The following is a 72,089-nucleotide window of genomic DNA, read 5'->3' as shown; positions in this document are numbered from 1 at the left end:
GAATAAAAATTAAAGTAGGCTTCGTGTGAAATACGGGAAAAACCGGGACACTTTTGCCAAAAAGTCGGGACGGCCAAAAAAAGAGAAAATACCGGGACTGTCCCGGGAAATACGGGACGTATGGTCACCCTAAGTATGTATATATATATATATATCTTCGACTGGAGTACTGTAGTGCGTTCTTATCACCATAGATGGTGCACTCTCCTAACGCTCCTGGTGATTGTGAAAAAAAGAACGTCAGTTGATATAGTGTACCACCGATTTGTGCCTTCCTTCTCGTTATAATTCTTTCATATACAGTCGAATCCCGCTATAAGGAACTCCAAGGGACCGGAGCATTCACTTCGTTATAACGAAATTTCGTTATAAAGAAATTTCAGGTTGTTTGCATTGTTCCTATGCAAACGTATTTGAGGGATAAGAAAAGTGTTCGTTAAAACGAGATTTTCGCTGTAAGGGGCCGTTCAAGTATTACGTCATCATCGATGGGGGGGGGGGTTCCAATTTGCTGACTTTTGATGACAAGGGGGGTGGGGGGGGTTTGGATAATGCTTACGTCATCAACCACCCTTTATGAAAATATGAGTTAGGATTCAGAGGGGCAGAGCTGATGACGAAATTTTGGTGACAAGGGGGGGGGGAGGGGGGGTCAAAAATGGCTAAAAATTTGCTTACGTAATACTTGAACGGCCCCTAACGGTATTCGTTAAAACGGGATTCTACTGTATATATATTAAATCTTCAAGTTTTGATTGTGTTTTATCTTGTCACTACAAGCATTGGATCACTCTAATTACTGTGCAACTAAAAGACACCGTAAAACTTCATGTTGAGTTTTTTTACTTGATTTAAAATTGAAAAATAAAGAAATAAAATTGGTCTCCGATATATATATATACAACATCGACAAGGCGTAAACTGTACTTTCAATTTTCGGATAGGAGATGGACACGGATAGGTTAAATTCCGGTTGAATTGCGTTGCGTACTTCCTGAGGTATGAGCGTTAAAAGAATTTCGTCACGCAACTTTTTACGAATGCTCTCGGTATCGTCAGATGATTTAAAAGACGCACTCACGTCGAAAAATTGAATAGTCGTCATATGAGTACTGTGGTTTGGCCAAAAACTCATGCTATCAACCTGGGTTTTTCTTCTCCCAACGTAAAAAAAGATACTTAGATGTGGGGGGGGGGGCATAATGAGAGAGAGAGATGGACAACTGATTGTGTTACGGGCGATGTCCGAAGGCTATTCAATTGACGAAAGGAATGACAATTGACAACAAGATGGACAACTCAAACAATGATCAACAATGAGCATGCGGATAATAGTGACTCGTTGCGTATTGTTGTATTTTACAAGAATGGGTCGGTATTTCTTATAAATTACAGTGCATGACAGTCCTCAGCACATATCGCCCTAAATCCATTCATTCATTCGTCTTTATGAGTGACTCGCTGCAGTCGGTTAGAGTGAGTCGAACCTCCTTCTGACAGTGGGAGGCTTCCAGAGAAGTTTCTTCTACGAGATGTTCACTTTAGGAATAATCTATGCTTTGGTCACGATTAAATGGAGGAAGCCGGGGAATTATAGCTGTGAACTAAGCCAGGAAATGGTGTCAGGCTGGAAATGACTACATGCCAACTTGTAATAAGGACTATCATTTTCTGGTACAGCCTCCAGGACATCACATACTCTCATCGAATGGACGCCACATCGTTAAAATAAATATTTTCTTTTGTAAGAGGTTTGTGGAAATCCATAACAGTGAAGATTCACTAATGGGACCTTTTGGTTGATTATGGTTCGAATGCTACCTTTAACGAGTTCAAGAGAATGGGGCTGATATCGATGTGGCTGTAACATAAAAAAGAAAATAAAAACCTAAATGATGTAATCAGCAGTGCCGTCTTTAGGCATGGGCCCACCCGGGCACGGACCAGGGCCTCAAGAGAAGAGAGGGCCTTGAAAAAAAGACATCTGGCGGAAATTTTCAAGAATTTGTCTTGTAGGGCCTCAAAAATCACTTGGCCCGGGGGTCCACGATGCTCTTAAGACGGCCCTGGTAATCAGTAGGACCCATCAATTATGTCATACAATCCTTAATCAATCAAATTCCTGACTGCGCCTTTTGCGATAAGATTTTATACAACTTTCTATGATTATTTATTATCCGTGCCCGTTGCACTTTGATTTTAACTTGATTAATTTGATTCTTCGATTTACATAATTTTTGATTTCCTTGCACTATATGTAATCTTTGACGTATCAATAAATAATGGTTTTACCGGAGATGCCCTGGTTTTGTCGGGGGCCGAAGTGCTTCTTGCGACAGAGCCTGGGTGTCTCGCGGTTTCTCTAGTTATTATTTTTTCTTTTTCTCCTATGATAATCCTGTGATTGTATTGTGCTCAATGTTTTCTGATGGATTGTTTCCATGGAATGTATATAATGGTGCATAGCCAATTTGTGTAAATTTGCCTGTTTTTCTTTGGTACTTAATTATATTTCATTTTTCTTTTATGTTAATTTTGATTGAACTGTGCTCAAAGTTTTCTGATGGATTGTTTCCACAGAATATATATAATAGTGCATAGCTAATTAGTGCAAATTAGCGTGTGTTTAATCTGTTTTCGCTAGTTTTGTATTTCATTTTTCTCTTAGTTAATCTTGATTGTATGCATCCTCAATGTCTTCTGATGAATTGTTTCCATAGAATGTATATTATAATTTTTCATTTGTTGAATAAATAGAAGATGCTCTCCGACACGAGCCAGCCTCCTAAGAGGTGAAGAGAGGAAGTTGTCTTGCACAACAGCTCTGGGCTTGAGCGGCCATCAATCAATCAATCTCTAGTTCTCCAGTAGGACCCATCCAAATGTTGGGTTGGGAGGTGGTTGTAACTCCAGTGGGCGCTTTTCTTCTGATGTTGAGTATAAACAGTGCTCGCGAGACAAGAAAGATTGAAGACCTCTGTCCTTGGTAGCCGCACGGAATCACGGGACATGTGCTATTCGTCGGCCAACAGTATCGTCCAACAGTCAATTCTGTGGTGTTTGGTCAGAACATGATAACTCCAAAATCACATTTTTGAGTTATAAGCATTTTCATTGTCGTTTAAAAATCAAAAATAAAGCATGCACACGAATACAAATGAAAACATCATACATTGTTTAGCCGTACGCACATATTTGCGGATTTATCTCACTTCTAATTACTTATAATTGGTATGACTTTCTTTCAGATCAAAAAGCCATTTTTTGGAGATATCATGTTCTGACCTAACACCACAGAATTGGCTGTTTTTCATCTGCGTCTGCGGAATGTTAGTGAGTTAAGGCTGAAACAATGTGCTGACGTACTGCCACACGTTAATGCGTGTGATATAAAATTCCACCAATAATACGTTCACACTGTGCTGATGTGACGTGGTAAAGTCTGTGATGATGTAATCTGGCGTAACACGCAAAAATCAGTGCACACTGTGCTGACGTGACGTGGGAATGTGTCGGATTATGAAGTCTGACAACATACTTTATTACGTGTCACAAAAAAAATCAAACCTTTCAGATTTTCGTCAGTCATGTGACGGCATATGAAGAAGCCATATTTGCTTTTCTCGTTCATTTTGCTTCGTTCGTATTTGGATCAATTTTGTTTTTTTGTTCATGTTCTGATTCATTTGGGCTTTTTTTGTGTTTTGATCTACTTTGTTTTTTGCTCGCGTTTCGACGATGAAAGAGGAACTAATCGTCTCTAGCAGAAAGCCTTTTTTTTTTTTCAAACCGAGCACAACTCAGGTCTATCGCCATAGGCAATTTTCTACCTAGTGAGTTGTGCCGGAAGTGTAATTGTGTGTACCTAACAGTCTGAGTGCGTATCTAGTGTTGTGTATGATTTTTCAGTGCTGCCATCTATATCTCAGAAGTGAAGTGAGTGATGTGTCGTGACTGAATATTTGTACTGTTTGTAGGTCTGTTACTCTCTGTGGCGAGACTTTTTAACGGGGAGATCGGCTCGCATTTACGCCTCGAAGTTGGGAACCACAGAAAACCAACTTCAGCCGACCACCACTGTGGCGACGGTGGGGCTCGAACCCGGGTCCCCGCGATGCGAGTCCGTCACTATGACCACTCGACCACCACAGCGGCTAGCAGAAAGCCTGCGCGCGAAGCTCGTGACATCACTGAAGTCGTCCATCTCAACTATAGTCATTGAATAGGCTGCAAAGAAAGGTAAATATTCAATGGCTAAAAATGAAATAGACGACTTCAGTGACGTCAAAGCGTCGCGCGGAGGCTTTCTGCTATGGAAGGTGTTGGATCTCCAGACAGCTGCCGATCTGTATTTATGGGAATCAGAGCCGCCCTTAACAAGATTGTTTCATGTGCATTTTCATTTAAACATCAGAGCCGTGTGTTTGTGAGAGGCGTATGTGACTTGCGAGTCGCAGTCTGCCACCCCTTGTTCTAGACATCTTATATGTTGGAATATATTATTCGGATTCTTTCGATTTTCTTTTTTATTGTGTTTGTGTAGGGTTACCATGTCCGAAAACTGAGAAAGGGGGACGCCTGCGCGCGCACCCTTGATGACGTCATTTCCCCCAATTTACACAAGAGATGGTGCCACTTTTTTCTGCCAAACAAAAAAGAAAAAAAAAACCTACCACTACAATAATTTTTCCCAACCTAAAACAGAACCGCTATATATGTTCCCGGGAATTCATTAAATCCGGTTATTATGCATAATCACCGGCTATTATGCATAGTTACCAACCATTTTTTATAAGTTTATTACTTTTTTCCCATTTATCGGTGATAAATTGCAATCCCTAGCTCGTATTGGTAAATATGATAAATCCTCAATATAAACTATTCAAATTTACCGGACATTTTGCTCAAACCTCAGTCTAGGATGATGGATTCGATCAGTGAAGTTGCTCATGTTTAAAAATGTGAAGGAAGATAACATTACAATTAACTATTCTATCGAAACATCATGCGTTATTACTGGGCAACAAGTCGTGCACTGGGCTTCCCACCGCACTCTGCGTGGCCGAAAACATACATGGATATCTTTCACGGAATTTATCTGTTAATATACATTTCCTTTTCGGAATGATGGGAATTCATCTTAAACATGATGAAAAAAACATGTTTTTTTTTTCCCTTAAAATATTTTTGCCGATAGAACTGTAATATTTATATGTTTACTCATTTCAATAGTTATGAATAGAGCCCGGATTGTATGCCCAAAAAAGTGTTGAAATATCCACCGAAATTATGTAAATACGCCCTAAAAATGCCAAAATACGTACAAAAAAAACTAAAAAAAAGTTGTTCCAAAATATGCATTTGAAAGTTAAATACCCTCAAAGAAGCAAGCATGCTTTTAAAATGTATATTTTTCAATTTCTCAGTGCATACTCATTGGAAAAAAAAAAAATTTCTCATACAAATAATTACCCTAGTAGTGATGCCAGGGCCGCAACTAGATATTTTTCAGCCGGGTGAGGAAGCCGCTGTGGTGGTCGAGTGGTCATAGTGACGGACTCGCATCGCGGGGACCCGGGTTCGAACCCCACCGGCGCCACAGTGGTGGCCGGCTGAAGTTGGTTTTCTGTGGTTCCCAACTTCAAGGCGTGAACGTCGAGAATAAGTGTGGTGGATTTAATTAATATCACAACGCCAAGTTTTGGAGGATTTAGTAAATAAGTTCAACGTTTTCAGACAGTGACGAGGACATGGCCCGGGAGCTTGCATGTGAGAAGACTATAATAATTATTAGTTCTGGCACTCACAGAGCTTTGAAAGTGCACAGATTGATGGGCTTACGCTTTCCCGAAGGTAGGGTATAGAACGTCAATTTGACGTTCTGGAGCTCGTAAAAAGTCTCGCCACAGAGAGCAACAGGCCTACAACGTTACAAATATTAAATCATTACACTTCACTCACAATTTGACGTGTAGATGGCAGCACTGAAATAACAGACACAACACTAGCTACACACTCGGACTGTTAGGTGCAGTCACTTTGTTGCAGACTCTGTCACGAAGCTGGGCTGGGAGAGATCTCGGCAACGGGATAAGTCCGGTGGCAGAGACCCTGGCGTTCATTCATTCATTCAGCCGGGTGAAGAACACATTTTGGTGCCCAATGTAATGTAAAAGAAGAAGTTAAAGGGTGCATACGGCGCCCGCTTCCATCAAGCGCCCGGGGCACAAGACCTGCTTGCTCCCCCCCACCCCCCCGATTGCGGTCCTGAGGGATGCTCACTATAATTTAATTTTTCTTTACAGATCGAGCAATTGGTTCATCTTAAATTTTTTGAAAAAAGAACACGTGGAAAGTTTTAATACTCGCTCTATCTTAACCAGGATGAAATTCGTAATTTTTTCAATTCCGCCTTAAGCAATCGATACCATCAAGAGTAACAAACATCTTTAGTAATTCACTAAAAAAATGCTCTCTCTAAATGCTGTTTATCTTTTATGTAAGACACGAACACTTGCCAATTGCTTATTATTGATGTGCATTTTTAAAAGCAATACTCATTCGAAAAATGATCAAAATGTAATTGAACTTTCGCTAAACTTCAAAATTATGCACTTACTAGCTATAATACCCTGCGCTGCCCGGGTTTTCTTCAATGAGGCTGTTTGGATCACGTGATATCTCCCTCTTTCTTTGAGGGATATGCAAACCGTGTCTAAGTTAACCTATATGGCGACTTCCTGCGCCACTTCATGAAGTAAACAAATCTATATTTAAAGAAACGTAGAAACGAATATTTTTTCCCCCTTTTTTAAAGGGTGCTAGGTATTTTGATCCCCCCCCCCTTTTGAACTTCAAGTTATGCATTTGCCTGTTTCTACTTCAAAAACTGCTTAGTTAAAGATGTGGAATTTCTTCGATGTACTTTACAGACACATGATTAATTTTAAAACGTCCTAAACTATATGATTTTATGCAGTTGAATATTAAAAGACAACACGGAGAGACATTAATTTTCATACTTGAGAAGATATAAATGAAATCAATGATATTGCTCGAATATCCAACTCAAAAGTATAGGTCCGGCTAATTACTTCATATTTAATCTCCTGGGCTTCGTATATCTCTAAGCGAACTCAATATTTCAAAAATCGAGAATTCTATACAATTTTTTAAATTATTGATGTGCCGGAAAACCGCACTAAATTTCCGCATTTCTACAGTAAAATCGGCAATTTTAACACTGATTTCTATGAGGATCATCCTTTGCCTGACCCTCAAAGCTATGCTGATAATGATTATGGCACCTATTCAAAAAGTTCTCATTACTGGGAGGATTGAAAAAAGTGGCAAATCTATAAATAAAGGCATAAACTATACATATACGTGCAGCATTGAAGAAATGACAAACCATTGTAAAGGCATATACACATCTGAAACGCATTGCTAGGAAACCACGGTAACCAAAGTAAACGTTCCGAAAGTGTTGTTGAGGCCTAAAAACCATTGTTGCCCGACAGTTTTTTGCCCATCTGGGGCATTTGCCCTGCTCTGACGAAATTTTAAAGTAGCCTATCGTTCAAGTCGGATCCCATTTGGTATATATGCAAAATTTGGCGACTATCGATCTAAAATTGTAGATTTGTATAGAGAACCACACACACACACACACACACACACACACACAGCCAGCGGACACGATTGGAACATTACCGTAACGAGCCAACAGTCCGCTGGTCAATATCCCAAGTGCATCCAGAAATCCAAATGGCTTCAGTCGTAGTGGTGTCCGGAAACTCCGCCTCGACGAAAGCCCTCCAAACGGAGAAGGATTTCAAAAAGCCAGTCAGCAGAAAAGTGACCACAAAGATCATGGCGGATACAATCTACCCGTGTCCACCACCAGGAGCGACACGTCCGCTCACAAGAACCATTGGTTCCTTCACATCGATAGCAACGGAAGTGTTGGGCACATCCGTAGCAACCGATCTGCTCACCTCCAGCGAGACTGACGTGCCAGAAAGATGGACGTTCGTGGGATCATCGGCCGAAACAGTCTTATTACCAATGCAAGATATGATTATCAACTCGAATCCGTTAATGCGAATCCACCGGTAACGTGATGGAAAATTACAGTAAAAGGGTCAACTCCCGGCAGCAAAAACGAGTAAACGGGAAAACAGCGAGGAGCCGGGAACCGTGTTTCATAACCTGCAAAAAGTAATACGTCGCTTCTACAGTTGCCAAGTTTATTTAATTTTACCGTCCACTGTCAATTTTTTTTTTTCATTCAGAATTTCCGAGCAGGAGGAGAGGGGGGGGGGGAAATAGGATGAGAGATGAAGACGGCCAAAAAGTCTTGGACTTGAATCGTCTCGACATCTTCACGCACGTCTAGCACAGACATTAGGAGTTGGAGCAAAAAAAAAAAAAATAATAATAACGGTCCACCCCTACCCTTCGCTTTTAATGAATTCTTACCAAGAGATGTGTTTCAGATTGAAAAAAAAAATGGTTCTGGAACTCCAAAAAGGAAGACGCATCGAATGACTCCAAAACGGAAGACGGTTGGTAACCCTTGTTTGCGTGGAAACGAACATGACGCATCATGTTCTAGTGCTGCCATCTGCCTTCCACTTTGGAAGCGAGAAACAAGCAATGAATGAAGGTGGAAGTCAGAAACTAGAAGAAATTATAACTAAAAATTCTCTTCCCTCACACTGAGATCTTTGCGATCGTCACTACGAGTCAACGAAGCCAGCAAAAATGATTTTTGTTTAATTTTGATAATTAACTAGAGAATGCGATGAAAAGCTGGTGGAAGGACCACGTTAATTGATAGCGCCAAACGGTTATATCCATCGAACATTAAATACGCAACTAGTAAGTCTCCTTCTTTCAATATATGCGAATCTTATGTTGCACACTGTTGTTACCACAGTGGAACCACTCATAATGGACACTCATTTGCGGACAGGTCCCGCACACCTTTTTTAGTTACCTAAGGAGTCCTCAATGTATTTTATTACACATTAATGAACATCCCCCACCCTCGAGCGGTCAAAATTCTCGGTCTCAAGAATGTCCATTATCGAGAGGTTCTATAGAAATGAAATTATATCAATTAATCAGGAATTATATACTATGTGAATATACATATAATATGTCAATAATATGTGTGAAAAGAGGATGGTGATGTTTCTCGCTAATAACTAACACCACCTATAAAAGGCCTCCACGTGTAGCTCGTGACGTCACTGAAAAAGGCCATTGGATATAGCAGGCCCGTCATTTCAACTTTTTCCAGGTAGGGGTGGGGGGGGGGAAGGGGAGAAAAGAGGATGTGTATACATAGGCGTACGCAGAATTTTCTCGGGGGTTCAGATTTTTTTCCCCTTCTGAGGGGGGGGGGGGTACGTTTATTCCTGTAAAATAACACTATAATATTGGTCCGGGAGGTTAGAATCCCAAAACCCCGTTTGCGTACGCCAATGTGTGTACATATTTATGTATATATATCCTGGCCCCCAAATGACGGGGCCGTCGTTTTTCTAGTGTTACTGTTACTGCCCGAAAGCCCGAAAGTGGCCATTTCACGAAGTGACCCGGCCAATGCCCAAAATTTAGGTTTTCACCGGTCCCTATGTATTGATTTCTATACATCCCTATATTCATCCTGGTGATTCGGGGTTATCGTCACGTTGGCGTATTTTTTTGTGATAATGATGGGCATTTATAGTTAGCCATAGCTAACCATAATTATTATGGTTTCCCATAGCAATCCTTACGATCAAAACAATCTGAATACCGATATCTCAGTGATGTGTATATAGGGATGTATAGAGATCGACTTATAGGGGCAGGCGAAAGCGCCAATTTCGGATATTGGCCAGGTCAACTGGGCTGGTCACTTCGCGAAGTGGCCAACTTCGGACTTTGGCAGTAATATATCTAATGGCTATAGATGGCGTTCTTGAGTGACGTCACAAGCTTCGTGTGGACAGCGGTGTTATAATAACTCATATATATACAGGGTGTTCTGTTAAAGGCCCGGCAAGCTCGTTTAGAGGGTTATCAGTAGACATCAAGAGGAACAAACATTGCAAGGTGTCGCAAACCCCGTTGAGAGGGTGAAAAACGCGTGCTCACAGGTTTCGACGTCACGCTGGAACGACAAAAAGTGCAATTACAAAAAGATTTATTTCATTAATTATTACAAGAATTGTTCGAAGTGGCGGTGGCTGACGTCATTGCACAGTCTACAACGATTGAAACGATTCCCGGAAGCGCTTGAAACAGACAGCTAACTGCTGGTTGTCCGCAGCGCGTGATCCTATCCCAGCGCATGTGTTTTACGACGCTGCTTACGTCAGATAAGGTGAGCGAACTCACGAACGCATTCAGTGATCAACTGACATCCACCTTTACTCTCCTCTGGTCTCAGAGCCTGCATGCCATGCGTATTTCGCGGTTTTCACTCTCTCAACGTGGTTTGCGACACCATGTTCCATTGGAATTTTTGTTCCTCTTGGTGCCTACTAAAAACCCTCTGAGTTTGTCGGGCCTTTAACAGAATACCCTGTATACAATCCCCTGCACACGGCTCTCTCGCCCTGAATCCCGAATATATAGCATGTCTAGCAACTCCATGCACACCCCCCCCCCCTTTTTTTAAACATTTCCTATACAGGGTAATTCTAAATTCGTGGGACAAACTTTAAGAGGTGATATAAGACACCTAAAATAATCATTTTTGATCAGATTAATGCGTGGTTGAATCACAATAGCAAAGGCATTAGAGGATGTTTTTAGAGCAGCGGTTCTCAACCTTTTTTGACTCTCGGAGCCCTTTTCAGTATATAATTTCTATGGGGGAGCCCTGTTTGACTCGAGGAGCCCTTTTTCGTACATAATTTTTATGGCAGAACCTTGTAGGCCTCTCTTATTTACTTATCTATCAAATTTACTGATTCATTTTATTTTCCTCGAGTCGCCGCGGAGTCTCTGGGAGGTGCACACGGAGCTCTTGGGGCTCCACGGAGCACTGGTTGAGAACCGCTGTTTTAGAGAATACTCGACAGCACTTCACCAAAGAAAAATCATATTTTTCCTACTTTTTAGGGCAATGGGGGGGGGTGTGAAAATTCCTCTCAAAAGCTGAATAATACGGAAATAAATTAGTGTCCCGTATTTTACAGTACAATCAAATGAACCTACACAATAAATCGCCTCCCATCACATTTCTCTGGATCCGCGCTTGGCTTGTTATTGTTCGCACAGCATGAGCATGATGGTCCGTGCACGAATAAAAACCAAACTTTGGTTTAGGAAAAGTTTAATTTTTATCGGTGTATATGTAACTTCTCTTAGATTAGAGTTTGGTTTTTATTTGTGTGAGGACAATCAAGGTTATGCTTCGCCAAACAATGACAAGCGGCATAATTCTTGTGGGAAATTTTGCATTATTCAAGTTACACCATGAGCAGGCCTACAACATTACAATCACCCTGCAAAACTGTCAGAAAAATATGATATTTGCTTTTGGTGAGGTGCTGTTGTGCACTGTCTAAAAACATCCTCTACCACCTTGGTTATGGCGATTCAACCATACATTTATGCCCAAAAATGCTTGTTTAAATGCCTTATATAACCTCTCAAAGTTTGCCTCATGAATTTAGAGTCTCCCTGTGTAGCGGCACATCTAGCAGGTACACTACCACTACTCAACCGTACATGCACCTCCTACACATTCCCTTACGGAATTTCTGACGAATTGGTACATGCCGGAATGTGCGTATACGTGTTGTGAACCTAACGTGAAGTTTGTTCCTATGTAATGCTTATGTGTAGTGTTGCCATCGGCAATCAATTTTTATAATTATGAGTGAAGTATAGAAGTGTGATGATTGAATAATTGTACCGTTGTGTAGGCCTAACGTTCTCTGTTAGACAGATGTTCGGTATAGAACATCAATTTGACGTTCTGGAGCTCGTAATTCTGTTGAGGTAGTAGCCTACATGTAGCCTATTCATTTTGGTGCTCATTTCATAACGTAGAACTTTGAAGGCAGAATGTAGATGGAAAAAAAACCAACTTTTAAAACAAAAACAAACAATTAGCATTGCAATTTTTGAACCTTACCAACTCATTCTAAAGGCGAGTTGTCCATACCCAAGGCTACATAGTAAGGGCTGTCTCATCTCTTTTCAGTTGCTCTTGCAGCCTTGGCTCAGTGGGCGTGGTCTCGAGTGTGAAGTGCGTGACTTCACTGCTTTAATACTTGCTAATTAAAGTGTGACCTCTCTCGAAATACCAGGGTAGCAAATGGCCATAAACCGGTTCTGTCAGGGCGATGACGTCAGCTGGTACGACTCTGGCGCGTCACGAAAGAGCCTTTTTACATAGCCCTGGCCAACACCATCTATAGCAGAAAGCCTCCGCACGAAGCTCATGACGTCACTGAAGAAGGTCATGATGTCACTCTCCACATGTTAATCCAAGATATACAGAAAACTGGATGTTGTGCAGATATTTATTAATAAATATCTTCACAACATCCAGTTTTCTGTATATATATCTTGCATTTCACCTTTAATCAGTGGATATACTAGAAAAAGAGTAAAAATTGCTCATGCGCCGGTTTGCTATACACAGTGGCTATAGATGAGATGACTTTCTTCAGTGACGTCACGAGCTTGGCGTGGAGACATTCTGCTATAGTTGTTGTTACACTTTCGTGCTCCGCGCCGACCAAAAAACGGTTTTGAGGTGTGGGTAGCAAGCATAGAGCTGGCGATTTCAATGTACGGTTTTGCGTAGCCACACACCAAAACTGGGTGTCGCGTAGTTCGGAATCACTTAGCGTAGCCAGTTTAAAGCTGTGGTGGTTTCACGGGGAAGGGGTAAGGGGCTAATTAACCCCCTCCCCCTCCAGCCGAAGAAAACCCCCCACTTTAAAAGAAAAATCATAGCCCCTTGGGATTAAAAACTCCTGTCAAACCCCCCGGACATATAGACGTCAATTTACATCTTATTACAGCTTGATTGCTGAGATTGGTATATTCTAGATTGGATAAGCTCACTTTCAGATTCTATCACATACAAGACAAAAATTATCTTTGATTATTTATATAAGGACTATTACGATTACGGACTGATTATCTGTGGATGGAAACTATATGATCACAATTTGTACGATTATTTATTTCAGTTTATTTATTGTATATCATTGTTATTTTCACATAAATTAATAAATTTCCGGATACACCCATCCCCCGTGAAAGCTCCGATATCTCTCTGAGATGGGAAGCGGGGTGTGTCCGGTCCTTCAATGCTCAATGTCAAATCCCCCTCCCCTAAAACATAGTCCCTGGAACAGTCCTTAGCTTAAGGGTTGTCGCACGAATTCGATTGGACTTAATGCGGTATTGAGAAAGGTAATAAAATGTGCCTTCGGCAATTTTCCGAGCTTCGGCAGTTAGTAGTATCAAGGAAGCAGGTGGCCTGTACGTCCAATTTTATTCGCGTGACAGCAACTATATCAGAATTGCAGAAGAAAAAAATTTTAGCCGAAATTTATAGCCAAAATGTTTTTTGGACGTGAATACGTCTTTTGAATCATCTGACGATACTGGGAGCATTCGCAAAAATTTTCTTGACGAAATTCTTTATATGCTCATATCTCAGGAAGAAGGCTGGGCAACGCAAGTCAAAAGCAATGGTATCGTCAGATGCACATTTCAAAACGGCTACTGTAGTATTTTATCCCGTGAAAGGTTGCGGAAAACAACAATTTTGACAAATGATATCTCGACAAATTTTCGATCATATTTTACAGGGGGGGGGGCTGAATAGATTATTAAATTTTCATACCTTCCCCCCCCCCTTCCTCCAACACAACAAGTCCTCGGAATAACGTCCACCGCTTTTAACGTCACCCCGCCTATTTCAAAGTCAAACCATAACAGTCATGATTAAGTGAATTATTTATTTGCTAATAGATATTTTTGCTCAATTTCTTTCTCTCTCTATTTATAATCTCAGTGGAAAAGAAGCGTCCCCTTGAGGAGAATGAGCGCGATAGCTCGAAGAAGGTGAGTACGTTATGTATGGCTTGATACAAAATTGAATAAATAACATCAGTATTAGTGAAAATCGGGTGATTTAATGTTAACAAGCATCGTATAGCATTAGGTTTCGGTTTGTTGCGCGTTATCTCATAAAAAAGCGCAAGTGGCCATTTTGACGTTAGGCATTTTGCGGCTCTTTCAAAAACAATTTTGTGGTCCCCACGGGTGCATAAACTCTGGTCCAGGGGCCAAATTAAGAGGCTAAATAGTGAAAAGTGCATGTATGTGTAATGAAAAAAAGGGAGAATTCAAGTTTGGTCGTGAGACTACTCTAAATTAAGCCAGAGAACAAAGTTGTTATGACGGAATTACATTAACCATAACGATAATCGATCAAATGATCATGGTTGAATATGATAAATTCATGTAATAAATTTGTGACCAAAAATTAATAAGTCAGGGTTTGGGAAAAAAATTAGAGTTTGCCTGATTTTACCGTCCGTTAATCGAGCGCATCAACTAACGGGCAATGAAATGCGTTAAAGCCCTATTCCGCGGGACCGAAAATCACAAAATGTGTCCGTTAGGGGAGGTTCCAATGTATAGGGTTGTTCGCAAATGGAATAGCTTGCCTCCGGGGGTTCATGAATTCTAACACAATTGCCACGTTTAAAAAGAGGTACGATAGGCATATTGGAATAAATCGAGAGGCTGTTCATAATTAGATAAGACAACCATAATCATTTTTATAGGCAGTGCATTATACAGTATTAGTTATTAGTTTCTTTTCTTTCGTGATATATGCTGTTATTTTGGGTTTTTTTTTAAACCGTGCACAACTCAGGTCTATCGCCACGGGCAATTTACTACCTAGTGAGTTGTGCCGAAAGTGTAAGTGTGTGTGTGTGTGTTTAACAGTCTAATTACGTATCTAATATTGTGTATGATTTTATATGGGGTTCTTTTCTTTCTTTCTTTCTTTCGAACCGAGCACAACGCAGGTCTATCACCATCTATGGGCGATTTACTTTCTAGTGAGCTGTGCCAGATGTGTTACTGTGTGTGTGTACCTAATAGTCTGAGTGCGTATGTAGTATTGTGTTTGTTTTTTCAGTGCTGCCATCTATATTTCAGAAGTGAAGTGAGTGATGTGTTATGATTGAATGACATTTGTACTGTTTGTAGGTGCTAGGGTTCTCTGTGGCAAAACATTTTAAAGGGGAGATCGACTCGCATTCGCTCGTTGAAGTTGGGAACCACAGGATGGATATTGACATCCCTTTCTTGAAAAAAAACCAATAAATGAATTAAATCAAACGAAAGCAACTGAATATGATGGCCTAACTCCAAAAAATTTTTTAAATTATTGCATCCTACAATATTGATGTAATTAAACATCTTATTGGTTCATCTATCAGTGGAAATTATTTCTAAAATGAATTAAAATTTTCTCTTTTCTACCCAATTTATAAGAAAGGAGACCCAAATGCAATGATAAACTACAGACCAATATTGGTTCTTCCAGTTTTCTGTAAAATAATCAAAAAATTTATAAATCAACAACTAATGGGTTTTTTGAACCATGACAATTATTTGGCCCCGAATCAATTCAAAAAAATAAAAACACTGAAATGGCTATAATAAAAATTTGTGACTATTTAAATACCTTCTACAATAACAATAAATACTCTATTGTTGTTTATTTAGACCTGAAACAAGCATTTGATAATGTGGATTCGACCGTATTCACAGAAAAATTACATAGAGCTGGTATACGAGGACGAATATTGGAATGGTTCAAAACTTATTACTGTGACAGACAACAAGCGGTAGTTATATATCGGGAAATGAGTAGTTATCTCCAGGTTCAATGAGGGGTTCCCCAGGGATCTGCTTTGGTTCCCAAATTATTTCTCATTTACATAAACGACTTCTGTAAACTGAAACTAAACGGTCAATTAATTTCATTTGCCGATGATGATGCAGCTCTATACATAGAGGATGACGACATAACAACTTTAATAACAAATACAGAGGATGATGTGAGACGTATTAATCAGTGGATGGTTGCAAACAAACTTGAATTGAACGTGCAAAAGACCAAATATCAGGTTACTAAAACGGGAAGCTTAAATTCCGGCACAGAAATTCCCATTAAAATTCATATCTGTCATCCTCAAGCGCAACAAAACTGCACCTGCCAAAGAATCCAAAGAGTGCATGAATACGAATACTTAGGGGTAACAATACAGGATGACTTGAAATGGAATATCCATTGCGATAAAATAACAAATAAATTCGATTTTACACAGCTCTTTTATGCAAGCCCAAGTATTTGATAGGGGAGGATTTTTTGAAAGATGCCTTTTACGCGTGGGTTTTCTCAATTGTAACTTTACGGTTTATGTGCGTGGGGTGGAGGATACCATTGTAATATCATGAAACTAAGTAACCGATGTAACAAGGTAAGAAATATACTAACACAATCCTATACTGAAAACGATAGGAAAACGAACTGTCACACACTAGAAGACATCAGACAATTATAGAGTTACCGAACGATAAACTTTGCAAAGAAAAATAAAAATTGGCTTCAGAGAAAAACAAATAGAACAGCAGCGAGATTCAAACATGATTTTGAAGTGCCGAAAACAAAAAAATCATCTTTTTCAAAAGTGTTTCTCATTTACTGCTCCGGAACTTATGAATTCATTTCAGTCATAAAAACCAACTACTAATAATAATACTAACCATAAATATGAAATTTACAAATATGCAAAAAGCATTCAAAATTATAATGACATGTTCTGAAACTGTTCATAAAAAAGCTAGATAAATATAAAATTAACAATTTTTTTTACATATCACTGCTTAAAACTATATATTTTTTATGTGTATTAATGTTGTACCCAGAACATACTCGCATCATCTTGTTTAAATTTCACTAAATATGGATTGTCATTTTACATTGAACTCTTATACGCCATGTCTTAAATTTCTAATATGTTTTTTTCTATAATTATACTGCGTAGTTGGCGGCTCACAATGGCGGCGAAAAAATGTAATACAATTTCTTTTTGGCTTCCTGGAAGGACTTGGTGTCCCTTGGGGCCACATAGTGTATATTCGTTATTATGTGTATGTGTTTTTTCTTTTTCTCTTGCATTCCTTTTCGTGTGTTATTGTCCAGTATTTGTGTAATGTGTGTGTATTTGTTTATAATAAAGAAAAAAAACTTCAACCGGCCACCACTATGGTGACGGTAGTTTTCGAAAGACAGTGATTTTGAACACATGCGGACATTGGTCCACGAACTTTAAAGGTCGTGCACTACCTGCTCTACAACTTTTATACAACATTTATAGTGTTGTGCGTGCTGATACTTTTCTACCGGAACATCTTTCGCTGGCCGGATAGAACCCCTATGGGGGCCGAATTTGGTCCGCTGGCCGGAGATTGCAATCCTGATCCAGGGTATATCTCAACAGAAAATATGAAAAAAATATCCGTTTTTCCCTCTAAGTGTTTACCTCTCTTGGCCATATTCCCAGCAGGTGAATATAGCTCAACGTACATATCTCGGCAGATTAACAGGCATTTTCACACGACAACTTATTGAGTTAAAAAAGTGTTAATATACGTCGTTCAGAAAATAAATTTCGTGAGCTTTAACTAAATTAAAATGAATCAAGAATTAATTTTTTTTAAGGAAATTAAGAGAGACATTTTGGATTTTGGACAGATAAATCTTTTTTCTTCCTTCTTATGACAACTACCCTTTGACAATACGCATTCATATACGAGATTCAAGTAAAACATGCAATAGTATAAATATATACACAAAATCTCGAGAATATGCTAAACAAATAACTAAAAACAAAATAATAAATCCGGGTCCCTGGCGGGGGACCTAAAGGACCCCGAGTCATGTACATCCAGATATAATTTCAAAAATCATGTACGAGGTCAGGCATAATGAAAACAATCAGGTTATTCAAGGAATTCGGGGGACTCCTTTGACAATAAGCATTCAAATAATAAGAGATTCAAAGTAACACATGTACAAGTATAAATATATGAGAATAAGTATGAGACTGTAAAAAAATAAATAAATAAAAGTGAGTCGAGAGTGCCCTGGCGTGTGACCAAAAGGACCCCGATTCATGTACAATTTCAAAAACCATGTGCAAAGTTTGATATATGCAGAAATAATCGGGTTTTATGAGGATTTCAGCCCTTCCCTCCCTACGTTCGGGTGCTTAGAGAAGCATTGACTGGTAGTCCAGTGGTTAGGGAGCTAGCTTCCGACTGTGCAGGCCTGGGTTCGAATCCCGTTTCGGGCATGGATGTCTACTAACACGAACAAATTCCCTGGATAGATCGTGAAGATCTCTTGGGAATACATGCTGATTACACATACTTTAAAAAAATAATAATAATTAAATACTTTAAAAAAATAATAATAATTAAATACTTTAAAAAATACGCTGCGCAGCGCAAGAACATAAAATTCTGAACTCCGTTCAAAATAAAAAAATTGGTTATACCCCTTATTAACAATACGGCCAAAAAATCACCAGACACCTAATATACTTTTTAAAGTCACAATTAACCTTTTGCGGTCCCATATCCAGGTAGACCTTACAGGGGAAATAAATTATATTTCCCCTCCAAAAAAGGCCGTTGCTAAAGGCGCGCGCAGGTGTCTATCTTTCTCCGTTTTTGAATCTGGTAACTCTACTTATAACACCTATTTTCCCTTTATTGTGAACTGCCGTTATAACGGACTTCCATTTTGACCTTCTTTGATATTGTTATGAAGGCTTTCTATCGCAGTGTTAAGAAAATGAACCAGGGCCAGTTTTTTTAGTAAGTGCTGGGCCTACTACTTCGCCTGAGTGGCGCAGTGGTAAGATGCTCGTCTGCCACTATGAAGGTTGCTATCAAGGTCCATTGGTTCGAATCCAGCCAAAAGAATATCAAAAAAGTTCTTTTTAACCTATCGAGCCTGGGGCGACCACCGATAGATGGCGCCTTCATTTCCCACCAAATTCCACTGGTTGTAAATTGCCATATGGCGATATATGACCTGGTGTGAGGTAAAGTAGTCTATTATTTTACCATACATGAACTTAGGTCATATCGCTAAGCAGCAATTTACAACCGATGGAGTTTGGTTGGAAATCAAGGTCAACTCATGTTCATTAGAGGGAAAAAAAACTTGTCATCTTTCTCTATCCAGGCTTCCTCACCCTCATCCAGGGAGAGTGATTCAATCTACTGATTGAATTGAATTTAGTCAAAATTAAATTTATAATGAACAAACAGGATCGATGTCTGGAATCCTGGGCCAGGAATGGATCCACAGAAGATGGATGATATGATCCTTCCTACTAGCCTAATTGTATGGGAGAAATATGTCTATGTGCAAACGGGTGTGTGTGTCTATGTCTATGTGTATAGGTCTACGGGCTGACATAAAATTTGTGCTTGCTGCTCTGTCTAGTGCTTTTACCGACCATACAACTCACGACTAAAAATGATTGTATTGGATTTGAGTTTGAGCCATATATTTGAAGCACCTTGTATTATATAGCTTCCTCATATATATATGTGTGTGTGTATATATATATGTGTGTTTGTATATATATATGTGTGTGTGTGTATATATATCGTAACCATAATACCCGGCAATGCCCGGGTTTTCTTCAATTACTGGGAGGATTGAAAAAAAGACAAACCATTGTAAAGGTATAAACTGGTATGCATAATATTGGCAGCATCAAGGAAGTGACAAACCATTGTAAAGGCATGTGCATGTTTGAAACGCATTGTTAGGGAACCACGGTAACCAAAGTAAACACTGCGGAAGTTATTTTGAGGCCCAACAAGCATTGTTGCCCGACAGTTTTTTTTCCCGTTTCGGGCATTTGCCGATGAACTGTGATGAACTTTTAAAGTAGCCTATCAATCCCTGTCCTATTTGGTATATATGCCAAATTTGACGACGATCGCTCTAAAATTGTAGATTTGTATAAAGAACAGACATACTTTCACATTAATATATAATGTTACGAACTATGGGCGATAGATGACGCAATCCTTTATCGCAATCTTCCGTTGGCAACGGGAGCTGACACCGGTTTCGGTAAAGCGCACGAATGCGTGATTGGTGGAGAACTGCCAGGGTGTGTAGAGAAAAATCAAGAAAGTCCCGCCCCACCAGACATTGGTTTCCTCCGTACGGTGGCGCTGCCGACTAGGAAACTGTGAAATACAGTAGAATTTTGTGGAATGCTCTTTTTCTCGAAGTTTCTCCGGGGTTATAAATACCGTGGCGCTCACAAGATGGCAGGCTAAAAGACACTCGAATAGAGAGATTCGATGAACAGTCAGTTGTGTTTAAACTTTGCTAGAAAGTTAGTTGTTAGCTCTCCGATTAGCTTGTACATACGTGTAAATTGCTGTTCTGTAAATAAATCTGTGTTTGTCCGTCGAACCACTTCTTATTTTACAATCTCGAAGTCTTGTGAAAAATTATCCGGAACAATAAGATTAATAATAACGTGATCCTCACGCATTCTCAAGGGATCAGCATGATCCATCCAGGGAATTTATTAGTGTTAGTAGGCATCCATGCTTGATCGGGGATTCGAACCCAGACCTGCACAATGAGAGGCTAGCTCTCTAACCAATCGACTACCAGGTGGCCTATTAACAATGCAAGCATCCATGCATAAAACTCGTGCGTAATAGTAATACTTATTATTAGCACTAATATATATTTTGCATGTAATAATATTGATATTACATGTAATATTGATATATATCATATTTACAATTTGCATACCTATTGATGGATATATCGTTTCCAGTTGAAGACTGACAACAAGACGAGTGATACTGATCCAAAGCCTGGCACGTATGTGAATAATTAGTTTGAATTCCTTCTTTTTATCACTATAAATTGATGCGTATTTACAGGGGTGTGTGTAAATACTATAGCGAGCTATAGCCCAGGGGGTCTATTACGCTCACGTCGTTATACAACGAGGTCGTTAGTGACATCACGCCCTTAACGCAAATTCTCAACGAGCCTCATAACGCAAATCTCAACGACTCCCGTTAAAAACTTGATTTTACTCATCAGCCGGTGGTATATCGTTATCGATTTTACGAAAAATTCACTGGTCCGAGAGTTGCGTTAGCTCCGAAAGGGATGGACCAATCAGACAATTTTCTCCGCTGCTGATAATCAACATCACTATCAACGAGTGCTGAAACACACGCGTTATTATTATTGTATTTTTTATTTATTTGTGCGTGTTGGTTGGCCCTAATTTTCTCGTAAGCTACATTTTTTTTTTAAATTCATCCGGACTCTTTCTATTTTCGTCAAATATTTGAGAAAGGGGTAGGCTATGCACGCACATCAAATTGGCACGGAGAAATTTCCCAAATTATTACGTTCAAAAAATTATGTTCTATTGAAGTTTAATGATGTTATGAATTTTCAAAACGACTAGCAAAAATACCACCATCATATATTCCCATGTTTTTATCTACTGTCTTGATATTAAGACAAAATCAAGAACAAGTGACCTTTTATTTACATCATTAATTAGAAAATTAGTTTCCTTATTTCACACATGAAAATGAAGTGCCACCAAATTTACACTGTTTTTTTTTTGTTTTTTTTTGGCATCTGTTTTATACTCCTATCAGAAAATTTACTCAAGGATTAAAAAGAAATTGTTGATTAATAAAATTTACTTCGATTTTTTATAGTGTGTGTGTGTGTGTAAAAGGGTGTTTACTGCATTACACTTCTATGAAAGCAGCACAGAAAAGAGCAATACAACAGGGGCGTAGCCAGAAATTTCGTTCGGGGGGGGGGGAACCACTTTCATTTCGGGGGGGGGGCCAAAGTGACAGAACAATGGATTTGGCCATCTTTTTCCCTTTTTTTCGGTCATTTTCTCACATTTCGGGACCAGACCCCCAAGTTCCCCCCCCCCCGAAATGTGAGAAAATGACCGAAAAAAGGGAAAAAGATGGCCAAATCCATTGTTCTGTCACTTTGGTCCCCCCCCCGAAATGAAAGTGGTCCCCCCCCCCCGAACGAAATTTCTGGCTACGCCCTTGCAATACAATTACACTCATGTCCATAAATTGAGGATAATGCCAGCTCCGGCAAATAAAGGTTCAGAAACAAAACAAACGTTACTTATTCATAAAGCCCATTTATTAAACAAAAGATAAAGAACAAAAACGATGGTGTATGTATGATACCATTCATAAAAACTACGATTTTTGCTCCCTGGAGCAATTGTAAAAAATATCTCCTTTACAAAAACTTACTATTACATGGTTGGTATGATGGTTAATACATTGTATGTCTCCCATGCGATGAAATACAGTCCGTACAACGCCTAGGCATGCTGAGTGTCAAATTATCGATCTGATCTTGGGGAAGATCACTCCACTCAGCAAGCAATGCTCTCCGAAGTTCCGGTACACATGTAGGAGGTGGTTGACGGGCTGCAACTCGTCGGCCAAGCATATCCCATACATGCTCTATCGGATTCAAGTCAGGTGAGAATGCTGGCCATTCCATACGGGTTATATCCTCAGATTCAAGGCATTCGTTTACGATGTTTGCTCGGTGAGGACGGGCGTTGTCATCCATAAACACAAATTCTGCGCCCATGGCACCCCCTAAACAAACGTACATGTTGTTCCAGAATGATGTCCCGATAAATTTGGGCTTTCATGATTCCGGTTTGAACATGCAGATCTGTTCTGGAACGCAGTATAATTCCACCCCAAACGCGCAATGCTGCACCACCGTAACGGTATCGTTCAATGATGTTGTCTTGGTGGTAACGGGTACCTAGCGTTCTCCATATGAAAGTCCGACGTGAATCAGACTGCAAGCTAAACCTGGACTCGTCGGAAAACATCACACAAGCCCACAGCGACGATGTCCACATTGCATGTTCTCTACTCCAGGCTAATCGTTGTGCCCGAGTGTCATGGTGGTAAGATGCTCGTCTACCATCGTGAAGGTTGGTGTCAGGGTCCCGAGTTCGAACCCAAAGGAGGATATCTATAAGATATTTTCCCTAACGAACTCGAGGCGACCACCGATAGACAGCGCCTTCACTTCCAACCCATCTCACTAATGGCAGTAAATTGCATTATAGCGATATGGCCAGAGTTGGTGTTTGGTGAAGTAGTAGGCTAATCGCTGCCGACAGTGAGTTGCCGTGAGCGGAACACATCTGACAGGCCTGCGAGCATATAGACCAATATCTCCCAAACGTCTGTACACGGTTTGCCTTGAAACTGTGGTACCCGTGGCTGCAGATAGCTGACGAGACAGGTCGGATGCTGTGCTCCGTCTGCTTCTTTTGGCAGTTACTGCCAAATACCGGTCTTCATTCGGAGTTGTAACTCGGGGGCGACCTGTACTGTAACGTCTACTGACATTTCCGTTATCTTGGAATCGTTGTCAAAGCCTAGAGATGACACTTTGGGCAATTCCAAGTTCCTCGGATACTTCCATCTGAGTACGCCCACATTCCAGGTGGCCGATAATTCTACCACGTAAAAAATCATCCACGTGCGTCCTCTGTGTCATAACTATTCGCTTATGGCACTGAGCGCCTTACAGAACTCTTGTGAACAATTTTACTTCTTTGCCACCATTCCTTACATACCCACCTCTTACACTCTCGTCATTGTGACGTACTATCGGCATCATCTGGTGGCTTCCTGAAATTTGCATATCATTCTTGCAGGTGTGTGTGATAATTCTACAGGTGAAATTTTTACTTTAGATTTCGATTTCCGTGTGATTCTGAATTATCCTTAATTTATGGACATGAGTGTATTTTAACACTATCAGTGATATTACAAAATATCGATGTTATTAAACGGTTTAAGGGAAAAATCTGGGGACGTTTAAAAATATATTGACGTCGATTTTGAACGAGAGGTAAAAAAATATGTAGCGAATTTCAAAATACCTTGAAAACATATCGTGATAGAGAGAGAGAAAGATATTTACCAGTTAAATAATATTCTTACATTGAGATGAGTTTAAGATTAGAATAAAGGCATTTCTATGGAAGATTTGAAAAAAAAAACCCGTTTTGTAGAGTGATTTATCTTTGTACCGAGTATAGTAATTTATAACGATTTATCACTATGAATAATTTTTTCCAATCAGTATGTGTACTGATAACATTTTAAACGATAATGCTGTCTTTGAATCATGTTACCAAATTAAGTAACGTAATTCAGAGAATTATTTTATTCATTACAATGAAAAACTTGATAAATTAATAATGAATGAATAATTTCCAATTCCAACTAATTTGTCTCCGTTGCTCTCACCTTCATCGAAAAATGTACGCGCTACCGGCCATGTTTATTTCCGTAACGCGAGCTTAACGAGTGGTCTCCGGTTCTCGTTAGCTAACGTTTCACGTAGCGATGACAATAACAAAAATCGCTAGTAACGATGTGAGAAAAATCAACCTTTAGCGATGATGACGTAAATCTATCCCACAATGCACCTCGAACCCCAAACACGTTTGAAACGCTGGCATAACGACATCAGCGTAATAGATTCCCAGGAAGGTAAGTTGAGAGAGGCGACAAATTTGGGGAATGAGGGGTCAAGAAAGTTTGTAATAAATATGGGAGAAAGACGACAACACATTTGTATGGCCAACCATAAATCCACCTCTGCTTAGAGAGCAAAGGACTACGTGAGTGAGTGACCAGACGAGTGACCCAAGGAGCATGTGAATGAATGTGAACATGCGAGTCACCTACTAGTTTAGCGAGAGATCAAAAGAGTGACCAAAAGAGCGTGCTAGCATGTAAATGATAAAAAAGAGTTATCTAAAGAGCGAGGGACGAGGTTAGTGAGCGATCAAAAGAATGATCACAACAGTTTGCAAGTAGGTTAGCTACCAAAAGTGTGACCTAGAGCATGTGCAAGCATGCGAGTGACTAAAACAGTATGCAAGCATGTGCGTAACGAAAACAGTGTGCAAGAGTGTGAGTGACGAAAACAATGTGCAAGAGTGTGAGTGACGAAAACAATGTGCAAGCACGTGAAGGAACTAAACCAGTGTGCAAGCATGTGAATGACCAAAAGAGTGACCTACAGTGCAAGATACCAGGTGAGTGAGTCATCAAAAGAGTGATCAAAACTGTTTCAAAGCATGTGAATGACCAACAGAGTGGCCTAGACTGCAAGGTATCAATCAGAAATTTGAAGAGTGACTAAAACAGTGTGTACATGTGAGTGAGACCTAAATTATGATCTTAAGCATGTGAATCAGGACCATCCTTACCAGACGCGGGGCCCGATGTGGAAATAATAGCAGGGACCCTTAGTCCCGATTGCTTTCTGGTGTGAGAAAGAGGAATCCAAAATTCAGAAAATTAAAATCACGAAAATTCGGAATAAATGTGTGACTGCACCTGTCGTACACCCCAAAGGGCGGTTGTGATGTGAATGACCGAAACAGTGTGCAAGCGCGCTAATGACCAGAAGCGTGACTTACCTAGACAGTGTTGGCCCAAGCGCCATGTGTTTAAGAAATGCTATAAATTGATCGATAAAAGTGAATAGTGTGAAATTAATTTGAATATCCACTTGGTGCAAGACTTATTGGTGAAGAAAGAAATAGAACAGTAAAAAATCTTGAACAAAAGTAAGGAAACCTACCCCCCCCCCCTCCCTCGTGGTTTAGGTCAGGTGGCCGTTCTGGCCAGCTAACGGGGGAGCTGGTGCTGAGCCGAGACAGGTCCTGTCCGAGGAAATTGAAGGTTAAAGAAAATAAAATGGCAGAAAAACGAGAGTCTTTGACAAGTACGCCTAAGGCGTTAGAAAAATTTGTCAACTTGTAAAAGGAAGTGATCCGAATAGGACATATAAGTTATACCACGAAGGAAAATCTCATGGTGAAACTCAAAAAGGTTTTGAAAGAGTACAAAGCCGTAGCAAGGTCCCACGATGATCAAAGTAAAGAGATTTTAGAATTGAGGAAAGTTCGCGCGCATCTAGCAATGCAACTTAAGGGATCAAAGGAGAGGAGTGTTTGCCTTACCTCGGTAAGAGCAGAAGGTGAGGATGAAGTCCGTAGAAAAGAGGAAGAATTACAGAAGGAGATTGAACAGTTGAAAAAGAGCTTCAAGGAATGTGTTCGATCTCACTAAAGAGAATGTTGATTTGAAAAAATTACATTGAACAGTTGGAAAATGATTTACAAAGTAGCAGAACGATGTGCGCGGATCTTAAAGACCAAGAACTGATAGAAGGATCAATCCTTAGATAGCAATTGGAAATAGCTGAGGTTAGACTCGGGATCCATGACAAACACTTTTATTATCTTCTACTTTAATTATCTTAGTCTGCTTCACGACCACTGAGCTAGCTATAAGTAAACTGGAGTGAAGACTTCCTATACAATAACACAGACGTGCACGAGCCGACGCGGAGGAATACAAAAGTGGGCGTGTGTGACGGAGCGAAATAGGCAAAACATTGCTTATTTCAGCATGTAAATAATGGGGGAAACTTCCATCTTCAGTATTTTTTTCAGTTCTTTTCATATTATTTCATTAGTATAGTCGTCCATCTGCGCTTACTCAAATGCTGATATCGTGTTGTGCCTATAATTGCACCAACCGATGGAGAAAATTGAAGGAAGATGGAAATAAACTTCAGTTTCATAGGTAAGTGCACGTGGTTTTATATTAAAAGATGCATTCATTTTCAGACTATAATTGTAAAATTAAATGCATGTAGTTTTCATTTCACATTCAATTTCTGTTTGATGAGCATTAATTCGAAATAACAAATTAATTTCACATGAATTTCAAACATCATAAATATTTTTTTAAATCGTGTAGAAATTGCTTGTTACTATTTGGGTTAGAATTTTTATGACAGAAAAACTGACGAAATATATATATATGCTTCATTAAAAACTGTATTCCATAATCCTTCGTAAATTAAAGGAACGAAGGACCTAAACTTTTCTATATCTGGTGAAAATAATGGGAGAATGAGGAGTGGTAAAATGCAATTAATATTATTTACATAATCAGTTTTTGCTTAAATATTAAAAGCGAAATATGCAAAATCATAAATGTATCATAATCATCAAAGTGCTATAATTATGTTTATAATATCTAATTACATTATCAATGTATTATAATTATCAAACAATTATCATTGTTAAGCTACAATGTGATTGATTGCTTCCATTGCTTTCTTGAAACCTGGTAATAAATACACTTTTTTTTTTTAAAATAAAGGTCTCTTCGAAACCCAGAAGTTCTTAAACAATTCATGAAAGCTGTGAAAAGAAAGTCTTGGCATCCAACTAAAGCATCTGTTCTTTCTGCTGAGCATTTCACAGCTCTGACATCTACAAGTCCTCAACGATATTTGAAAGATGATGCTGTTCCGGTTTTGCATTGTAAATCATTTCATAGCAAACATATAAGTGCTCTTGTGAATTGCGATTTTAATATTCCAAATTATGCTATGTGGACCTGTTTGTAAATTGTTTATTGAAAAACTTGTATGTGTACATTATGGTATGTATAATGTTTGAAAAAAATATTAAAAACTTTTTTCTCTCTAATTTTCTCATCTCATTTCTTGCATTGAAAGTTGTTTTTTCAGCAGTTAATTCGCGGAAATATTCACTGTTACGAATTTTCGAAGTGGAAGCGTTCAATAAAATGCTAAACATAATGTTAGAAATGTATGTTGTTGTTTTTTTATTGAAAAAATAGTTCTTCTTAAGTTTTTGAAAAAAAAATGTGTTTTTCTTGTACGAAAGTGAGTATTCATTTTTATAAAAAAATTTTAAGATACAGAATGCATAATTATTGGCCGAAAATTGAAAAAAAACGGAATTTGCAGGTCTCGTATGTTGGCTCCTAAGGAAAATGGCCGCGGCTTCAATTCAAGTACTCCGGGATTTTACTAACGTTTTCAAAGAACCAGACTTTATTCGAATTCAGAACATTAACAAGCGTAGCCTAAATACGACTACTGTCCTCTACCATCCCTTAATTCAATCTCTGCCATACTACTTCTCGTACTTTCTTTTTTAAGCTTGACGTTCTTACAAATCGCTCGTTCGCTCGAGCACAAAGTCACGTTACATTTCTTCCTTTTCAGCGGCTGCTCAACAGCTTCCTACACTCGGTCATCCTGACCTGCAATCGTCCCGATTGCCCCACAGTACTGGTCTTTACACGTCGACCTCTTCGGATTACGTCTTGGTAACACTGGCTCATCTTTTTCTTGCACTGAAATGTCTTCATCATCGGACTCAGACTCACACCTCCAAGCTTTTAGTTGGCTCACGTGCGCTGTTGTCGTGTATAGATGACCTTTCACTGTTGATTCCAATTCAGTCACCCGATACGTGTCATTTGGTAATACAGCCGTGACAGTCATGGGTCCTCTATACTTCGGTTGAGTCTTCGTCGGTTGCCCCATGGCTCTCGGACTTTTCTTCATAACAACAACCTCGCCTGGTTCGAACACTATTGTAGCACATCTGCGCTTATCGAAGGTGCTCTTCATTTTTCTTTAATTCTCCACGATTATATCTCGAGCTTCTTTTCTTACTTCCTCTGGATCCATCTACGAGTTATTCTCCTCATCTGCTAACCGTCTCAACATTCCATCATTGAATCTTGGAGAATATCCATGCAACATCTCAAATGGTGTCTTACCAGATGACTTGTTCACAAAGTTGTTCAGATTTCGTTCTACCAACTTGATTTTCACGTCCCAGTCCTTATGGTCTCTGTTCTCCATACCTGTAGTTATCGACGACAATATAGTCCTATTTGCTCTTTCGACCATCCCATTTGCTCTAGGGTGTTTCGTTGAATTGAGCGTATGGTGAATTCCGTTATCCTTGCAGTACTTTTCAAACTGCTGTGACGTAAAACAAGAACCACGATCGCTTATAATTCGGTCCGGTAGTCCAAAGTCATTCACAAAGATGTCGACCGATTTCATTACACAAGTAGTTGAAGTATTTCTAACTGGAAATAATCGTACGAATCTGGTAAGGTTGTCAATGATCACTAGTAGCTCCTGATTTCCCTTCGAACTTTTGACAAAAGGTCCCAGATGATCCATATGTATCACTGCAAACGGTCTTTTTCCGGGTTCGATTGCGTGCAGCAATCCCTGTTGCTTACCTGCCGGTAACTTATTGACCAAACATTCCAGACACATAGCTATATGACGTTTTACATAGCGTTTCATGTATGGGAACCAGTACATTTCCTTGATCTTCCCAACTGTTCTGTCTGTGGCGAAATGCCCCATAAGATCATGAAATTTGATTACAGTACCTTTCCGCATGCACTTCGGAATTACATACAGTAGTTTCAATTTTTCTTTATCGTCCACCTTCCTGAAGAGTCGGTTATTCTTCAGCTCGTACCCAAGAACTAATTGTTTTTCCTCCTTGGTCCGGTCCGTATCGTTTTTCTGTAATATTTCTATCTTTTTCTTCAGTTCGTCATCTGTATGCTGGATCATTAGGATTTGATCTTCCTCAGTGAGAGTTAAGCATATCTCTAATTTCTGATCGATAAATGAGTCTAGAGTATCTTTTGACTCTGCAACAGGTGCTCTACTAAGTGCGTCTATATGTGCCATTTTTGATCCTGATCGATGTTTCACCTCGAAGTCATATTCCTGAATTAGATCAAACCATCTGGTTATCTGTGGATTCATGCATTTCTTTGTATTCATGTAGACCAAAGCTTGACAATCAGTGACGATAGTGAACTTGATCCCAATTAAGAATTGTCGCAATCTGTCCAACGTCCAAACAATCGCCATCAATTCCAATTTACTCGAGTGATATTTACTCTCAGTTTCAGTGGTCTTCTTGCTCACACAATATACTAGATGCCACTTGCCGTTCGTCCCTTTCTGCAACAACATTCCCGCTAACCCAATTGAGCTCGCGTCACAATGGACTTCGGTTTCCGCTCTCGCATCATAGTGTGATAGTATGGGTTGGCACATCAACGCATACTTCAGTTCTTCAAAAGCTCTTGTCTGTTCCTCTTTCCAAGTAAACTCTTCGTTCTTTCGAGTCAATCGTGTCAATGGATCAGCTTTCTGTGCATAGTTTTTTATGAATCTTCTAAAATAACTAGTCAATCCTAGAAATCTACGTAGTTCATGAACGTTACCGGGAATCGGAAAGTCTTTGACAGCTTTCAACTTCCTCGAACCTGGCTGAATGCCTTCTGCATTGACAACGAATCCTAAGAACTCCAGTTCTCTTTTCCCGAATTCACATTTTGTCAACTTCAGCGTCAATCCGGCTGTTCTCAGTCTTTCAAACACTTCTCTAATTCGCTCCATCATATCTGTCCAATCCTTCGCTGGTATCAAGATATCATCGAGATAGCATAAGACCTTAGTGTTCATGAGTGGACCCAACATTTGACACATCAGTCTTTGAAACTCTGCTGGTGCATTTGCTAACCCGAATATCATACGTTCAAACTGTCCTGTTTCATCTGGAGTGATGAATGCTGTTTTCAACTTCGCTTCCTCCGTTAGCGGTATCTGCAAGTATCCATGAGCTAGATCCAACGTCGTAAACACTTTACACCCAGCCAAATTTTCCAGTAAATCATCGATTCGTGGCAATGGGAATTTGTCTTTCACTGTCTGATTATTCAATCGACGGTAGTCCACAACTAATCGATTTTCACCTGTCTTTTTCTTCACCAATAATACTGGACTAGCATACGGTGACCTAGTTTCTGTAACTATACCATTATCTTTCCATTCTTTCACGATATCGCTGATTGCCGTCCTCTCAGACAAACTTGTTCTATACGGCGGTACACAAATAGGTTTGCTGCCTTCCACTTCCTTAATGTCCATCTTAGTCAACGATGTACAACCAAGTTCCTCAATGGACAATGCAAAAACATCTCTATACTCATTCACCAATGACCAAACTTCACGCTTTTCTTCTTTCACAGTTGAATCGTCGAACTTTATCTCATCTAATCGAATTCCTATTCTCTTACGTCCTCGTCCCTCACACGTAGTACCCACATTAGCAAATTTCTTATCGCGAGACTGTAATTCATCGCACAGTTCATCCTTCAAGGCCACACTTGAAATGATATCATCCTCACAGATTACTTCAATGTCCCTTGATCCTATGACGGCCTCACTCACGCAGCAATCAGTCGAAGGACTCACTTCTTCATCCACCAGAACATCCAAGTTTTCACGTAGTTCATCACACACAAAAGCGTTTCTGACTTCGGGGTTTCCTACAGCTTCATCAGATTCTTCTAATTCCCTCATGCTCAGTTTATCAACAACGATTGACGCACGACCGATACACTGTCCTTCACCAAACTTCACAACATGTTTCCCTAAATTCAAAATAGGAACCTTCGTTTTCCCCTTCACGACTTCTAGCAAGACATCAGTATTTCCTTGGCTTCCTTTCATCAGCACCAGTCCGTCCTCCACATCTTCTATTCTGGCATCGATGACCTCCATCGTTGCACCGTCAACTTCTTCTGGATTCATGGTCATCAGCTCTATCCTTTTCTCCTCGACTCCGACATCTCGAACACATGGCAACTCACTTGCGTGCCACACGCGCAGTCTTCCTCCACTCCCGGCAAACTCAATTTCCGGCGACATCAGATAGTTCCGTCCAACTATCAAATCATACGACTGTGCATTATCATCGACGACCAACACATCCACAGCTGACTTTGCACCATCCACTTCCAAATCCACGTTAAGTTTCCCAAGTGCAACTGCTGATGGCTTCACCAGATCTCCATAACCGAATAATTCTTCTGATTTCGGCACATACTTGAGCTTCATATCCTCCGCTACGGACTTCTTCAACAATGTCACACTACTTCCAGTGTCGATCAAACATGAGATGAGACGCCCATCATTGATCCTAGCATTTTTGATGCAGTTCCCTTCGTAACAATCAGCACAACCATTTGCTGCCAAGTTGACTTTCTTCGTTGTAGTCTGATCACAGTGCTTTTGAATATGACCGGCCACACCACACAGGCGGCATGTTAAATTCTTCTTTCTTGGACAATCACGCGACACATGACCCAGGTATCCACACGAAAAACATCTGGGCTCCCGAACTTCACTCATACGAGGTCGATTGTTCCGGTTCAAAGTCGTTCCCATCATCATGTCTCTCCTTGGATCCACGTGCACAATTCGATCCTGAGCAACGGTTCTTCGGTGAGCATCTACCCTTTGGTCATCCCAAAATCCGGATCTCCGTTCATCAGTCCCGGTGAACTTGTGACTTTTTACATTCTCGATCTCGGATCTCACGACTTCGTATTCATCGAGCTTCTTCGCTAATTCATCAGGGTTCACAAAACTAGACCATTGATCGATGAAATGTTCGCGAATTTTCGTCGGTACCCGCGATTTCATCTGTTCTGTGACGATCAGTTTCTTCAATGATTCAAACTTGGTAACATTCAGAAGAGATAGCCACTCGGAAAAGAAGACATTCAATTCATATCCAAAGTCCTTCCAAGTCGACTTCAGACGTCGGGAGTGCTGGATAAACTTTTGCCGTATTTTCTCTGTCGTCAGCTTGAATCGATTCAGCAACAGTCCCTTGACGAAACCATAGTCGTTAATCCTCTCTTTGGGTTCACGGATCACGATTTCGGAGACTTCGTAAGGCAGTAACACTAATAAGCTAGTGACCCATTGTCCCTCTGGTACTCTTGCAAGTTCGGCCTGGCATTCGAAGTACTGTAAATACAGACTCAAATCCCCGTTATCCGCGTCGAACTTCTGTATCTTCTTGGTCAAATCGCACGGTACGATGCGATGACTTTCGGTGTCATCATCGATATTTCGCGACGCCGCACATGTTATCCGAAGACGCTCCAGTTCGAACTGCCGCTCGGCCTCTCGTTCCTGTCGCTGAGCTTCATCTTCTTTCTTCTGTCGCAGAGCTTCGGCTTCTTCTTGACGGGTTTCGATGATCTGCTCGAGGAGTCCTCTAACAAAGTCCTCTTCATAGTTCTTGGACATGACGATGAGATTCTTCAGATCGGCGACTCTGTCATCTGAAGACGGCTTCTCTCCCAACTCCAATGCCAGCATCTCCAAGTCTTTCTTTCGTCCTCTCACGAGAAATGACATTTTCTTCTATCGCAGTCCGGTGCTAAATCCCGCTTCTGATAAATCTGTTGGCTCCTAAGGAAAATGGCCGCGGCTTCAATTCAAGTACTCCGGGATTTTACTAACGTTTTCAAAGAACCAGACTTTATTCGAATTCAGAACATTAACAAGCGTAGCCTAAATACGACTACTGTCCTCTACCATCCCTTAATTCAATCTCTGCCATACTACTTCTCGTACTTTCTTTTTTAAGCTTGACGTTCTTACAAATCGCTCGTTCGCTCGAGCACAAAGTCACGTTACATTTCTTCCTTTTCAGCGGCTGCTCAACAGCTTCCTACACGTATTTGGAATTGTCCCATTGCATTAACACGGTCAGGAAATGTTTTGCCTATCTCTCGCTCCTAAAGGGTGTGATGCGGTCGCGTAGGCGTCCTCACTCCACTTTCCTTATAGCTCAGTGTTCACGACACAGGTGATCGTGGGATGGGGCTTTTACAGGGTCATTCTTAGATCTTGCATTAAGATAGCATCCATACTTAGTGTGCGAACATAATGCATGCTGGTTTCCGATTCTGCGAATCCGCGCCTTTACGGATTAGTTAAAAACTTGAATTTCAGGTTTTTTAACCAATAAGTAACGGCGCGCTCTATACTCTGTTCGTGGTGAATATACGCATTTCAAAAGAATTCTCACTTCTGCTTGAGCAGCTTGTTGGGAGGAAGTAATATTGGTTTCGTCGAAGGCGGCGAGCCGAAGAAATCTGAGGATTATCACGTGGACATGAAGGTAACGTTTTGAAACTCTGGTTCGAAAGAGTAATGCTCATTTTTGATTCAGTTAGCCTCATTATGACAGACACTATAGATCCCGTGAGAAAGCCTGGCCTGGGGGGGGGGGGCCCATTAAAGATCCCAGTCCAGGGGCTGCTGAATGTTGGGGTCATGGCTCGCAACCTACGCACGGATAAAAAAACCGAAATTGTCTTGACAAAAAATAGGATATCAACAACAGATTGAAGTAAATAAACGAAATAATGTGGATGACTCGTTTTTTTCTCCCTATCTGCAGTAAAATAATAAACAACTCGCACAAACTTTTGTAACGACCATGGCCCCACATCCTGCCGCAGGACCCCCCCCCCCCGGCTGTGATCTTTGGCGGGCCCTCAGACCAACCTTTCAACAGCCCTTCTATATAGTAAACTTTTAGCGTAAAAAAATAAAAAAATGACAAGAATTGTCGCAGGCAATGTCCGGGCTGCACAATTCCATTATGTACACAGGTTTTAACCTGGGATACGCTCATTGGCGAAGATCACAATGACGCCATTTAAGATCGAGGGAAATTCTAACTCCGAACCTTTCTCGTGACGTACTAGCCGAAGAGCCGAACATTACCGATTCGGAGCTATGGCTGTTACGTTTGGCAACTTATCGCCAAACACCAGGATTCATTAAAGATCACGATATAACATTACAAAGATATAAAATTTTATAGCAACATAATATAATTATCATAATAATGATATACAATATAATATCACAACTCAAAAAAACATGCTTCCGACTACTTTATTAATAAATGCCCCTGTAGGCCGAACTTCGTTCGCCGCGGGCCTGCGGCCCACAAACGGCTTCGCTCCTCCGGCCATTACAGGGGGCCCCTGCCTCCGGACTGAAAATATCAACTATGTTGTCACCACAACCAGAAATATGGCAAAACTTTTAAGTTGAAACAAGATATTCGAAAAACAGACCGCGGGTACCACAATTAAAAAAAGAATTCGAGTGAGATTACATTGATATTCGACCCCACAACCTTCAACTCATTAACCCCGTACTCTAACCATTACACCGACTGGCGCACGCGGATGGCATCTAAAATTAGATAATGTATTATTAAACGTTGCCAGGCAGTATATTGGCGCCAACCAACAGTCGCCGGAAAAATGCGCGCCAATAAATATGTCGCGCATGCGCATTACATCGAGTTCCGAAGTTAAGATCGGGTGTGACGATTTAGTGACGTAATAGTGATCTTAGCCAATGAGGCGCATCCCATGTTAAAAATCCTATGTACGGTATGGAATTACGCGTCCGGGCTGGAGCCCTGTCATCCCAACTCTTGAGGAGTGTGCCGTGATAACGACAGAATACCTTATCGAATTTTTTTTTTTTGGGAGATATATACCTCTTTCTATTTTAATTAGTGTTATCAACAGTTTTTATTTCAACAAAATTTGGAGAACAGTGAAAAAAAAATTTCCAGGAAAATTCTTCATAACGAATTTACTATCTCCCGTTTGCGGAAAAAACGCACGTGTTCGGAACACGTCCTGAAGGGGCGGGCAAAATTACAACCAATAGAGATAAAGGATGCGGAGGGATATCAAAAATTGGTACAGCGGTTTATTTACATCAGGACCCAAGTTAGAGCTAACAGAGTATACAAGAATCGGAAACCATCGCGCGCACTATGTTCACACTCTAAGGGAAGTTTCCTCTGGATTCTGAAAGCAGTCAGAATTTTCATACCCCTTTTCACTTGGTTTATTTCCTCACATATGAATCTATTTTCACAGCGCTTTGCGTTGAGCCACCTAACATGGCTCCCCTTGCATTTGATTTTCATCCATGCGCTCCAACCCCTAAAATGTCTCAAGACTATTGATGGCCCGAGGTTGAGAAAAACTGGTATAAAAAGGAATTTCCAATGCTGTAAGGTAGCTAAAATTTTATTGAATTAACAATGAAAAACGCTGATATAGTGCGAACCTATTCCCCCCCCCCTCCAAGAAAAAGAAAAAAAAAACCCTTCAACCCAGGTTATAACGACACGATTCCCCCTAATCTATTTATCTATTTTTTTCTTTGAATTGCATTAAAACCGAAAGTAAAATATTTTTTCAAATGTGCATTCAAAACCTAGTGACTATTTTTCTTTCTCAACTCAAGTATTCACTTTCAGTTCTTCTGGCTCGGCTCCTGGAGATAAGGAGAGGAAAGGAATCGACCTGAGAAAGGTATGGTGGTGAACTCTAACATTTTTTTAAATATCAAATATTCAAGTTAATACGTGATTTTTTTTTTATTTACGGCTACGGAGTAATATGAAAGGCCAATTAGACTGGGACTGTGGAACCTATTTTTTTAAGCCGATTTCAAATGGTTGAGCTTTAACCTTTCACCCTGACTGAGGTGTATTTACGGGGGATGGGAGGGCAGGCGGACCATAGCCCCGGATGGCAAATTTGAGGAATGAGTGGTCAAGAAAAGTACAGTAGAATGGGAGGGAAGTGCTGAAAAACAACAAATCCATCTCTGATTAGAGGCCGACCAGGTCACAGAGTGACCTATAGTGTGTGAAGCATGTGAGTGACCAAAAGAGTGACATATAGAGCAAAGGACTAGGTCAGTGAGCAAATGAATGAATGAATGAGCAAACCAGTGAGCAAATACGTGAGTGAGCAACCTAGTGTGAGAGAGTGGGTTCCCCTACTGAGGGAGTTAGGCCCCTTTCACACGGAGTGGATGCGGATGCGGGTCCGCATACCCTTTCACACGAGCACCTTAACGATGCGGGCGCCGCATCTTTAGTTTGAAATTCATGCATAAAAACTATTTTTTCGCCATTTTTGTAATTATTTTTCTCCTTAACCCCTGATTCAGTGCCCATAGGCAGTCTAGAGACATTCTATGGTGGTTTAATCTAGAGCCCCATAGAATATGGGTATAAAGATTCCTTCATTCCAATCCTCACAAGTAGTCGATGGGAGAAAATATCTTAAAATATTTTCAAAAAATTTTGAAAAGAAAATCTGTCAAAAAAAAAGCACCACGAACTTGCTTCCAGCTAACTCAAAAAAGTTTTCTAATACTGTCGTTCTTCGCCGAAACGCGTCGATCAAGAAAAATTTTATTTGCCTTAAAAGAGTGTGAATTTTTTGTATAAATTAAAACCAGGCAAAGTTCTCATTTTTGTGATAAAATTACAGATAAATTTCAAATTTACGCATTGAGTCAAAGTTATTATAGAAATGGGTAAAACAAAAAGTTAATAATTATTTATACTCTACTACTTAGTACTCACATCATCAATTTGAGTTCAAGGAAAAAATACTGAGATCTTCATTTCTGAGATGGCTATGATGAAATTAATGGATTGTGTACTAAAAAATAAATAAATCAGTTGTATTTTAGGTATTAGATAAAGCTTTTGATACAGTAAAATAGGACATCTTAATAGAAAAACTAAATAAAATTGGTGTAAGAGAGATCTTTCAGTCATATTTGTGTGTGCATGTGAAATTTCATTACAAATACAACACCACAACAGGCAAAATGCCCAACGAGGTGGCTGAGAAAAAGATGACCATAACAAATATGGATGTAATATGTTTCAAAAATACAGCAACCCAATTAAAAACACCATCACAAAAATATAAACAATATAAAACCTTACAGCATACTCCAGTCCTGGACGAACTAAGCCTTGAAAAAGCGGAAGAATGACTTTAGGAGAACGCGAAGAGACCTTTTTGAAAATGAGACTAAGCATTCTATTCGATTTTTTGACCACAGCTGAACAATGTTCAGAATACCTAAGCCGCTCGTCAATGAGAATTCCCAAATCGGTGACCCTAGTTTCATCCGGGATAGTGACACCATTCAACTCGTAAGAAAACCGTAGGTTGTTCGAACCAAAATGAGCGACCATGCACTTATTAACTCTAAACATCATGCTCCATTCATTTGCACATGCTGCAATCCTGTTCAAGTTGGTCTGCGGTAATTCCCTATCGCGTTGATTCCCGATTACCCCCATTAACTTCACGTCATCTGCGAATTTGCTAGCAATCCCATAGATACCTTGATCGAGTTTATCGACAAAAAGTGAAAGCAGTATGGGGGCCAAGGATACTTCCTTGAGGAACTCCACTTGTGACGCCTGTCCAACCAGAGAATTCCCCGTTCACTATAACTCGTTGCGACCTATCTCTTAACCAAGATTCTATCCTATTCAGCAAGTTTCCCCCAATCCCACTCTCGTGTAAACGCTTCAAGAGTTTACCATGTTGGACCCGATCGAATGCCTTCTGGAAATCAAGGTAAACAAGGTCGACATTTTTGCTCTTACCCAAAGCCTTAGTCACGTGGTCATAGAAGCAAAGGAGGTTAGTTACACATGACTTCCCCTTCCTGAACCCATGGTGATTATCCGACAATACATTATTCTAGTCTATCCACCTCACAAACTGCCTTTTGATGATAATTTCCAAAATTTTCGAGATGGAGCTCGTCAAACTCACTGGAAGATAATTGGATACAGCCTCTCTACTACCCTTCTTAAATATCGGAACAAATAATCGGAACAAAACCTTGAGACGATACCCTCAGCAACACTACTCCTGTATATCTGTGCGACTGGCCCTAACAATTCAACGTCAGTTACGATTGTCTGCTTGTTTGAACTTGTCAAGTTGACAAGTTTCCATTTAATTTTGTTAAGTCAAAGATTTTTCACATATTTTTTTTTTTCCATTGAAATATTCCATTGAATATTTTTCCATTTTTTTAACCAACTATTCAGTTGTTTCAGTGGACGAAACCAGAACGGTATCGTTTGCGAATGAGACTAGTATACCTTTACTTATGTAACGTAACGCACTTTATTAACATGCTGAATACGATATAAAATTGCATTTTTTTAAAGGATATCGTGTTTTTTTTGTGGTATTGTTTTCTTCGTCATAGGCGAAAGAACTGTTGGAAAAGAAAATTATACAGGACTTCAGAGCAGCAGCTGTACAGATAAGGTGGGGATTCACAAAGCTGGAACGGTTTGCCGAACTTTTCGAGAATGACGACGATGACGACTAACCAAAAGATTATGAGTTTTTGTTATTGTTGTGCTCCAGCATTGCTCTGGCATTGTGAGATGTTTCGTTAAAATAAATATGCTATATATATAAAAAGAGCGCATAAAATTAATTTTTTAGTGAAAAATTCAAGACTACGTGCAAACGGGGGGGGGGGGGGAAGGTTGGTTTTTTCTCGATGCAGATATAATTTTTAAACCTCAGGGTGTTTAACCAACTCCAGCTATAGCAGATATATAAGCTATAGTATAGATCAGTGTTTCCCAAAGTGGACAATATCACCCTCTGGGGAACGATGGAAGGGTACGGGGGCGGTAGAAGCTTGGGGTTTAGTATAGGATCCTATGGGTTGACTTGAGTTGGGGGAGCGATGAGAAGGAAAAAACTTAAGAATGGAAGGTACTTAAAGGCGATGGAGCGAAAAGTTTGGGAATAGATCGGTAGTTCTCAACCGGTGCTCCGTGTGAACTGTCCTGGTACTCCGCGGCCGCTCGAGGAAAATATGAAAAACTAAATTTGAAGAAAAAAATATATAAATGTTTTTGAACAATAAAAGTAAATTAGCTACTTCGATGAATAAATAAAAAAATATGCCTGCGGGGCTCGCCATAGATATTGTTAAAGCCCGTGCGTATCCATGTATTTGTGATTCGCCGTAGGGAGGCGCTTTGGGAGAGAGTGGGGGGAATCGACCTCTCCGGGGAGGGTCGGTCTTTTCTTCTCTCTCTTACAGCGCGCTCCTCAATAAGTTTAAGTTTGGGTTCTCTACTTGAGAGACACGCACGTACTTTACGGGGCCTCCGTTCGCCCATCTTAATGATTGTTTCTAAGCTGTTTTTAAGCAATTAAATTAGTTATTATTGTTACTCCATAGTGTTGCGAACTTATGTGACTCGATTCTCTGTCTCTGGTGAGAACTAGTTAGCTACTGAAAACAAACATACAGTCCACGAAAATACATTGGTCCGTCGGAGCACCGGAGGTAGAGGAAAGACGCCATTCAAACCACTATGGAGCGCATCACCGACCTAAATATGAAAAGAGGGACTATCAAGGCGAAAGTCTCGCGTCTTGAAGGACAGCTAACTGATGATGCTGAACTGATGGACATCGTTCAAATTCGCAACAAATTGAGCAGTGTCGCTGAAATCGCGGCTGACACCAGAAATCTACGAAACGACTTCTTTGAAGTGCTCAAGGACGAGGAGGTAGAAAAAGAGGAAGAAGAACTCCTTTGTCTTGAGTTCAGGATAGAAGGAATCAAGGTTCGACTAGATAGACTTCTCTTAGATGAAGTGAGCATAGGCTCAGAAACAGAATCATCTGGGACGGCTCAAGGCAGGCGAGGGCTACAAATGAAACTCCCTGAGCTGCAGTTAGCCAAATTTGCTGGTTCATTCGAAGAGTGGAACACATTCAAGTGCCACTTTACTGCGGTCATCGGCAACAACGGTGGACTTTCGGATGGACAGAAACTGCTTTACCTACGATCATCGCTAGAAGGAGAGGCAAAACATGTGGAAACGCCAGATGATACCTACTCATCACTGATGAAGGCCTTGGAAATGAGATATGAAAACAAGCGATTCATAGTGAACAGCCACATCAATGCCATTATATGTTTCCAGAGGCTAGAAAGAGAATCCTCGAGGGATCTCAGAAAGCTAGTGGATGAACTTTGCAAACATCTTAGAGCACTGACGCTTGTCGGATTGGGAACCGACAAGCTCTCAGAGTCGCTTCTGATAAACATCGTGCTTCAAAGGGTTGACAAGGAAACAAGAAAGAGTTACGAAATGTCCTTATCTTCCAATGAAGTGCCTGAGTGGAAGGACTTTCTAGAATTTCTCCAAAAACGTTGCGCTGTGCTAGAGAACATCGAAAGATCAAACATCGATTCTTCTTCGGTAAGAGTGAAAGCACCAAAATATGCCGGAGGAGTAAAAAATTTGGTGTTGGAGACCAAAGAGCGCGAATCTTGCCCAGTTTGCTCCGGAAAGCATGCAATTTACAAATGCCGGAAATTTCTGAACATGCCAACGGGGGAACGCTTTCATTTAGTGAGAGGGAAAGGTCTATGTTTCAATTGCCTCTCGAATTCACATCGCATAGCCGGTTGCCAAGCAAGAAGTTGCAGCGGGTGTGACAGAAAACATCACACCCTTCTCCATAGGCAAGAAGTAAGCGACAATACGTCAAAAGGGAAAAAAGAAAGTGAAAGAGGTCGGGAGGAGAAACAGGACAGCGAAGAGAAAAAGATGACCCCTTCAGCTGAGCTCGACCCTCCAAGTTCAACATCGGGGTGTTTTGTTTCGGATAGCTGCAAGCAAACGCTATTGTCCACGGTGGTGATAAGCATCATGGATATCAACGGGGAAAGGAGACCCTGCAGAGCACTTCTCGATTCTGCCTCACAATCGAATTTTATTACCATCTCATGTGCAAGATCGCTGGGGCTGAAAGAAGAAAGAACACATATATCTGTGTCCGGGTTGAACGGAGCAACAAACATCATCAGCAGGAAAATACGAGCTACGATTGTTAACGAGGAGAGAACCATTGCTAAGGAGATGGAGCTTCTCTTGGTTCCAAAGATCACTGGTTTAACTCCAATGAAGCCCGTCAACGTTGCCTCCCTCCGTCTTCCAAACCACATCAAGTATGCGGATGCCAATTTTCACTCTCCTGGCAAGATTGATGTATTGCTCGGAGCGGAAAACTTCTTCCAATGGCTAAAGGAGGGAAGAATAAATTTAAATTCCGGGCTGTTACTTCAAGAGACGGTTTTCGGCTGGATCGCCACTGGCAGAGTCCCACAAGATGGGAATCATATTTCTACGTGTCACTTACTGACAGAATCCTTAGAGGAAAACTTAAAGAAATTCTGGGAAATAGAAGAGGTAAATGACCTCTCCCCTCGCCTTAGTCCCGAAGCCATCCAATGCGAGGAAGATTTCTTGCATTTCTGCGCCCGCAACGACGATGGTGGAAGCATTGTGAAGATGCCGCTGAAGGTAGACCAGCATCCACATCTTGGTCATTCAAAGATGGCAGTAGAGAGAAGTCTAGACTCCCTTTGGAGACGCATGGAAAAAGTTCCAAATCTAAAAAGATTACAATCGGAGCTGATAGAACTACCCCAGTGTGCACAAATAAACTTGCGCAAGTGGTGTATGAATGTGAAAGACTTGATGCCGGCATCATCAAAACCCACTGCCCAGGTTTATCCAGTGCCAGATGGAGCCTCGTCTACTGTGAAGACCTTGGGACTCTGTTGGAACACCACCGAGGACTACTTCTCATTCAAGGTAACCCCTAAATCTTCTCAGTACACAAGGCGGGCTGTATTATCAGGAATAGCTACTATAATTGACCCACTTGGCCTTATCGGCCCGGTCGTTGCTAAGGGAAAAATATTCATGCAAAAACTATGGCTACAATCCTGAAAATACGGTTGAGTTGCATGGGATCGCAGATGCATCTCAAAACGCTTATGGTGCAGCTGTTTACATCAGATGCATTTCTCGTTCAGGTGACATAACCGTCAGGCTGTTGTGTAGTAAGTCTAGGGTTGCACCCCTGAAATCGCTTACAATACCAAGATTAGAGCTATGCGCAGCACTGCTATTGTCCCAATTGATTCGTAAATCTACAGTAGCATTACGAACGTCCTCCGGAAGAGTTATGTTGTGGTCAGATTCCACTATTGCTTTGGCCTGGATCGGCACTTCCGCACACCAGCTGAAGACCTTCGTTGCGAATAGAGTATCCAGCATACAGGAGCTGACCAAGGAATATCATTGGAGTCATGTCTCTTCGTCTCAGAATCCTGCAGATCTTGTATCTCGAAGCGCCAGCCCTAAAGAATTGCTTGGTAATTCACTGTGGTGGAATGGACCCGAATTTTTGATGCAATACATTGATGTTCCTCTCCAAGATTGTGAAGACAGTGACCAATTGGAATTACTTGTGTACATATTGCAAACAATTTATTTACTCTATTGTGTACTTCACATCGTTTGTAAATCATTAGTATGTATAGAGTGCAAATCATTAGTATGTATAGAGTGCAAATCATTAGTATGTATAGAGTGCAAATCATTAGTATGTATAGAGTGCAAATCATTAGTATGTATAGAGTGCAAATCATTAGTATGTATAGAGTGCAAATCATTAGTATGTATAGAGTGCAAATCATTATGTTAGTATTTTTAGTGTGATAATCGTTAGTATGTTTAGTATGATAAATCATTAGTTTGTTTAGTAGGATAAATCGTTAGTATGTTGTACAGTTCAAGTGTAGAGTAATGTGATACGTAATTTGAATGTGTTGAAATATAAATATTTCAAGGCCGGGCGGTATGTTAAAGCCCGTGCGTATCCATGTATTTGTGATTCGCCGTAGGGAGGCGCTTTGGGAGAGAGTGGGGGGAATCGACCTCTCCGGGGAGGGTCGGTCTTTTCTTCTCTCTCTTACAGCGCGCTCCTCAATAAGTTTAAGTTTGGGTTCTCTACTTGAGAGACACGCTCGTACTTTACGGGGCCTCCGTTCGCCCATCTTAATGATTGTTTCTAAGCTGTTTTTAAGCAATTAAATTAGTTATTATTGTTACTCCATAGTGTTGCGAACTTATGTGACTCGATTCTCTGTCTCTGGTGAGAACTAGTTAGCTACTGAAAACAAACATACAGTCCACGAAAATACATTGGTCCGTCGGAGCACCGGAGGTAGAGGAAAGACGCCATTCAAACCACTATGGAGCGCATCACCGTCCTAAATAGGAAAAGAGGGACTATCAAGGCGAAAGTCTCGCGTCTTGAAGGACAGCTAACTGATGATGCTGAACTGATGAACATCGTTCAAATTCGCAACAAATTGAGCAGTGTCGCTGAAATCGCGGCTGACACCAGAAATCTACGAAACGACTTCTTTGAAGTGCTCAAGGACGAGGAGGTAGAAAAAGAGGAAGAAGAACTCCTTTGTCTTGAGTTCAGGATAGAAGGAATCAAGGTTCGACTAGATAGACTTCTCTTAGATGAAGTGAGCATAGGCTCAGAAACAGAATCATCTGGGACGGCTCAAGGCAGGCGAGGGCTACAAATGAAACTCCCTGAGCTGCAGTTAGCCAAATTTGCTGGTTCATTCGAAGAGTGGAACACATTCAAGTGCCACTTTACTGCGGTCATCGGCAACAACGGTGGACTTTCGGATGGACAGAAACTGCTTTACCTACGATCATCGCTAGAAGGAGAGGCAAAACATGTGGAAACGCCAGATGATACCTACTCATCACTGATGAAGGCCTTGGAAATGAGATATGAAAACAAGCGATTCATAGTGAACAGCCACATCAATGCCATTATATGTTTCCAGAGGCTAGAAAGAGAATCCTCGAGGGATCTCAGAAAGCTAGTGGATGAACTTTGCAAACATCTTAGAGCACTGAAGCTCGTCGGATTGGGAACCGACAAGCTCTCAGAGTCGCTTCTGATAAACATCGTGCTTCAAAGGGTTGACAAGGAAACAAGAAAGAGTTACGAAATGTCCTTATCTTCCAATGAAGTGCCTGAGTGGAAGGACTTTCTAGAATTTCTCCAAAAACGTTGCGCTGTGCTAGAGAACATCGAAAGATCAAACATCGATTCTTCTTCGGTAAGAGTGAAAGCACCAAAATATGCCGGAGGAGTAAAAAATTTGGTGTTGGAGACAAAAGAGCGCGAATCTTGCCCAGTTTGCTCCGGAAAGCATGCAATTTACAAATGCCGGAAATTTCTGAACATGCCAACGGGGGAACGCTTTCATTTAGTGAGAGGGAAAGGTCTATGTTTCAATTGCCTCTCGAATTCACATCGCATAGCCGGTTGCCAAGCAAGAAGTTGCAGCGGGTGTGACAGAAAGCATCACACCCTTCTCCATAGGCAAGAAGTAAGCGGTTAAGAAAGGGTTCGCTAGTCAAAAAAGGTTGATAACCGCTGGTATAGGTAGTAGTACAGTATCTACTATAGCTGGTGTTGGTTCAGCCCTGACTTAAACGATGGCAGTGGCACACACATAACCCTTCAAGACAGGATTGAACTCCATGAGGCTGAAAAATAATATTTAAAGCGAGAAAAAAAACTAAAAAAACTCGACGTATGTGCGTGCAGGATTTGAAAGGGTCATAACTAAGGCTAGGAGTTTTATGATTTAAAAACCGTCAGAATTTGTTCCTATTTGTTCCACAAAAATGCATTTATGCCATAAAAAAACTGAAAATATACTTTTATAAAACAGGTTGACGATATTTCCTCGAGAAAAATAAGGGAAATTACAGGATATCGCCAATCATTGTCAAAAATGATGCCAAAAGCACGCAAATAAAATTGTCAATAGTTGCTAATATCGCAGAAAAATCGCCAATCACAGCGACGCCCCTAAAAGTCGTTACGCACATTTTGAGAAACGCTGCCTTAGGACCGGGATCACACTGTAAGAGTTTGATAAAAGATCTTTTATAAAACTTGAAAATTGAAAAAAACAAACAGTAAGCCTATTTGAATGTGTTTTTTTTAAAAAGTTTATTGGTTGCGTTCGCTCAAATGTAACAGATACGCTTATTGACTGAATTTTTCAAGTTTTATAAAAGAAATTTTTATCAAATTTTCATAACGTAATTCCGGTCTCAGAATGAAAATTCATCGAAGTATCAAGAGACTGAATTTTTTGTTGTTTTTATACGACTAACTCAACATCAATTTCGTTACTTCAACACAGGGGTGGCCAACCCCTACATTTAGTACGTTAGGCACTCTTAAACTAATTACTATGAGATGACTTTCTCTATTGAATGCGTTTCTATTTGGTTCATCTTTGGACGTACCTGCTGGACGTCCATGTGGGAGACATGCACTAATACATTTACATTGTATACCCAATTCATGGGGTAGGGGGGAAGGGGAATAAACCCACTTAAAAAATTTATTAGGGAGTAAAGGGCGCAAGCATCCTGAGACCTCAGCTTCCGGTGTCTATGCCCAACATGGTAAAATGAAATTTTCTACCGATATACGTGCATACACAATCTGCAATGCAGTAATCAAATTTATGACTTCAAAATAAAAACAATTTAAAACTCAAAACAGTGACAAACTGAACATGTTTTACTAAGATAGAGGACAGAGCCGATCAATATTTTGATGGCATGGAAAGAATGCTCGTGTCCCGTAAAACGGGGCGTATGGTGTGCTGAAATTCTCGCATGTCTAAAATAATCTTGATTGTGGCATGGCTTGGAAAAGGGTTGGCCACTAGGGTGGGTCGAAAAATGAAGTTTTTATTTTCAAATCGCTAAAGTGTGGAAAAGTTGTTTCATTTAATAAGAAGAAAAACGACGTAAAAAGTTTTTAAACCTGTTGATGGCTTCCGTTCACGTATTGTACTCGAAATTTATGGATATTGACGAAATCGAACATTTTTCTTGAATTTTTTAATATCAGTTAAAATTGTACGATCCACACGCAAATTTTTGTTATGACTTCACTCATGACTGACTTTATGGTTCAATAAAGTAAAGTAAATTATTCAATTAAAACATCATTAATATTTCTCAATGTTTATTGGTGACGCTACGTGTTTGAAAAAACGGAATTATCCAAATTTTTGCAAATTTCATTGTGCAGCTTTTCGCCAGTTTTGTCAGAACCAAGAATTCATCACAAAGTCGAGTTCCAGCCACGCACTACCCAAACAATTATCCAAAGTAGGCGTGTGTGCTTGTAATTCACATTATATTTTAGAACTAGTCACCAAAATTGACTAGATTCAGTGGTTTACAGTTATTACTTCTAATGTTTTTTTCCAAGTGTACTCGTTTGAGGTCTAACCTTTGGGAGAAATCGGACATCACAGATTTAGATAACAGCGTAGATCTGATGTAGCTATCTCTAGCTTCAACTCCACGTACTTTAATTGAAGCCTCGTTAGCAAGTTAGGCACATCTCTCGACTGCCTGAGTGTGACTGAAGCATATAGTCCACCGATCACGAGAAGAACACAGGCTACGTCACGTTACGTCACGTCGGACGATTGTATTATTTACTTTGAGGTAAAGCAACTGCTCATCGAGAATAGCGCATTAGCAACGGCGCTTTCCCGTTTGGCGTCTTTTGCGCTATTTTGGCTTCCTAGAAATTTCACTAAAAGCGCCACGGCAGTGCTCTCGATAACATCGTCATCGCAGTGTTTTTGTTGCGTAAACACCGGCTGTTCGACATTGTCGTCTTAAGGCAATGTCGCATTAGATTCACAAAAATAAGATCTGGTTGAAATTTTCCAGAATTTACGTGGTAGGGCCTCAGAAAAATCACTTAGCCCGGGAAAGCCCGTGATGCTCTTATGACGGCCCGGCTGCTCCAGCACTCACGGCACATTATTTTAATACAAAAAATTTATTTTTTATTCCGCAGAAGGGATCGAAAACTCCAGCCTTTTTTTATACAAATACAAATACAAATACAACGCCACAACAGGCAAAATGCCCAACGAGGTGGCTGATAAAAAGATGCCCATAAAAATATGGATGTCATACATTAAAAAAAAAAAAAAAACAGCAACCCAATTAAAAATGCAATTAACCCAAATTATAAACAATATATTTAATAATCAGTTCCATGCATCAAGCTGAAGCTGAACACTGCTCGTATAAAACATTTTCGACCATGGCCACCAGATGGATGGGCTACTACACCGCACACCAACTCCGGTCATATATCGCCATACGGCAGTTTCCAACCAGTGGAGTTGAGTGGGAAATGAAGGCCCCATTTATCGGTGGTCGACCTAGGCTCCGTAGGTAAAGAACTTGCTTCGCATGTCCTATGCCCGGATTCGAACCCATGGACCTTGATGGTAACCTTCATAGTGGCAGACGAGCTGAAGACGAAGGATGGGCTGACAAAATCCAGCCTATAGGAGAATTCTTATAAATTTATTTATTTTTTTTTCCACACTGTAAATTCAGAATAGACGGCCGGTGAGAGATCCCAGCCAGGATCCCTGCTGCAGCATGAGAGGACAATTCTTCCGATGCCCTTAAGCATGGCTTTGACCTTTGAAGACCGGGCACACCCCGCTTCCCATCTCAGAGAGATATCGAAGCGTACCCGAAGGATGGGTGTATCCGGAAAGTTTTATTAAAAACAACGTAACATGACCACCTCAGACGAAGGCAGCAAAATAAAATAATTTACATAAAAATTGATCGTCAACTTCTGAAGTCATATAACAAATAAATAAAATCTAAACAATCAACGTCAATGGGCAATCAAAATTATAAACAAGATTATAAGATGGTGGTGTATAGCCGTCCATCCCATAAGAATATAGTAATCGTCAATGGATCGAATGATTGCCGATAATCTTGGAATATAAGCGGTGAATTAGGCGCAGTCATCATCGTCTTGGCCGCAAGTCGTTACCGGAATCGTCACCGGGTGAACTAAGATCAGCACAATTCACTATATAGCCTAGTAAATAACACTTAATTCGCGCCTTGCCATCAATGACTTGATTCATCTCATTGCAGGTGAACTTGCTTCTGTTTTCCATTTATCGGCTACTTTTGTTGACGCCGACGTGGTCGAAGATCATATTTCCTCTTAAGATCAATCACTGGGGCTCTTGCCGGTTCGAACTCGTCATCGCTCCCACCGCTCAGACGCGCACTTCCAGTTTTCTTAGTATGTATGCGGTGTAAGTTGTTATCGAGGAACAATATAATCCACCGCATCCGAGCAAGGCTCATAGGGCTCATCAAAACTCTTCTTTTGAAACACAGTCGACCGTTTTCGGGAATAGCACCAAAATGAAATTTTTTTGTACATGGGCAAGATGTCTAGTAATGCTATAAAGATCCAATCTCACCACAAGCACACATGGCGTTGTCCGACTTCTTGAAACGTTCTAGATATGTCGGTAATTGGCCGTGCTCAGTTATCATAATAACTTTCTCTCTAGACCAAATAGTACCATTCCACCGGACGCGTTTCCTTAAGCATGGCTGCCACATCTTGCAGCCGGGCTCTCAGATTGGGATCTTCGACGGGTCACTCTAAAATGAATTTATAGTTGTAAAAAAATTATCAGAATCATCCAGGGCTGGATCCCTGTCAGCCCTGCCCTTGGGGGGACATGCCCTTAAGGTGGCTATAGACGTAACTGCAAACTTGACAAGCAGGCATGCTTTTTATTTGTCTCTACTGCATTTGTCACCTATTTAAAAAGCCCATATGAGTAGCTTCTGTCGAGAAAGTAAAAAAGGAAAAAAGACGATGATATGGCGATAAGAGAAGGCAAACAGAAGAAGAATCGCTAATTGCTAGCAGGTGGCATTCTCTTGCTGCGTTAGAGAAATTAAACCGAAGAAAATGCCATATAATTTACGGTAGTAATAAATTATTATTATTATATTAATAATACTCCTTTTGCATTAAATTATTAATTTAAAGTAATTTTACTCCCTTCATTACTAAATGATCACTACTCCCTTCGAATTTCTTCTGTATCAAATATTTTAGATAAAAATATTAAACTTAATAAAAATTCAAATTTTTTAAATTAATACATTTAATTTACTTCCAAAATTTATAACAACAATTTTCGAGTACATCTTTTAACAAACGCCAACACAAAGAGCGCAGCTCACTCAATCGTGAAGACTGACGGAGTTCACTGAAGCGTGAAGAATACCCTCGTAACAGAGATTTGCGCCAAGACGGCCTTTACTGGCAACCCGGGATAATTTTTATCCTTTCCCCGCGCCGCAATGAACCCTCTCCAGAGAGGGGCGTTCGCGTAACTCTTCTCGTGATCTGAGAACTATATGTGTACTGCACGTGAGAAGGTCACTACAGTAGATCGTGTATCTACTACATCAAAACGAACTACCTCTCCGCCATATTTTTCAGCATATGGATGGTGCAATGAATCGATGAACACCAAGACTCTGCCACCATCCTGTTGCCGAGAGCTCTTCCAGCCCAGCTTCGTTATGGAGTCTGGAACAAAGTGTGTGTACCTGACAGTCTGAGCCACACGTAGTTTTGTATGGGAATTTTTAGCACTGCCATCTATAACGTTGAGTGAAGTGAAATGATTTAATATTTGTACTGTAGTACGACTGTTGCTCCCTATGAAAAAAAATCTTTGTAACAGGGGGATCGGCTCGCATTCGTGCCTCGAAGTTGGGAACCACAAATATAGATGGTGCATCCACAGGGCCAAAATATTTTTCTGGGCCCATTGGATAACAGCTTACTGGATGTGAAAGCTCTCTGTGGTGGAGTTCTTGAATTCGAAAAATTACGCGTAATTTATGGGACACCCAGGGACATCTTAGCATACGGGTCTGACCAGCACCTCCTAGAGATAGATGGCCTCCACAGTCTGCTTGTGACGTCAGTAAGTAGTCCATTTTCTCTGAGAATATTCAAGGGAAAAAAATTCCCTGCTCTCTCGTGCCAGTATCATCGTTGTGCGGAAAATAAATGATAGGGCTCAGAATTGGTGAGGTCTATGACCCATATCCAATCACAATGCGGTACTTGTGAGCCAATCAGGAAGATTCCACGCCAAAATAAGAAGAATCGAAATAGGATGTTGTGGTTCAAAATGTGGCAAATATGCTAGGTAGTCTTAATGACGTTACAGATGAAGTTGACAACCCGTACGGAAGCCTTCTATCTCTAGGACAGAGGTCTTCGACCTTTTTCTTGTCACGAGCACTGTCTGTACCCATCCTCAAAAGAAGAGCACTCTTAATATTACAAGTTTGACATACGAATGCAATTTATATGAAAAAAGGCAAAACGTATTAACATTTTTCTTGAATGCAATTTGTAAAGGGTGTTCAATTGGAAAGTTGATCAAGTGTTCGCGAGCACGAAATCAGACACGAGCAGCGAGCACTGTGAGTGCTTCAGAGAGCACCATGGTGCTCGCGAGCAATGGGTTGAAGATGCCTGTTCTAGGAGTTCTAGATCGAACCGCAAAAAGGTGGCTCTAGGCCAGTGTTTCTCAACCACCGGGCTGCAGCCCAGTACCGGGCCATAACACAAAGTCACACCGTGATTGATTCTCAGGTTCATTTTCTCATTAATTAATTAATTGACTCTTTTTTTTAAAATGTTTTTATGCAAAATTTCAAGCTATGAGTATACTGGACTGAATGATTCACAGAGGAAACCCATGATTTTATTTAAACATGATCCTCCCCATGCACTCCCAAAGAGATTCATAAGATCTGTCACAAGGGAAATTTGTAAGTGTTAGTAGACATCAAAGAACTGGGATTCGAAGCCAGACTTGCACAATCAGAGGTTAGCTCCCTAACCACTTGTAGATTAGAAACTAGAATCGTTATGATTCGACTGCAATGAAAAAGAACTGAAATGTGCAATAAATGGATGTACAAATTTATCTTTCGAGTATAGTGACTGAATACACGAGAATAATCCACAAAATAAGCGATAAGAGTCCTCGTTGGAAATTCGGGCATCAACAGTCCACGGCTTTTTTTTGACTTGACGAAACCGACTTGACCATAATCACGGACTCGTATAGGGGTAGAACATTCTTTGGTTGAGTATATTGCTCGCCGAGCAGTACATTCCGCCGATGTACGCGGCGGTCGTCGCGGTAGCGCCCAGGTACGACGACCTGCTCTGCATCCTGAGCTTTTCCAGCTCCGCCTCCTTGAGTCTCTTCTCTTTGGCCCTGCGGTTCTGGAACCATATCTTCACTTGGGTCTCGGTGAGCTTCAGCGAATTGGAAAATTCGGCCCTTTCGGAAATCGAAAGGTACTGTTTGGCTCGGAACTTCTTCTCCAGGCTCATCAGCTGCTGAGACGTGAAAGGAGTCCGAGGTTTCCTGTTGCTCTTGTGCCTTCGGAGCTGGCACTTGACTGGTGCCAGTTTCATCGATTCTGGGATACCTGCAAAGAGATTGTGGGAAATTAATCATCAAATATATACGTATTAGGATTCAAGAATTTTGGGTCTTGACGTGGAATGTCTCACTCGAATTACGGAAGATTCACCGTCAACAATTCACCGCTAGGAAAATTCATTGATGGGAAATTTCCGACAACAATTAATCGCAGGAAAATTCACCGACAACAATTCGCTGACGGAAAATTCTCCGACAACAATTAACCACAGGAACGTTCACCGACAAGAATTGGGGAAAATTCATCGCTATACAATTCGCCGCTGCGAAAATTTAACAATAGGAAAATTCACTCCTAAAAAATTTCATCGACAACAATTAATCACAGAAAAAATTGTTGATGGGAAATTTGAAACAACAATTAATCGCAGAAAAATTCACCGACAATAATTCGCTGACGGAAAATTCTCCGACAACAATTCGCTGACGGAAAATTCTCCGACAACAATTCGCTGACGGAAAATTCTCCGACAACAATTCGCTGACGGAAAATTCTCCGACAACAATTCGCTGACGGAAAATTCTCCGACAACAATTCGCTGACGGAAAATTCTCCGACAACAATTCGCTGACGGAAAATTCTCCGACAACAATTAACCACAGGAACGTTCACCGACAAGAATTGGGTGAAAATTCATTGCTATACAATTCGCCGCTGCGAAAATTCACCAATAGGAAAATTCACTCCTAAAAAATTTCATCGACAACAATTAATCGCAGAAAAAATTGTTGATGGGAAATTTCCGACAACAATTAATCGCAGGAAAATTCACCGACAACAATTCGCTGACGGAAAATTCTCCGACAACAATTAACCACAGGAACGTTCACCGACAAGAATTGGGGAAAATTCATCGCTATACAATTCGCCGCTGCGAAAATTTAACAATAGGAAAATTCACTTCTAAAAAATTTCATCGACAACAATTAATCACAGAAAAAATTGTTGATGGGAAATTTCCGACAACAATTAATCGCAGAAAAATTCACCGACAATAATTCGCTGACGGAAAATTCTCCGACAACAATTAACCACAGGAACGTTCACCGACAAGAATTGGGGAAAATTCATTGCTATACAATTCGCCGCTTCGAAAATTCACCAATAGAAAAATTCACTCCTAAAAAATTTCATCGACAACAATTAATCGCAGAAAAAATTGTTGATGGGAAATTTCCGAGAACAATTAACCACAGGAATGTTCACCGACAAGAATTGGGAAAATTCATTGCTATACAAGTCGCCGCTGCGAAAATTCTTAATTTACCACCGGAAAATTCACCGACAACAATTAACCCCCCCCCCCCCCCCCCCGCAATTCTCCGCTGGTAAAATCATAAAGAGGACCTTCATTCAATCAAGTCCCAGGAACGTTCGCAAAGTTTCAAGTGATCAAGTTTAAAACAACTTCACCAATAGTGCTTTATTCACCGATGTCAACATCACTACGAAAGCCTTGCAAGCGTCATTAACAGTAAAATTCAGATATGAGCTTTGATTGGGTTTTAATCGTAAACCCTGCATCGAATCCCGTTATAACGAACTCCAAGAGACCGGAGAAATAACTTTGTTATAACGAAGTTATGTTATGAAGGGATTCTGGATTTATACATTGCTCCTATGTAAAGTTATCTGGGCGATTAGAAAAGTTTTCGTTAAAACGAGATTTTCGCTATAACAGTATTCGTTAAAACGGGATTCGACTGCAAGCCAATTTCTTGAATTTCTATACTATTGACGGATTTATGGGACACCCTGTTATGCAGGGGTCTTCAACCTCTCAGACACACATTACGGGCCAACTTAAAATTTTCGACGAAGCGTCTCGCAATAAATCTGTATAATTCGTTCGAATAAATCTGAAATTATTTTTCCCTTAATTACGAAATTATTTTTTCTGACCAATTATTCTTACGTTTTCTTTCATGAATTATTACTTCTAACACAATTCTGAAATTAATGTCAATAATTCTGAAATTATTTATATCAGCAGTTCTCTGCAATTATTTCTTCCCGCGATTCTGTAAATAATTTTCCCATTAATTATTAATTTCCATCAATTATGAAATTATTTTTTCTTGAATAATTCTTGAATTATTTATTTTGGCCTCTCGAAATGCTATGAAATCATGTCTCGAAAACTGTTTTGGCTCCTGTTCCCCGAATTCATTACGACGTCCTTTTCAATGTTTTTGTTACGGTAAATATGATGGATGCGGTTATTGCACATAATAACCGGTTATTATGAGTACTTACCAAGCATTTTGGTAAGTGGTGAATTTCTATAAAAGATAAATTTATACATATCACGTTTACCGGCATGTATTGCATCTTTATATCAGATACGTTCGTAAAAGTTGTCGTCATTGTATCGGGGTACTATAGTAAAATTCGTTATCCTCATATCGGGGTATGATTGTAAAAATTGTTGTCATTATATCAGGGTACGATGGCAAAATTTGTTGTCATTGTATTGGGGTGCGATCGTAAAATTTGTTGTCACAATATCAGGAACATCGAGGTACGATCGTAAAATTTGTTATTATGATTGTCGAATCCCGTTATAACGAACTCCAAGAGACCGAAGAAATCGTTTCGTTACAATGAAATTTCGTTATAAAGGAATTCCATGTTTATTATGCATTGTTCCTAGGTAAACTAATCTGGAGGATTAGAAAAGTGTTCGCTTAAACGAGAATTTCGCTATAACGGCATTCGTTAAAATGGGATTTGACTGTATATCGAGGTGCGATCGTAAAACTTGTTATCATTATATCGGGGTACGATCGTAAAATTTGTTATCATTGTATCAGGGTGCGATGATAAAATTTGTTGTCATAATATCGGGGTACGATCGTGAAACGTGTTGTCATTACATCGGGTTCTGACTATATTTATCATACATATTAGACTCATTTGTAATTTTCTTCATAATTATCAAATTCATAGATTGCGCTTAGCGTATTACGCATAATCACAGATGAAGACGATATAAATTTCAAGTATTTTTCAAATTTACCAACTACACTTGATTATTATGCATAATCACCGGATAAAGCGATAATATTTTCAATATTTATCAAATTTAGGAACGACGCTTGAATATGATGCATATCCAACGGTAAAAGCGATAAATTCATCAAACTTACCAAGACGATTGGTAATAACGGGTTATTATGTTAAATACGGGTTATAATGCACGGCATTACTATCGAATCCGGAAAATGTATTACAGTTCCAAATAAGGCAGTACATATTTCAATGGCCAGCACTCTAACGAATTCCTTTTGCAATTTAATCGTCTTTCTATGTAAAGTAGCTTTTTTCTGGGCCACATTTGGCCCACGGGCCATTGGTTGAAGCCTCCTGCTGTATCGAATCAACCTAAGTATAAGAGAAAACACTCACTTGGATCGGGTCGGCTCATCCGAAGAATTCCAAGTCCAGCATGACTCGCTTGCCAGTTCAAGCCCGAAGAAGCCGCCAAATGACTTTCGGGAAAGACGTGGGACGTGTGGAGAGGGTAGACTCGGTGCAACAGCGGTGACGGAACCACCATCGGTAAGACATCGGATGCCACGGGAGGGAGTCTCTGTACCTCTTCGTGGTGTGTGGTCCCGAAGTGGTCCGGCGAACGCTCGATGCTCACATTCGTGGATGGACTGGACTCTTTCGGCTTCGACGGTGCCAATAGCGATGATATCGAGAAAGATATCTTTTTGGTGGATGTCTTCGGCGATGGCTCTTCCCGGGGTCTGTCACATTTTGACGCGATCTTGTGACTTTTCCTCTCGACGGAGACGTCTTTTCGGACCGTTTCCATTGGTTTCGGTTTCGGATTTGACCAGATCATATCGACGATCACGGACACGCAAATTCAAACTCGTTTTTCATTTATATCGTTATTAAACCTGGAAAAATACACAATTAATCGTTATTTGATATCGTAGTAACTATCTCTCGTTCATATTCGTAATTGAATTGATTGAAATGTTCTGAATAAATTCACTGAAATTTTTTGAATAAATCACTGAAATTTTTTGAATAAATTCACTGAAATTTTTTGAATAAATTCATCAGAATTTTTTGAATAAATTCATCAGAATTTTTTGAATAAATTCATTGAAATTTTTTGAATAAATTCATCGAAATTTTTTTAAATAAATTCATCGAAATTTTTTAATAAATTCATTGAAATTTTTTTAATAAATTCATCGAAATTTTTTTTAAATAAATTCATCGAAATTTTTTTTAAATAAATTCACCGAAATTTTGTAATAAATTCATCGAAATTTTGTAATAAATTCACCGAAATTGTTTTAATAAATTCATCGAAATTTTTGAATAAATTCATCGAAATTTTTGAATAAATTCATCGAAACTTTTTGAATAAAACCATCGAAATTTTTTGAACAAATTTATAGAATAATCGAAAACAGTTAAAAAATTAGCTATTTTTGCTTACTTTAAACGATTTATTACGATTTTCGTTAGCATCGGTTTTGGTTATACGTTGTATCGATCGTTTTGAATCATACATGCTCAACCTATGACCCGAGGGTTAAATGTGGCCCTTGGAATCATCTGATGTCTCGCAGCTAATTTCGTAAAAATAAAAAAAAAACGAGGTGGCTCATTTACGGATAACTCAAGTGACCCACGGTATATTTACAGATCACTTAAGGGACCTGCCGCACCGTTCTATATAACTTAAGTGACTTGCGGCGCAGTTTTACGTCACAATTGTGCTTCACTCAAGTGGAGCATGCCACATTTCATATCATTTTAGCTATACACGAGGCATTTAAAGATGCTCAAGAACCAACGGCACATTCCCAGATCACTTCAGTGACCAATGGAATATTCATAGATCACTTGAGTGAGCAGCGGCACAGTTCCAGAGCTCGTAAGCGGAAAGCCACATTTCCACATAACTTAAGTTACTCGCGGCACATATACAGATAGCTCTGACACGTGTACAGATCGCTGTGACTTGTGGCAACATTCCAGAGCATTCGCATACAGGGCCACAACTGGGGACTGAGGGGTGGGGGGGGGAGGTCCTATGGCGCTGGACCATGGGGGCACCAAATTCATCCTTTAACTGCTCTTCCATATATGCGTACTTGCCCTTGATGACAAAGTTGCGGCACTGCTTGAGCAGTCCACTGTGCAGTTCCCCCAATCACTTCAGTTACCCAGGGCACGGTTTCGCGTGACTTAAATGGCCCGCGACCCTTTTACAAACCAATGAAGTGGCCCCGCAATATCAGGTTTAGTATCCTTGTTTTTAATGGTAGTTTGAATGGTAGCTTAAATTTATTTTATTATATTTTTGCTTGAATAATTTACCTTTTTTTTTATAACTTACACCATTTTGACTTGCATTTCTCAAGTATTATAAAAGAACTTTTATGAAAATTTTATAGTGTAATCCTGGCCTAAATGAGGTGAAATATAAAAATATTTCGCTATAAATATTCGTTTCCATGATAGGGAGTTAGTTATCAATTAGTAATATCTATGCGTGAAATTAGTTAAATAGCGAATGAGAGAGAGAGAGATACTTCTAGTCCGGTCGTATTCCCTATGCATACGTTAGTTAGGCCGGGATTATACTATAAACGTTTAGTAAAAGTGCTTTTATAAAACTTGAAGAATCCAACCATTATACTGATCGGTTTCATTTTCTCGGATGTAACCGATCAGCTTATTGGTTGTATTTTTCAAGTTTTATAAAAAAAACACTTTTACAAAACTTTTATAGTGTAATCCAGGCCTTACATGCGGTTAATGTGATAAACCCGGTTATTATGCATAATTTCCGGTAAATATTCATAATTTTACATCGAACAACATGCTATCGAACATTTTGGTGTGTGATGAATTTATCGAATTCCCCAGTGATTACGTACAACCCCCCCCCCTTCATATGAATTGCATATACAGGGTGCATGGCAAACCTATTTTTTATTCATCTTTTGAAAGTCCGCAAATTATTTTTCTTATTGAACTTTTTGGACGTTCCGCAAATAATTTTCGTTATGTATTCATTTTTTGATGGACCGTAAATTATTTTGCACATTTATCTTTTGCCGGTCTGCAAATTATTTATCTTATTTGTTTATTTTCCGCTGGTCCGCAGGTATAAAAAGGTTGAAGAATATTGGCTTAGTTGATAGAATTTGAATTTCGCTGTCCTAGACCGGGATTACACTGTAAAAGTTTGATAAAAGATCTTTTAAAAACTTAAAAAAAAAAAACACCAACTAATGATCCTATTGGTTACATTAGCTTGAATGCGTTATTGGTTGCATTTTTCAAGTTTTATAAAGGAAGTTTTACAAAACTTTTATAGTGCAATAACTGCTGTGGAACCAGAATTTTTGAAACACGCACACACAAACAGTGTATTTAGTTTGAACGGAAGTTTTCTTTTGTGTTTATTTTCCTTTTTTCCAAGAAGTCGTGTCTTGTTTTTGAAGCAAACAACTGTGATTGATTGTTGGGAATTTGTTATAAAGTCACCTTTACAACCCATTTCTCAAGCAATCAAAAAAATAAGTAAAGATCTAATCTCCTTCATTCTATTCTTCAATATTGCTCTATTCTTCGATGTATTTCACGAATGTAAGCAGGCATTACAATATAAAAGTTTGCTAAAAGATCTTTTGCAAAAATAGAAAAATGCTACCAATAACCCTTTCGGTTACATTCGCTCGGATGTAACCCATGCGCCTATTGGTTGGATTTTTCAAGTATTATAAAAGAACTTTTATGAAAATTTTATATGTCTAAGGGCGGTATTACACTATAAAAGTTTGATAAAATCCCTTTCATAAAACTCAAAAAATCCAACCAATAAAGCTCATAGGTTACATTCGAGCAAATGCAACCAATACGCTTATTGGTTGAATTTTTCAAGTTTTATAAAAAGACCTTTATCGAACTTTTAAGTGTAATACCAGCCTAAAAGAGGTGAAATATGAAAATATTTCGCTATAAATATTTGTTTCCATTGATAGGGAGTTAGTTATCAATTAGGAATATCTATGCGTAAAGTTAATTAAATAGCGAATGAGAGAGAGAGAGAGACACTTCTAGTCCGGCCGTATCCCTTTATGCGTATGTTAGGACGGGATTACACTAAAGTTTTGCTATAAAGTTTTGTAAAAGTGCTTTTATAGAACTTGAAGAGTCTAACCATATTATACTGATCGGTTGCATTTTCTCGGATATAATCGATCAGCCTATTGGTTGTATTTTTAATTTAATTTAATTTTTATGCAAAAATATACGCAGAGCACCCTTCACGTACCACAGAAACTGTTGAAAAGTGGTTGAATTTGATTGATATTTCCATATAATGTTTTACATATTTATCATACTTACCAACTCCATTCGGGAACTATGCATAATCACCGGTAAAAGTGATAAATATAGGAAATTTGATCAAAATTACCTAGATGATTGGTAATTATTCATGATAATCAGTAATTATGCATATTTACAGATGTATCATATTTACCATAACATATATAAGGAATGCTGGAATGTTAAACGGTTATGGTGAAGCTCCAGAATTTTGGAAAAACTGAGAACAATGAATTTTAGTTCTCGGCCAGTGGTAGAATTTAGTGAGAAAAGTGCAGTAAAGCCGGTATTACACTGTAAAAGTTTCATAAAAATTATTTTATAAAACTTGAAAAAGGCAACGAATAAGCACATCTGTTACATTCGAGCGAACTTCACTGATCCGCCTATTGGTTGCATTTTTCAAGTACTTTTACTAAACTTTTATAGTGTAATGCCGGCCTTAAAACGAAATACTATGAAATTTGAAGCATTTGAATACATATTTGAGATTATTATTTCCCGCTAAGGTGGGGATTATACTATAAATGTTTGATAAAATATTTTTACAAAACTTGAAAACTACAACCAATTAACGCATTGGTTTGCATTCAAGAGAATCTAACCAATATGCTTATTGGTTGCATTCGGTAATTATCATTCAGTACATATTTTACGTCATTCTTCAGTTTCACCGTTTTCAATTTTGAAAAATATACAGGGTGCATAGCAAACAGGAGGGGGGGGGGGTATAGCATTTTACTGGCGAACCGTTCAACCTAGAAGTATACTGTACATCCAATTCAAAAAATTTTCCAAATAACGTATACTGTAGTACTCAGATATGTCATTCATGTTTCAAGGGGTTGTATAATTATTGAAATATAAAAACTAAAGAGAGATAGGTGACTTTTTCTCAGCTCGAGGTGTAAAGGAAACAGTTATTTTCCGGATATTATGCTGAGGTGAACTCGGAACAAAAAGTCATCGCGTCTCCGCCGGGACCCGAATCCAGGCCCTCTTGCATACCGAGCAAGCATGCTACCATCTACACCACTGGAGACATGGCCCTACCTTCCTTATTAATTTCAGGAAGAAGTTAAGACAGGCTCCTAATGCCTCTACTTCAGCGCCTCACGCCACAGTGCGTGAAATAAGTAAGGCAGGGTCATATCTCCAGTGGTGTAGATGGTAGCATGCTTGCCCGGTATGCAAGAGTCCCGGCGGAGACGCGATGACTTTTCTTTCCGAGTTCACCTCAGCATAATATCCGGAAAATAACTGTTTCCTTGGTATAAAAACTAACTTTCCATACAGTCCCCGTGTGCCCCAAAACACAATTAGAAAATTGTTGCCCTGTCTCTCCTGATTCTGCAAATCGAAAAAAAAAAAAAAATCAGTATGAAATGAAATTTTCGGAAAAAGTCATCAAAAACCAAATTTCTAAATTTAGCTAGGGATCAGATCAGTGAGTGATCTAGAGCTTGTGCAAGCTTGTGAATGACCAATACAGTGACCTAGTCCGAAGCGGATTTTGGTCGTTTGAGGTCCCGGACGCAGAAAAAATACTGGGCCCCTTAAATTAGAAAAAAAGTGTGAAGTTGGTGTTTTTTGCTTGGCTCTTCAGAAGTCGGGGCCCAGGGAACGACCGATGCGCCCGCCGTTAAATTCACCCCTGCCTTGAGTGCGTACAAAGCATGTGAATAACCAAAAAGTGTGACCTAGTGATCGTGAAAGCATGTCAATGATCAAAAGAGTGATCTAGAGCGTTTGCAAGCGTTTGAATGACCAAAACTGTGACCTAGAGTGCGTGCAACTATGTGAATGGCTAAAAGAATGACGCGTACACAGTGAGGGAACTGTGTACGCACATGCGTGTGCAAGCATGTGAATGACCTAGACCAGTGTTTCTTAACCTTTTTTTGCCCGTGGCCCCTTTGCGCCATATTTTTTTCTCGGGGCTCCCCTGTCTTACCCAGAGTTTTCAACTCTCATCTAAAAGCAAAACACTTTATACGTATTGAAATGATTTTTTTCAGTGAATTTATACTGAACAAAAATTTTGCAACTAAAATTGGCCTCCAGACCAGTAGCCTAGAATTTATTGATCTCCCCGCTAGTCCGAGTTCTATCAGGACCGTCTCAATATCATGGGCCCCCTCCTTAGGCAAAGTGATGCTATGGTAGTCCTATACTTAGCTGGAAATAAACAGCCTACATATTTCCTATTTATTTTCAAAATTAATTGTACTAAACAAAATATCATAAGGTAGGGTCACTTATGGGCATGAGGCCTCTCACAAGAGTAGGAGTGACAGAGCTACAGCTCGGGGCTTAATATGGTTTTCATCATTTTTTTTTTCATACAATAAATTTCATATAGGGGGAAGGGGGTTTGAAAAATTTAGCCGGGGACTTGAGAAAAACCCCATCCTAGGGAAATTGTTGCAAAATGTAGGCGGTGAGGCCTGGGTGGGTCCATGCCCTAAAGAAGGCCTTGGTTTTATGGGTGGTTTTGTTGGATTCCCTCTCTCACTGTAAGTGTTAGTCACTAATATAAAAATTTTATTTCTTCACACCTTAATTTTTCTTCTCAGCTCTCCAAACCACCTGTCATGCCCCCCCCCCCTTCTCCATTTTCTTCCGTGGCCCCCTTGAAGTATCCCAGTACCACAAGGGGGCCATATAGCCCCCGGTTAAGAACCACTGACCTAGACCAGTGTTTCTCAACTTTTCTGAACCCAAGGACTGGTAAAATATCTGAAACAATCGACGGATCACTTGCATCCCGTGTTACGGGACATTTCTGTATTCTTTTAGTGGTTCTGAATTTCTTTTTATACATTTGTCCCGTTTTTTCAATGATGTTTATATAAATTTGGTGCTCACTGCAATCGTTAATAAACAGCGTTTTTATAATTTGTGATAATTTTGGGGGTATAAGTACAAATATTCATCTGTTTGAACCGGTTTTTTTTTAATTTTTTCAGGAATTTTAACAATAATTCGGGATTTTGCTGACTTCTGGCAATGTTTTCAACGACAGTTGGCGGCGTCCCTTATTTTACAGTAATCGGGTCATTTGAATGTTGTTTTTTCGTCAAATGTTTGTTCATTGCGATTTGTAGCAACATTTTACTTTTCCCACACTTAACCCCTCTTTACAGTAATTAGCAATTTTTGTGGTAAATTGTTTTTTTTTGGGCTGAAAATTAATGTTGTCCCGTATTTAGGATCGAAATTTCTCGCAGTTTCCTTGATGAGGTATAATGAACCTAAGTACGAAGGTACAATTTTTATTTGCGAATCCATATGGATATTATATTTGTGAATCCATATGGATATTTACAACATTTGAATAATTTTCCATCCAGTTAGAATTGAATTATGAAGTCTGCCTGCGGGCTACCTACGCCATCGTCGCGGACCACAGGTTGAGAAACGCTGACCTAGACTGTAAGTCATTCACATGCTTGCACACACCGTTTTAGTCACTCAAATGCTTGCACGCTGTTTCAGTCACTCAAATGCTTGCACACTCTCTTGATTGCTCATTGACATGGTTCCTTGCAGGGTTCCTTTCATTATTTACACGTTTACACATGCTCTATAGGACCTACAGCAGTGACCCAAGAAGGAACCATGTCAGTGAGCAATCAAAAGAGTGGCCTAAAGCATTTGCCAGCATGTGAGCGACAGAAACCGTGTGCAAGCATGTGAGTGACCAAAACGGGTGAGGAAGCACGTGAGTGACTAAAAGAGTGACTTAAGCAGTATGTGAGCGTGGGAGTGACCAAAAAGTGTGATTTAGAAGCACGAGTGTACTTGCAGGAGTTGAGTGACCACCAAGCGGATTGTAGCAGTGTGGCAAGTTCGAGGAAAAAGTGGTCAAGAAAATTAACGAATGAATTGCGTTTCAATTATTCAGAAATCGTTCTGAGCACATCAGGCAACTATTTTCGTATTTTCTAACCATTCTCGTCCAATAAAAGAAAAGCGTAATTATATGTATGTTAAATTTTATCCGATACGGTGCGGCGGCTACGTTGAACTTTTCTCGACTGAGGCGCTTACGAATACGCGGCGCTTCGGCGCTTACCCCACAAGGATTACGGTTAACATTTTCCTGTTTGGTCCTTTTCGCACGTAGAGAAAAAGAAACATTTTGTAGTTTTTGGTTAAACAGTTGAAACTGATGAGTAGATGGTCCGGAAAGTTCAGGCAAAATGCCAGACATAAATGCCTTTTTTGCCTATTTTCAAACTTTTTTAGTAAAAACGACTTTTTTAAAGTATTCCTGCCATAAATGCCTATTTTAACATGTTTTGAAGTTTATTAGTGAATTTCAGAGGCCATAATCATTAAAACTTGAATATTTCGAGCATTGAGAACAAAAGAATTGCTCTTTTTAAAATTTTCCAACTCTCTCGGTATTAATTATCATCAGAAAGCCACACCCCCTTCCAGCCTCATTTAAACGCGAATAAGTGATCTGATAGATAGAGAAGTTGGTGTTGCCGCGGGCATTAACTTTGAACGGATGGTGTTGGACGTGAATGATGTTGTTTCGGATGAACGCAGCCCATGCTAGAAAAGCAGAGGAAAATTAGACATTTTTGTTTCCCCCCACATGCTTCACATGAACATGTCTCGCTCAGGCATTGGATTACTACTACTACTAAACCACACATGCACCTCGTCCATATTCCTCTGCGGAACTTCTAACGAATTGGTACATGTTGGAATGCGCGTGCCCGTGTTGTGAACCTAACGTGATTAGGCATTGGATATGTATAGCTGACGGGTGACTGTCCCAAGAGGTCATCAATTGACGTCATGGTCGTCTGCTCCTACCCTACGGTGGGGTAGGAGCAGACAGGGCTTTGGGTCCCATGTTGTTCTGCTGATTTTGTTTTTTGCACCATAAATGCACTGCAAACAACCTAGGCTATTTATGTTACATAAATACTTAGTATTCGATTAAAATTACTAGTCGCCCTCAGGGGTGTGTGACAGATGCGGCTACACAGGGCCCCCACGCTTAAAGGAGTCCCGAATACGTGACAATATATAAAAAAAAACTAATTTTTTTATTACATTAGAACAAGGTAGCTATGTTTCAACTATATAGAAATGATAATGATCATTCCAAATAATACAACAAACTATAATTATTCGCAACTCGAAGGAGCCCCACAAGTCATTTTCTCTACGGGCTCCGAGTCTGGTAATTGTGGTCCCGGAATTGACCTATCTACTGACGGGATATTTTGGGCTTGAAATTAGTTTAACTTGCATTATAATGCAGTTAGTTATTATAAACCATATTTAAAGCAGTAGAGGGATTAAATGCAACCAGTTTTTCTGCTAGTCTTTAGATCCATAATACCTTTTAGTTTCAGTTATTTTTCCTTTTTCCATAAATTATAAATGCCTTTTTTTAGTGCCTATTTTAGGCATTTTTAGTGCCTAAACTTCCGGGCTCTACTGATGAGGATAATTAAAAGAGTTTCAGAATGCATTTGTGGAAGAATGGTGCCAGAGGCGGATTTAATAACGGGTGCACCGGGCACGCACCCTGGGCCCTGACTTCGGAAAGGGCCACAATAACCTACAAAACACCAACTTCAAACTTTTTTCTGCTCCTTGGGCTTCAACCGCCCAAAATACGCTTCTGAATAGTACGCAAACTTATCGGTTTGTTTTGCGGGACATATTTCAACTGGAATTGATTTAGCGCGGGCTGTATAAACAGAACTACCATTAGGGGGTATCCGACGGGTGTGATCGCACCGGGTCCTGCGGTCTGCGGGGGGGGGGGGATGTGGCCCACACATACGGAAATAGAACAGAAAAAATATACATACATCAAATAGCATTTTTTGTGTTGTAAACAAAGTGTTTGAGATTCAAACTGATTTGATTCTGGAATTTGCATTCAGAATTCTATAGAACTATTTTCTTTCATCAATTTTGAATTCCCATCAATTCGGTTATGTTTCTTCTTTTTTTCAATTCTAAATTTTTGTCGATTCTGTGATTTTTTCTTTCATTAATTTGAAATTTCGATCGATTCTGGGATTTTTCTTTTCATTTATATTCTTGTATTATTTCTCTACTTTGTTCTATGACACCAAACAAGGAACGAAGTCCGGGATTTTTGCCTTTTATCCAATTGGGTTGGAAAAGGGGATTCATTCTGCGATTATTTCTCATTTATTCTGCGATTATTTCTCATTTATTCTGCGATTATTTCACTCATTCATTCTTGGATTATTTCTCATTCATTCTGCGATTATTTCTCATTCATTCTGCAATTATTTCTCATTCATTCTGCGATTATTTCTCATTCATTCTGCGATTATTTCACTCATTCATTCTGCGATTATTTCTCATTCATTCTGCGATTATTTCTCATTCATTCTTGGATTATTTTATGCATTTATTCTGAATTACAATAAATTTTGGGATTTTTTTTCTTTTATTAATCCTGAATTTCACCTCACACATTTCTGGGAATTTTTTTTTCTATTAATGCTAAATTTCAATCAATTCTGGAATATTATTTCTGAATTTTCCACTCGCTGACCTAGCCTCTAGCTGTTTTGATATGGACGAATTTATTGAGGATCATACAAATTTTGCCGCCCTATTCTCCCATCCTACAATTTTCTTGGCCAATCATTCCTCAAATTTGCCACCAAGCTGCACTAACCGCCCTGGGCTATAGCCCGCCAAGTCGCCCTGTAAATACGTCGCTGTTTGGTTCAACTGTTTTTCAATTTCAACTGTGGTTCACGGTTCCATGTTTCCTCATTACTACTTAATCGTACATACGCTCCGCGAATATCCCTCTGGGATTGCATGTACAATTTCTAACGAATCGGTACACGCTGGAACGTGTGTTAAGAAGGTATGTTTAGCCCTAACCATGACTCTCCCCCAAGGATGGGGCTGACAGGGTTCCGGCCCTGGGGCCCAGGACGACTTTCATCATTTTTTTTTCTCTTTTTTTTCTTTTCCACGCTATCATAAAGGGGTCCGCAAAAGATCCCAGTTTAGGGGCTCTGCTCCAGGATGTGGGGTGGGGGGGGGGCCATGGCCCTGACACACATTTATGTTGTAAGCGGGTTCTAATGCTGTCATTTGTTCATCACAGAACTTGAGAAGTAACTCTCTCTCCACACCAGAGAAATAACAATGAAACATTAACATGTAATGCTTCCTCAATCCCCCCCAAGTTGAAATTCAGACTTATCTTCAATGAACTTGAACTCTACGCCAAGGGTGCTCAACGTTTTGCAGAGTTCGGGCCACTTCATTGGTTTGGAAATCTGTCGCGGGCCACTTAACTGATCCGCAAACGTGAAGCAGGCTGCTTAATTGACCTGTAAATGTGCAACGGGTCACTTGAGTGATCTGGGAATGTGCCGAGGGCCATTTAATTGACCTGGAACTGCACCGCGGATCACTTAAGTGATCTATGAATGTGATCGAAGTCACTTGAGTAATATGTTAATTTTCTACGGGCTATTTAAGCGGTTTGGGAATGTGCGAAGTGCTACTAAAATTATCTGAAAGTGTGCCATGGACTACTTAAGGGATCTGGAACAGCACCCCAGGTTAAATGAGTGTCTTGTAAATGTGCCGTGGGCAACTTAATTGAAGTGAGAATGTGCCGCAGGCCACTTGAGTGATCTGGAACAGCAAGCCAGGTCACTAAAGCGATTCGTAAATGTGCTGCGGGAAACTTATGTGATCTGAGGGGATACGCTACGGAGAGCCGCCCTTAGTTGGTATGCGACAGGTGTGACTGCACCAAGCCCTGCATTCACGGTAACAATAATTTCTTTCATAAATTCTGAATTTCCACCCTGTCTGGAATTATTTTTTTTAAATAAATTCTTAATTTTCATCAATTCTGAAGGTATTTTTTTTCTGGAATTCTGGCATTTCTGGAATTCTGAAATTTCTTCATTTCTGGAATTCTGAATTTTCTTCCATTCTGGAATTCTGAATTTTCTTCTATTCTTAGAATTCTGAATTTTCTTCTATTCTGGAATTCTGAATTTTCTTCTATTTTTAGAATTCTGAATTTTCTTCTATTTTTAGAATTCTGAATTTTCTTCTATTTTTAGAATTCTGAATTTTCTTCTATTTTTAGAATTCTGAATTTTCTTCTATTTTTAGAATTCTGAATTTTCTTCTATTCTTAGAATTCTGAATTTTCTTCTATTCTGGAATTCTGAATTTTCTTCTATTTTTAGAATTCTGAATTTTCTTCTATTTTTAGAATTCTGAATTTTCTTCTATTTTTAGAATTCTGAATTTTCTTCTATTTTTAGAATTCTGAATTTTCTTCTATTTTTAGAATTCTGAATTTTCTTCTATTTTTAGAATTCTGAATTTTCTTCTATTTTTAGAATTCTGAATTTTCTTCTATTCTTAGAATTCTGAATTTTCTTCTATTCTGGAATTCTGAATTTTCTTCTATTTTTAGAATTCTGAATTTTCTTCTATTTTTAGAATTCTGAATTTTCTTCTATTCTGGAATTCTGAATTTTCTTCTATTTTTAGAATTCTGAATTTTCTTCTATTTTTAGAATTCTGAATTTTCTTCTATTTTTAGAATTCTGAATTTTCTTCTATTTTTAGAATTCTGAATTTTCTTCTATTCTTAGAATTCTGAATTTTCTTCTATTCTGGAATTCTGAATTTTCTTCTATTTTTAGAATTCTGAATTTTCTTCTATTTTTAGAATTCTGAATTTTCTTCTATTCTGGAATTCTGAATTTTCTTCTATTCTTAGAATTCTGAATTTTCTTCTATTCTGGAATTCTGAATTTTGTTCTATTTTTAGAATTCTGAATTTTCTTCTATTCTGGAATTCTGAATTTTCTTCTATTCTTAGAATTCTGAATTTTCTTCTATTCTTAGAATTCTGAATTTTCTTCTATTCTTAGAATTCTGAAATTTCTTCATTTCTCTGTAATTCTGAATTTTCGTCAGTTCTGAAACTATTTATTTCATTCATTCTGAATTTTTACCAATTCTGAGAATATTTCTTCCATTTATTCTGAATTTTCATGGGTGCTGAAATTATTTCGTGCATTTATTCTGAATTTTCATGGGTGCTGAAATTATTTCGTGCATTTATTCTAAATTTTTATGATTTTCCTTTTCTGAATATATTTTTGATTCCCTTCTCTGAAGAAGAAGAAAAAAAAAAACGAAGCTAAAAATGCCTCCGCTATTATTTTCGCACCGGGCTCCACGTCTGGGTAAGGACGGCCCTGATGCTACGGACCATTTAAGTGATGAACTGCAACGCGGCTCACGTAAGTGATCCCTGAATGTGCCGCGGTTCACTTAAGTGATTTGCGAGTGTGCAGCGGCATGCTTATGTGACCCGGAAGCGTGCCGTGCCCCACTTAATTAATTGAAAATGTGCCGCAGCTCACTCAAGTGATCTATAAATGTAGCCCAGATCACTAAACTAATCTAGAAGGTGCTTCAGGTCAATCAAGTAGCCTAATCTGTGAATGCGCTGCAACTCACTCGAGCGAACTGGGAATGTATGTGCGCGGCTTTGTTCATTTTTACAAATGTAGTTTTTAGGCCATGGGCCACATCAGATGACTCCGAGACCCACATTTGGCCCGCGGGCCATGGGTATATATTAACATAATGCTCTAAGCCTTAGAGTAGTCTAAGGCTTAGACTACGTATGACAAGCTTCATAGCGAATTTTTCTATCAAATGAATGCTTTTTTGGTTTACACTATAAAAGTTTTGTAAAAGTTCTTACGTAAAACATGAAAAATGCAACCAGTAAAGGTATCGGTTACATTCGAGCGAATGTAACTAATAGACTTACTGGTTGCTTTTATCAATTTTTGTAAAAGATCTTTTATCAAGCTTTTACAGTGTAATCCCGGCCTTAGAGCCGTAGTTACGTCCACTTTAGTGTTGTGTTCTTACTTGCAAGTAATTTTCGTGAATGAAAACTTCAAAGGGTTTTACGAAGAATGATATTTTTCAAATTTCACTTGAATTTGAAATATGAGTTCTAAAAATCGATTGATTGCATCATTACAAAATTTTAATATGATAATTTGCCATATATTATTAAGGCCGGGATTACACTATAAAAGTTTGATTAAAGATCTTTTACAAAAGTTGAAAAAAAAAACCAACCAATTAGCCTGTTGGTTACATTCGCGCGAATGTAACCGATGCACTTACTGGTTGTATTTTCAAGTTTTATAACACTTCTTTTATAAAAATTTAACAGTGTAATCCCGGATTAAGGGTTATGAACCCAAATCTAGGATATATCACATGTATTTGTCTAATTACAGTGTTTTATACACGAATATATACGAAATTTCAAAAACTTCACACATACATTAACAGATCTGAGTGTAACTTATAAGCATACCACACAATCTTTGAAAATTTTGGTTCATAACCCGCATCATAACTAGCTGAATGTGCTGTGAAAATAAAATATTTTACTCGTGTGGAATTTTTTGCAATCGTTTCGAATATTACAAGGATTTTGCTTAAAATTTGACATAAAAATGACATTTTTCCATAGAAAATGACATAGGTTGCCTAACATTCATAATTGTTTCTACCATTTTACAGGGCCTGACTGTGACTTGATGGGGCCCCTGGGCAAAAGAGACTTAGAGGGGCCCTATCGACTGTGGTCAAAGAGGTTTGGTACGTCAGCAGTTTGGTACATCCTGTTTGCAGTGCCGCATTAATGCTTCGGCCAACCCGGGCACCACCCGGGAGCCTGAAGAGAAGATGGAACTCATAAAAATAAGATCTGGTTGAAATTTTCGAGAATTTGTCAGGTAAGGGCTTCCGAAAAATCATTTTACCCGAGGGTCCATGATGTTCTCAAGACGTCCCTCCTTGTTTGCACACATCAAGAAACGACATTGCGTCATTTTAAGTGAGAAATGTAATGAAATATCTTGCAGTAAATGATTTTATCGCGCTCTTATATGAGAAAAATCATTGATAATGTTATCAAATCTAATTTTTGAGTTATCTCTGCTTCAACGCACAACAAAGCTAGAAAGATTACTGTTTTTCTTATAAAAGACTTAAGCGAACTGATGATATTTCATCTTTTTCAATAAGAATGATCATGATCTTTCTCTAGAACAGTTTGATATCGATGATGCTGTCACTAATGATTCAATGATGCTTTCAGCATTTGCAAATGTCTCTCCTAAAGTTCTAGCGTTATTTAAAATTTATGTCATTGTGCCGCTAAACTGTACCAAGGATGAAAATTGTTGCAGTTCGTCTGAAAAAAGTACTTGCAAGATCAGATGTATCAAGTTTTTCATTGCAAATATACAGAATCTTCATGAAGATATGGGGATTTCATGCTGATCGAACATGCGAACTTTCTTGCCATTGTTTGTGAATCATTTTACGGTCAAAGAGATGTGAAATTGAGGAATCGACTGTGACACACATTTTTGTCGTGGTGTTAATATCACAATAAGCGCTGCGTGAAGTCTATTACTGATTGGTATAAGCTATTAAAAATGATATTTAATAGGGTTTGCTAATAATGGAAATAATATGATCTGATTTAGGGGAAATTTTTTGATTTTCCAAAATTTAATCAAATAAAATTTATAAAAATTTGAATAAAATACATGCAATTATCAAATTGAGGGGGCCCCCCACTGAAAACATGGGGTCTTTGAACAAATACCATGTTGCCCATGTTGAAATCGAGCCCTGGGCGAACCCAGTGGAACGAATGATTAAAAATAATGTCTGTGATCGTATCTGAGCGTAACCGTTAAGCAGAGCTTCGAGATTCACATTATATTCTGAATTCTACCGCAAATAAAATTCATAAAAACTTCACTATAAAATAAATTTAGAGCCCCCTTAAAAGCCCATGTGGAAATCTGTCAAAAAAAAAGAAAAAATGCTTTCAAAGTTCACTCTAGTTGTTATAGAAAGGCAAAGTCGAATACCTAAAATTAGAAAACAAAAAAAAGAAGAGAAGAAAATATATATAAAATTTGAATTTACCTTTTTCATTGGTTTCGGTGTGATGAAGTTATTTCTCGTAGTGTCGTGGGAACTTTCTACTTTTTGTATGAGAGAGAGCGGATTCAGTTCGAAATTCTATTAATGGGAGGTTAATACTCATGGATCACGAACCGTACATGGAAAAAAAGAACCATCTTTTTCACCAATTCCTGAAATGGCAGATGGTAATGATAAGTAGGGTGAAAAATAAAAAAATGAATAATATCCGTGTTATTACACGCTGTGTGATAGGTGTGTTAAAAACTAACAGTTTTTCACATGCGAAAGGGAGAAATCATTGCATGAGGTGGAGATGCCGGTGGGACTTACCTGCGAGTTTTTGATTCGCTAGTCGGGAATTACGTCACTGGAAAGAGGGCGGGGTTATGACTGAAATAGAGCATTGGTAGAGAGGGATGCGGTTAAAAAGATGAAATTGATGCGGGGAGCTGCGGAAATATTAAGGCTAAGAAATAATGATCC

The 72,089-nt window shown here is 39.5% G+C and overlaps 3 protein-coding genes across 3 annotated transcripts; 2 read left to right on the top strand and 1 right to left on the bottom strand.

The window, feature by feature from the left end:
- The first annotated feature begins 40,205 nt into the window (after window positions 1–40,205).
- On the top strand, window positions 40,206–42,641 carry LOC149083930 (uncharacterized). The gene has a single exon (XM_089235231.1). The coding sequence runs from the start codon at window positions 40,206–40,208 to the stop codon at window positions 42,639–42,641; it is 2,436 nt and encodes an 811-aa protein (XP_089091357.1).
- A 1,310-nt stretch (window positions 42,642–43,951) lies between these two features.
- On the top strand, window positions 43,952–45,133 carry LOC149083929 (uncharacterized). The gene has a single exon (XM_089235230.1). The coding sequence runs from the start codon at window positions 43,952–43,954 to the stop codon at window positions 45,131–45,133; it is 1,182 nt and encodes a 393-aa protein (XP_089091356.1).
- A 6,493-nt stretch (window positions 45,134–51,626) lies between these two features.
- On the bottom strand, window positions 51,627–71,870 carry LOC149083928 (uncharacterized). The gene is made up of 3 exons (XM_089235429.1): window positions 71,607–71,870; window positions 55,587–56,089; window positions 51,627–52,163 (listed from the first exon to the last, which is right to left on the bottom strand). The coding sequence occupies exons 2-3, from the start codon at window positions 56,029–56,031 to the stop codon at window positions 51,778–51,780; spliced, it is 831 nt and encodes a 276-aa protein (XP_089091555.1). The 5' UTR covers window positions 56,032–56,089; window positions 71,607–71,870; the 3' UTR covers window positions 51,627–51,777.
- Between the last annotated feature and the right edge of the window lie 219 nt (window positions 71,871–72,089).

The sequence above is a fragment of the Pholcus phalangioides genome, unplaced genomic scaffold (genome assembly GCF_987345545.1).
Source record: "Pholcus phalangioides strain wild (caught in Gottingen) unplaced genomic scaffold, Ppha-v1.0 ptg000008l_1, whole genome shotgun sequence".
Lineage (NCBI taxonomy): Eukaryota > Metazoa > Arthropoda > Arachnida > Araneae > Pholcidae > Pholcus > Pholcus phalangioides.
This window is presented reverse-complemented; position numbering and strand designations above follow the sequence as displayed.

Bases quoted from the DNA above. Each gene is read 5' to 3' on its own strand.
- LOC149083930 (XM_089235231.1), top strand. From the start codon at position 40,206: ATGGAGCGCATCACCGACCTAAATATGAAAAGAGGGACTATCAAGGCG.
- LOC149083928 (XM_089235429.1), bottom strand. From the start codon at position 56,031: ATGATCTGGTCAAATCCGAAACCGAAACCAATGGAAACGGTCCGAAAA. The intron at 52,164-55,586 runs GTGAGTGTTTTC...ATCTCTTTGCAG, and splicing joins GATGAGCCGACCCGATCCAA to GTATCCCAGAATCGATGAAA.
- LOC149083929 (XM_089235230.1), top strand. From the start codon at position 43,952: ATGGAGCGCATCACCGTCCTAAATAGGAAAAGAGGGACTATCAAGGCG.